Source organism: Protopterus annectens, chromosome 3.part1 (genome assembly GCF_019279795.1).
Source record: "Protopterus annectens isolate FY-2018-M chromosome 3.part1, PAN1.0, whole genome shotgun sequence".
Lineage (NCBI taxonomy): Eukaryota > Metazoa > Chordata > Ceratodontiformes > Protopteridae > Protopterus > Protopterus annectens.
In genome coordinates this window covers 1080663368-1080735456 of record NC_056732.1, presented here as the reverse complement: position 1 = coordinate 1080735456, position 72089 = coordinate 1080663368, and positions in this window count along the sequence as shown.

The window sequence follows — 72089 nt, the reverse complement described above, 5'->3', positions numbered from 1 at the left end:
TGAGAGCAAAAGTGGGAGTGGTCTTTTCCTCTACCAGATAACAATCTGAAGTAACTTGTATGAAGCTTGTGTTTGGTTTGTAAATGAAAATACATTTTATAGCTGCAGTGGTTTATAAATGAAAATACCTTTTACAGCAGTAGACTTCCCTTCAGCTGCATTTGATCCTATATACACAGAACATTTTTAGAATGAATGAATAACATGTTTTGATTGTGAAAACCAGGCTGCCAGGTGTCCATTTGGTGCCTTTTAGTTAGGAATGAGTAAAATAACAGTCTGTATCACTGTAGAAATGAAGGTCTAGAGTAGGAACTGTTTACATTCTTAGGTAATGATTAACATACTGTCTTTGCATTGAACAGAAGAAAGCAATCACAGCTATTTCAGTCAATCAGCCAGTCTGAATTTTTAGCTTAATATGTTGAAAGCATCATGTTTTTATTAAACCAAGACAGCATGTTCATAGGTTCATAGTTGTGTACTAGGCTATTGGCCCTGGAGCCTTTACAAGCCTAGTCCATAGAATTACCCTGGCATTGTGCCACCCGACCTAAGTTTCCAGTGCTTCTGTTGAGTAGAGCCATTGGAGTGATCCCCGGGGTAAATTGTATATTTCCCATCTACTCATCAAGATTTCTCTTGAAGGGGGCCAGTGAGGTGCTCTGTTTGACATGTATGGAAAGTCTATTCCATAGCATGGGCAGTCTCTGGTTATGAACCTGTCCCTCCAGCACATTCTGTTGATTGTGTTAATGAAGTTGAGGTTTCTGGAGCGTGTGGTGTGGAGGGATTGGGATTTCTTTAGATGTAGCATTTCTAACAGAGCTGGGTCAGACATGCCTTTGTAAGTCAAGTAGAGATTGCCTCTAAGTAGGCAGTGTGAGACAGAGAATAGTTGGAGTTTTTTGAGTCTGTCCATATAGGACAAATGTTTAAGGCTTAGGATCCTCTTTGTGAGGTACTTTTGTGGCCTCTCCAGTTGTTGCAGGTGTCTAGTGAGGTACATGCCAAATGGGGCATTGTACTCGATGACTGGCCTAATGAGGGAAGAGTAGAGGGAGATAATGACCTCTTTCTTCCTGGATGCAAAACCCTTAGTAATGAGATGTGCCACATAGAAGGACTTTGACCACAGTGACAGTGTGGTGGTCAAAAGAGAGGTTGCTGTCAATCTGAGTTCCCAGATCTCTTATAACACCTTCTGTGTTTAGTGGACTACCATCAATGTGGTAGTTTATGGGAACTGGGTTTTTCCCAAGATACTTTAAGTATTTTTCAACTTGGGAAAGCTGTTTAAGAGGTATCATTTAACTAAATAACATATTGTACTTTAAGCAATGGGAAATTGCAATGTCACAAAACTTTTCATGATTAAACCCTCTTTCCTCACATATTTGAACATTAATCTCTTTTTATTTTGTAATTTCTTTTACAGCTTTGTATTATGTAATTGCATTTTTCATATAATGTAGACTTTCTCAAGCATTTATACTGTTTATTTAGTACTAGATAGATAGCTATATATCTCAATAGATATAGATTAGATAGGTATTTATGTGAAATCTTGTGTCTAATTGTTTGTTTTAATTTCCATGTCACTTTTAAGGTATTGATATTAGTTATTGTGGTCTTTGTTGTGTGTTGAATTTTAGTGTATGTGTGTGTGTTTTTAGATTTACCAATGTTAGTTTTTTTCCTTATTTTTATGGTTTAAGTGACAGATTTTTATACTTTGATTTTAATAAACGTAAATTAAATAGCAATTACTGCAGTTAAAAATATCACATGTAATTCCGTGATCTTGATGTAGATAATTAAAAATAATATCAAAGTCTTCCAGAATGTCATCTTCTTCATTGCTTTGGAAAATTTTCTTGTGAAAGTTCCTTACTAGATCTTTCATCAAACTCCATGCAATTACTAAAATATGCAAAACACAAGTGAATTAATGTTGGAGATGAATAAATAAAATCAGACAGGACAAATATTTTATAACTGTGAAATGTTAAATGAGTAAGTGCTGTAATCTGATAATTACAGTATAACTAAACATTTAATTCTGTTTAATGCCCCAATCCGTGAATGTATTAAAAAAATCACAGTGTTGGGAGTGGTGTGTGTGGCTAAGATGCTAACAGGATAACAGCAGATTTCTCCTGCTCTGCTGTTTAATCTGTCAGGAAATAATAATTTTAAATCATCTTATCTGCTTTATTTAAGAAGATATATGTGTGTATATATATATATATATATATATATATATATATATATATATATATATATATATATGAGATCGGTACAGATGCTCGATTGCATCTTTCACCGAATCCCAATTTGGTGAGCATACTTGCGAGAAAGTGCTGTTCACAAAAGCAGCACTTTTGCGTAAGTATGCTTGTTGTTCTGGTCGTAATATGGTGCAATAAGGGAAAATTCCCTTTTTCCCACTGTAGTGCGACCTCGGAGTGAGAATATTAAAGTAGAGGTGCGGGGGGGGGGGTACATTCAAGTAGATTTTGTGTGTGTGTTTTTAACATACTTTAACGAAAGCGCTTTTTCTATGAAAGCACTTTCATTAAAGTGTGTTTGGTGGTAATGAATTTGGGATTTTGAACTTTTGTTCAAATGTCCTAGATCCATGTGTGTGTATATATATATATATATATATATATATATATATATATATATATATATATATATATACTGAAGAAATTAAAGCCCTCTTTAAGAGAGTATAGAGAAATGCTTTTGATATTTTGAGATATTCCTATCAAGTATTTGGAAATAGAAACTTACATACAGCTTGGAGATAAGTCACTTAAAATCTAGCTCTCAAGATTAATTATTCAAAAATTAACTTCAATCTGTCCTTACCAATATTCAGGAACTGTCATTAAAATGGATAAAATGGACAAAAATTTGATAATTTCAAAGAAAAAATGCTCTAAACAAATGGACCAAATCCAGGAAGCATTACAGCAGCAGAAAGTCCAAATATCTGGCATCAAGGGTGGAAGGTTACTATAATGGTTAAGGTGTTTACCTTACAGACAAAATGTACAGCATTTGATTCCTACACTGGATAGATGGCTAGGCTTAAAATGTCCCACAAGAGCAGACAGCCTAGTACTAATCTATAAACCTATCTATACAGACTCTCTAAATGATATGGAAGGGAGGCTAAATGAAGATGAACATAATATTGAGTTTGTTATTAAAAAAAATGCTATTCTTCTGAATAAAATTGATGACCTGGAGAATAGGCCCTATAGAAATAATATTAGAATCTTTTGTCTACCAGAAAAAAATAGAAGGAAACAACATGGCAAATTTTCTGACTTCATGGCTTCCCAAAGTACTATATTTACCAGAGGCAATGCAATTTGGTATTGAGAGAGCACACAGGTCTTTGGTTACATCATCTGCTTCAAGGAATAATACTTCTGCAAGGTCCACAGTTGTAAGATTTTTTTTCCTCACATGACAAATAATTAATTTTCAAAACTGCTTGGTCAAAATCTCCCCTTAAAATAGAAGAGAGAATTATTCATTTTGACAATGACTATTCCACTTCAGTCATTTCCAAAATCATTTTTTTCCATTAATAAGAGAACTGAAGGAAAAACAAATTAAAGTTTACTTATTGTTTCCAGCCAGGCTAAAAATATTTTTTTCCTGATGATAAAAAAAAATGTTTGAGGACTTGGTTGCAGCTTTTTCATATTTGAAAATAAATAACATCTTTGAGCAAACAGAAGTTATGGATTGGAACATTGTTTCTTTAAAGAGACAAGCAGAAAGATCTGGTTGCAAGACAGATAAAAAAAAGAAGAAATTAAAGGGTCATTAAAATATAATATATTTCATTTTTCTCCCCTTTTTGTCAAGTCCTTATTACAAGTGAACTTGCTTTGTTTAACATCTAGATGATAACAAGGGAGACCCAGATGTCTTTATACTAAGGTAAATTAACTTATTTAAATTCTTTGCATTTAAATTCTTTATAAAACTAATGTATTATATTAAAATTCATAAAATAGCCTCTATTTCACTAGTTAGACTCACATAATGATAATGATATGGCTAACATTGCTTTTCCTACTAATGTTTTCTTTGCTGTCATTTGCTTATAATTTGTGTCTCCTTCTCTTGTGAATAATTAATACTTATTCTGTTTTGTGGTCATTTATTATATGTCAGTTTAATATTAACACAACTACATTGCATATTTTTGTGTATTATGTTCTTTGGTGTCACTAATATTGAGCTCACACTTCATCATTAACTTTTATATGTGCTTTGCGTGTCTTGTGTTCCTAGATTCTGTCTATCTATAGTGGCTTGTTTAATTCTTAATGTAGAAATTTCCTGCATTAGTGATTAATGGTGCAATTCTTTGGGGTAAATGTATTTGTTCAGGTGGCTGGTGAAGTGGTTGGCTGTATGATTATTTGTGTTTGTTCCAGTTTGTGTGCATTGACTTTTTCTTTTTTTTTACTTGGCGAGACTTAGCTGTTTATGATCCTTGGTCATGGGATGTTGTGGTGTTCTCTTTCTCCTCTCTATTCTTTGCTGTTTTGGCACTTGGTTTGCCTTTAAGACTTGGTGGATTGCGGTGTGTGAATGGTACTGTGGTGTCAATAACGTGAGCTGCTTTTGAGACTAGATATTGGGTTGGGCTGAGAGAAGACACAGGAAAGCATTGAACAACACAGGTTTGGTTTTGTCTGAGCTGATGGATGTGTAATGTGATCTTGTATTTTAAAGCTGAAAATTGAAGTTAACTGAAGATTTCATTTAGTTTCTTGCTCTTATTGAATGTAATCTTTCTGCTGAGTCTATGTGATGTTCTCTAGCTGACAGTTATGATTGTTGGTGACGTTAACTGTTCCTGGTTGTCAATCAAATGAAAGAGGTGGGGATTAACTACACAAAGTGACATAGAAATTATTATGTTACATAAATTTAATTACTGAAAACATTTACATACACTCATTTTATGACAACTGCACTATTAAGCTGACTGAATCAGTAACTTGGCAATTTATATAAAGGATTTTTTTCTCTTTTCATGTTTCATCATTTTACTAATGAGTCTTTATAGTACAGTAAACTTGGAATACCTAAGTACATTTCTTTACATTTTGGAACCTGTGTTCTTATAACTGCTGCCACCTGTTTAATTAAATAAATACTTTTTATTTTTCTTTTATTATTTTATTACACTTTAATATTTATATGTAAATTATTTTTTGTAGTTCTAAATGAGTGCTTAAGATTCCAATGGAGTAATGATCCCAACAGTTATCTTTAGGCGATGTTTTACAAGATGAAAACTGTTTTGATGTCTAATGAACCATTTTGACTTTTGATATTAGACGTGAATAAGTAAAGTTTTATAGTTAGTAGTTCTTATACTAGTTTAATATATTTTTACTGATTTTCTGGGACTCTAGCCTTTGTATTATAACATTTTTTATGGAGTTTGTGATTACATACAAGTTCAGTTGTAGACTATTATATGTAAATAATAATATTTTGTAACAGTAATTAAAGATTGTTGTGCTAGAGAAGTCCTTACGGGGGTTGAGCTTTTCCAAAGAAATATTAGTATTAAAGTGATATTATTTTCCTTTCATATATAAAATTCTTTGCTAACATTCTTTTAAAATACTAATATATATGAGAGATTTTTTAATCATCATTTTCTTAATTTTCATTTCTGTAATGGAACTATATTCTGAATAATAGTAGAAAGGATGTTCTCTCACTTTTGCTGATGGGATGGAATGTTTGGATAGCTTTGCTGTTAAAACAAGCAGCACTAGACTCCATGTGGGGTATGATGGGTTTTTATAAATGTTTGTTTATCACTAATGAAAGTAATTTGTGTTTTTTGGATGTCTCTGCTATTACTATGATGATAGGATGTACTGCCAGCACAGCTAGCTGGAATTTTGTAAATAATTATATGTCATTTGTGAATATCAAAATGGTTTATACAAGATGCTTATGTTACAAATGTATTAGAACTGCATGCCATGTGTATATCAAACAGATTTATACAGATGTCTGTGTTGAAAAGGTATTTGTAAAGTTATTGTGTTTGAAATGTATCCACAGTGTGCCCTACTGGAAAGAACAGAAATGTACATGCACTATTGTAATTGTTTAAATGTATATGTTTTAACAGAGGAAACTGGAAGGTTAGCCTCAATCCAGCAAGCTTTATAATATTTCTGAAATTAAATCACTTTATGGTCTAGGCCATAAAGATGCTATATCATAGGTTTCAATGCAGCCAGAGACACAAAGTCTGTACTAGGAAGCTTTCTGTATTGTCTTTGGGGTGAAATAATTACTACTGTGGAAGCATGGAGGAATGAAATTGTTTTATGACTTCCAGCACCTGCTACATATCTGAGCAAAAGCCCTTGTGTGTATATTTTTACAGGTAGGTGCTAAATCTTGCCAGTTTCCAGCAATGGCGGTTGCATAGGAACTAGAAGTCAGATTACCAGAAGTGATGTCATTCTGCAAGCTATCCCAGAAGTAATATTTTAGATATTACTTTGAGAAGTATCTTAGTGAGAGAGAGCATTCTATATTCTGTCTTGGGCCTGACAAGAAGAAGGACCATTCAACACATCATCTGCTTTGCTCTAAGTAAGTATGGGATAGTAATTCTCTTAGATTCTATCAGGAATATAATGAAGCTTAGTTCGGATATTGTTTTTCTTTATTTGTCTAAATGTTATTTTAAATATTTCCAGTGATTTTGAACTCTGATGTCACTATGAATATATACTTCATATTTTCTGGTTCTTTTATTATTTATTATTAAATATATTTAAACCTTTCATTGTGGCTGATCTTTGTAGAGATATTTAAGTTTTGAGAGTATTTTCATATTTATTTGGTGACAGTGTGTGGGCCACTCCTAATAGCCTTGCTCTTGGTCAAACTACCATTTGTATTAATATTTTTCACTCAGTCTATTGGGTACCATTGGAAGAGCCTTAAAGTAGCTGAGAGGAGTGTCTGGTGACTGTTATAACTACCTTATAGTCTGGCAGAAGGGAGCATAGCTAGTAAACACGTGCCAGCCTTTCCCAGGTGTGTGTGTGTGTGTGTGTGTGTGTGTGTGTGTGTGTGTGTGTGTGTGTGTGTGTTAATCAAACCCCCTAGAGTGTGTATGTGTCAGCTACTTGGCCAGGGACATGATGCACTGGTTGGACAGAGTGGGTGCTGGAGGTCTTGGCTTGGACACTTAGCTGAGATCTCAACTCTATAATGGTGCCAGTGGTGAGGATTATGGCTCCTTGATTACTGGCCCAGTAGTATGTCACATATTGGTTGGCAGGGTGGGATCACATCACTTATTGGTGAACAGTGGTGTGGATATTGAACTCCTGTAGCCTGTAAACAGTGATCACTAAAGAAGGTGTTTGTACTCCCAAGCAGCCACATGGTAGACATTCAGAGTTTCATATCCTAATAGTTTTACTTATTTTTTGTTAGATTGGTTAGTCAGGGAGAGCAGGCAAGGATGTCAGCAGAGGATTATGGCAAGCTGACAAGGAAGCAGTTGGCGGAGATGTGCCAAGCCAAGGGACTGGTGCATGCCTACCTGACTAAAGGGGAAATTAATGCAGCCGTAATCACAGGTGCAGCACAGGCCAGGAAGACAACCAGACTGGCATTAGGGATGTACAGCTCTCAGAAAAAGGACTTTTCCTTAGAGGATTTTAAAAGCCATCTAGAGTTAAGAGACTTGAAGTGCAGGCCAAATGTTTGGAATTAGAATCAGCAGAGAGAGTGTGGCAGGACAAACAAATGGAATTAGAATCAGCAGGGAGACTGCAGCATTTGGAGGCTGAAGAAATGAGAGGCAGAGGCAACATAAAAAGGAGATGCTGACTCTTCACCAGGGTCATGGAGGTAATGGGGAAGGGTATAACCAAACCCCAGAAGCAATAAAGGTCAGTAAATTTCTTCCACAATTTACAGAGGGTGATAATTTTGATAGTTTTATTCATATGTTTGAAAGGGTATGTAAACAGTATAATGTTGACCAAGGGATCTGGGTACGGTTCCTGACCCCTTACTCCATGGTAAAGCTGTAACTGCTGTTTCTAAATTGTCTGATATTGATTGTTTACACTATAACAAAGTAAAGAAATGTTTATTACGGTGTTCTCAGTTAACATCTGAAGCTTATAGAAAAACAATTTTGTGACCATAGATGCAATGCAGATGAAAGTGTGTGTGATTATATTGCTGAGTTAAGCACTTATTTTCATAGGTGGGTGAGTGGGTATCAGGTCACCACTTTTAAAGGGCTGGCAGACCGTTTGGTGAGAGAATAAGCCCTTAGCACTTTGTCTGAGGATATGAGAATCTGGTTAGGAGATAGGGAATGCAACTCTGCAGATGAGCTGGAGAAAAAAGGTGATCTCTACTTAGCAAGCAGGGTAGCACTGCAAAGGAAAGAGATACCCAGTGCTGCACCTGGATATAAGGGAATCCATGGTGGGCAGCCTAAACCACCCCACCAGAGTCCAACAGTAACAGGGGAATCCACTAGCTTAGGTACAAGGCCAGGATCAGGGGTTAAATCTTTTAAATGTAACCAATGGGGCCATGTATCATATAGATATCCACGTAGGCAAGGTGGTGAAAAAAAGATAGGGAAGCCAGCAAGTGGGCATAACAGAATGCCAGTGGTAAGTTGTCTGGAGACAACAAGGGTACCAAACTACCACAGGAGGTTATATCCTATTTTAGTAGATGGAAAGGAGGCCACAGCTTTTGACCTAACCATTGTGAAGCCTGCAATGGTTAAAGAGGAGCAATACTTGGTTGGGAAGTCTACTCCAGTCAGAGCTTTAGGAGGGAACACATTCCAAATACCTTTGGCTAGGGTTCACCTTGACTGGGAGGGTGGAAAAGGAAGCAAGCAAGTAGGTGTGTTTGAGGATATCTCTGCAGATTCCTTATAGGGAATGATTTTGAAAATGCAATACCTTGTGTGCATGCAGTTACAGGCAGTCAGGCTTGGAGACAGGCATGTAGGTCTGGTAGCTGGGGGGGGGGCAAGACAGACTTCACACTTGAAACCAGGACTGTTCAGGTGGCTACTTCAGGGAGGGAGCTACCCTATAGCAGTGAGATTGAAGGTAAGCCACAGCTGCTACTGGTTACTGATGTTCTCTTGGGCAGAGTGACTGCAAGGGCAGAGGTGAATAGTAGTACCCAGGCTAACAATGAGGCACCACTGTCAGAGGGTACCAAACTTGCTGTGGAAGGGAAGCTGGGAAGGGTTACAAAGAGAGTGTTGAGACAGGCTTAGCTCCCAGAACCTACATTACAAGGTTTAAGGGAGGTAGCTAGGGAGGCACCTGATTCTCAAGGTAAAGGAGATTCCATATACTGGAGAAAAGCAAAGGGTTACTGTATAAAGAATGGGCTCCTGAGAGAGGGCTAGAGGGTGAAAGAATACAGCAGTTGGTAAAGGCCAGAGCCTAGTGTCTGGCACTTTTAGCCATAGCCCATGACATTCCCTTTACAGGTCATATGGGCATAAAGTATGCCAAGAGACGTATTATGTGGAACATTTATTGGCCTGAGATTGCAAGGGTTGTAACAGGGTACTGCAGGACCTGTGAGCAGTGCCAAAAAGTAAGCAGAGCAGGAGACAAGGTCAGAGCTCCTTTGGTGCCTTTGCCTGTGATTGGAGAGCTGTCTCAGAGGGTAGCTATGGATATTGTTGAGCTGCTGAGTACCCCAAGATCCACAGGGAAGAAGTATATCCTAGTTTTAGTAGATTATCCTACCAGATACCCTGAGACAGTGGCTTTGTGCTCCATCGAGGCAGAGAAGGTGGCAAATGCTTTGCTAGAGATTTTCAGCAGGGTAGGTTTTCCAAGAGAGATACTGACTGACAGAGGTGCCAATTTCATGTCAGACCTGCTGGCTTGTCTGTGGAAGCACTGTAGGGTGAAGCACCTAAAGACCACCCTCTACCATTCCCAGACTAATTGGCATGTGGAGAGATTAAACTCTATACTAAAGACCACGATACAGGCATTTGCAGACCATTTTAACATTTGCAGACCATTTTAAGAGAGCGTGGGACAAATATTTGTCCTATCTGCTGTTTGCATACAGAGAGGTACCCCAGGAATCCACAGGCTATTCACCCTTTGAGTTGCTGTATGGGTATCGGGTGAGAGGACCTCTAGATTTGATTCATGATGAGTAGGAGAGTGAGTGTGACTCCCACAAGGAGTCTGTTGTGGCATATGTCCTAAACTTCAGGACAAGGCTCAGGAAACTCATGTGCTTGGCCCAGGAGAAACTGGAAGAAGCCCAACAGCAGGAGAAGATCTGGTATGACAGGAAAGCTCGAGCCAGAGAGTATGCTGTGGGACAGCAGGTTATGGTTCTCATTCCTGTCAGACACAATAAGTTGCAGGCAGCTGGGGATGCTCACTGGTGATGCTCCCTAAGGGGAAGCATGATCAAAATAGGGGAATTGCCCTCAGAAGTGACCAATGACTGTGGGGGGGGGGAGTGGGTAGTACATATATAATACAACTCCCCCTCCTGATGGATGCACAGACAGTCAAGCCCCCAGGATGCCCTTAAAATCAATGATAAGCCCCAGCAACACAAGAGTAAATCCAGGGAAGGTAGGAGAATAGCTGGTACGTCTGGCATAAAAGTGGGGTCTGATGGCCAAGCTAGTAATAATGAGGTCTGAGGGACCAAAAAATAAAAAAAAATGCTATGAGCTACTAACAAGCTGCTTTCTGTAGTCCTAGGTTTTATTTTTAAAGCCTCCATTTGCCTACTGTATGATTCTGAGCAAGTAATTTAACCAGTCAGTGCTCTGGGACAGTTAGAAAACTATATATATATATATATATATATATATATATATATATATATATATATATATATATATATATATTTTTTTTTTCACTATACAATCCCGAAATACTGAAATATCGAATTACAGTATTTCGAGACTGAATAGTCGAAAAGCCACATACACGAAAACCCATAATCACGAATACCACAACCGTGAACATTCACACACACACACACACACACACACACACACACACACACACACACACACACACACACACACACACCAGGACATAATCACACACACATACACCTACCTAACTAAACCAACATAACAACACACACAAACACACCTAACCTACCAATGAGCAAGGGGCAAGCCCTCCTGCACCCCCACACCCCGCTACTTATATATTCTAACTCTGGGGTTGCACTAAACACCACCGCACACACTCACACACACTAAAATCCCTACCCAATATCCTCAGACACAACACTTACCTGAAACCCCAGATAAATCCACAAACCGCACCACACATCACGAAAGCGACACCATGATAGCGGCAGATTCAACATTTGCGGATTAGATACTTCCACATTCGGCATAGTGTAGTTTCGGGTAACTGCACTTTCCACTATTCGGTCTCATATATATATATATATATATATATATATATATATATATATATATATATATATATATATATATATATATATATATATCATGACTAGGGGCAGTAGCTCCAGAGTTAATGACTGCAGTAAAATCCTGAAGTTACAGATGGCGAATTATGGAATGACATATGTGGGTAGCCGCAGCATATGCAACAGGCTGTGCTCAGAGATGGTAGTCATGGTATTTAGTGTCATCACTCATAGCAACACTGTGTGAGCCACCTTCTGCTAACATTTCATGCCCTCCACAAAACTAAAACTGTGGACTGCTACAGTATATACAGTCAGTATGCAGTAGCTGATTGAAATGTGTCATCCTTAGTTACAGGCCGGTTGGATACATGGAGTACCTATTCCTGTGTATACCATGGTATGTTTGGCTTTGTGAATATTAGCTTCAGGGACCTTTTGGTAACCAAGGTTACACATGGTAGGTGTATCCTAGGCATCTCTCTTAATTATACTGTACCAGTTCCTTAATGCCATCCTATAGCATGTGGGGGAAATATGTGGTTTCAGTGTACCACAGAGAAGAGAACTAACACCATGTGAGCTTTTTGTGACATAATTAAGTTCCCTGAGCTATTAGGGGCTATAGACTGCACTCAAATTGCAATAAAGTCTTGCCCTGGGAAACAGGGAAGAAGAAGATATAATAAGTGGAAGGGTCTCCCTACATCTACTGCCAGGTGGTCTGAAATGCACAGTGTATAATGTACAATGAGTATGCAGGCCACCTAGGCTGTACCCAAGATTCCCCCATATGGTAGTTATATCAGCAGTTTGTGCTGGGTGATTTTTTCCCATTTGGTGTCTTATTAGTGAAGGTGTCTTCTGAAGACAGTGAGGGATGTCATCAGAATTAGTAATAGATTCTTGGCAGTCAGACACAAGTGTAAAGATAGGGCACTGTTTATAATCTCAGCTTATGCCCCACAGCAGAGTTTTGATGGTAAGGGAAGTAGTACATTCAGGCATCAGTTACGTTACTTGTCAGATGAAGCAAGACAGCATGAGTTGGCTTGTATAATGGGTACCTAAATGCCCATATGGTGACAGACAAAACAGGATATAAGGACTGTCTGGGTCCACATGGGTAAGGCAATTGGAATAAAGAAGCAGAGTCCATCCTAGGCTTCTGTCTGGTAATTGCTTTGATGGTGGTCAGATGGTGCTAGAGTGTCTGGCCAATATAGCTGCCTAAGTCCAAAACTTCTGAGTGGGCCTTCAGAAATTTGAATAAAAATAGTGTTTCCAAGGAGAAAAAAAGCAGAAAGAAAGAAAGATGAGTGAACAGAAAAAAGATGGCTGCTTTTAAAGATGAAAATAAGGAGCAATTGTGCATTTTATTTGAAAAAGTCACCGCAGTAGGTCAGGATGTGAGTGCCTTAAAACAAACAATAGAACAACACCAAACAAAAGTGAAAAGGCTATAAAGAAAGGTGCAAGATCAGGAGGAAAATAAAGCAGCAATTAAAGCTGAGCTGCATAATTAGATTCTCAGAAGACAAGCACTAACAGACATATAAAAAGACATGGAGAAAAGTTGGGCTGAATGTGAAAATCACTCAATATTAAAAAGTAATATCAGAATAATTACAGCACAAGACAAGAATTGGCAACAGTGAATTGGAGCTGTTTGTAATGTGGCTATTACAGGAGAGATTGATGATACCAGGAAATAAAAATATGCTAATAGGATACATAGAGTGGGTGGGATGCCTGCAAGCAGCAGCAAAAAACAGACCCAGGCATGTTTTTGTATGTTTGCATTCCTTTGCTGTAAAAAAATAAAATAAGGTAAGTAAAATGACTTAGAGTTATCCCATTTGCATGGATGCTCATAAAACTGGTCAAGGATTACTCAGAAACATTCTACAGCAGAAGGAAAGCCATGCTGGAGGTATTAAATGGATTAAGAATTAATGAAATTGCTGAATGGCTGAAATGCCCTGCAATTTTGGAAGTACAGCAGGAAGGGAATTGTTCAGGCCACACAATATGGAGGATGTTCAAAAATTTAAACAAAGGTATCACAGGCTATTAAATAAAAACAGGCAGTAAAATCTGAAATGCCTGCAAGATATGGACTGGGAAAACAAAGTTATATGTAGAGGAAATGACACAGAGACACTGGGGGGGGGGGGGTGCAACATCAGGTGCTGAAACCCCCACATTGAAGAAGATGAGACAAGGAGTGTAGAGGAGCCACTTGCCAGTAAAAGAGATGAGAAGGAAATAAACAAATCACAAAGACATCTACAAAAGGATGAGAAAAGAGACAAGATAGTGCAGGGGGAAACAAGTGAAAACATTATACCAAAGGGAAATTCAGGCACAAAAAGAGAAAAAGAAGCAGAGACAGACAAAAGTTCTAAGCAGGTGATTGAAGAATGGTGTCTCAGATGTTTCAGGCAACTCAGAAGGTGAATCAAGGAAGAAATAAGGGACTAAATAAGCCAGATAGAAACAGTTATGATGGATGGCAGAGTCAAAGAGGTGGAAGGCAGGAATACAGAGGGAATGAAAGTGACCACAAGAAGAGAGAAGCAATAAATGTATGGAAGTAATGGAAACTCAAAAGCAGGTAACTGTGGGTGGAGCAGGAAAGATATGTTAAATGAAAAAAATGTTTGCCTTACAAAACACATCCCAGGGGGAAAAATACATCAACACTTTGCAAACAATGAAAGGAACTGAATCAGTTTCTAGGACAGTGACGGGCAATGCACTTGGGTGGGTATAGGGGCAAGCTTCCAAGATAAGAATATATTTTTCTTAACTACTTAATGATGTACAATAAACTGCAGTAAATATATCTCAGTCTAAGAAAAAAGAAATAATAGTTGATGCAACAACTGGGTGGATGAAAAGGAATGCATGGGGAAAACAGAAAAAAGTAAGGTGAAGAACAATCCACATACAAATGTGAAATAAAGGAATAGTAGTGAATAATTATCATAGTAAAAAGCTGTAAGACTGCAGTGAAACAAAAGCTGGGTGAGCAACAGCAGGGAGGGGAATCCATTGAATGGGAATACTGTAATGCAAAAAGATTGTGACATCAGTACTGGGTTGGCATGCAATGAATTAGTGTGAGACAGTTGGAAGGGAACAAAATAAGGTCACAAAAGGCCCATGTCCAGGGCATATCCATGCACATGCAAGATCCAAAAGGCAGAGTTCCAAATACTGGGAATGGTGAGGAGGGGTCTAAGCACAGGCAGCAGCCAAAGATCACAATGTTCAGCTTGGAGGGTAGGCTCAGAGGAAGGGTTACACTGGATGGCAGCAGTCAGGAAGGTAATAAGGGATTGACAAAAACAAGGAAAATACAGATAATTACGTGGAATATTCGGGGTTCATGAAATCCTATCAGAAGAAGGAGAATGTTTAACAGGATGGTGGGAGACATTGTTCTATTACAGGAGAAAAAATGAAAATCAGAGATGGGGAGAAGATACCATGTTATTATTACCAACAAAGAAAAATGGACAAGCCTGGGGAAGGAAAGAGAGGAGTAGCAACTGTTTCACTGAGAGCTTTAGACAACTACAGACAAAGTGATAATAGTGGGATAAGCAGGTGGATCATCTGGTAGGGAAACGTGGAATGTATATGCTGAACAACAGGAAACATATATGAACCAAAAAGGGATGAGAAAGGATACTGCATGAACCTTTTTACTAAATAGGCACAGACAAGAAGAGATGGCATAAAGATAATGCAGGAACTACAGTGTCACCAAAGAACCAGTAAAAGACAGGTTGTATGGAAGGAGAAAATATAACAAAAAGATGAAGCAAATACTAGTCCAAGGAATGAAAGAGGAAGGATAGCTGGATATAAGGATGGAAAGGTATCCAACTGGGGAGTGAACAATTTTTATACAGGCTCTAACAAAAGCAGATACTGCAAGCCAGCTGTCTGGAATTTTGTAAATAATTATATGTCATTTGTGAATATCAACATGATTCATATGCGTGTGTTACAACCGTATTAGAACTGTATGTTATGTGTATATCAAACCGCTGGTACAGAAGTGTGTGCTGAACAGGGTTTGTAGAGTACTGAACTTGGGAGATGTATCCACAGTGTACTCTACTGGAAAAGAACAGAAATGTACAGTGGATATAAAAAGAATACACAGCCCTCTTAAAATGCTAGGTTTTTGTGATATAAAAAACTGAGACCACAATAAATCATTTCAAAACTTTTCCCACCTTTAATGTGACCTATAACCTGTGCAATTCAATTAAAAAACAAATAAATCTATTAGGGGAAAAAATATAAAAATTAAAAAACATCCAGTAAGCTGGTTGCATAAGTGTTCACACCCTTAATCTAATACTTTGTTGAAGTATGTTTTGCTTTAATTACAGCATTCAGTCTTCTCGGGTACACAACTGCCATCAATTAAAGAGACTCTGATTAACCCAAATAAAGTTCAGCTGTCCTAGTAGGATTTTCCTGACATTTACTCAGTTGTCTGCTACACCAAAAGCCATGGTTCACAGAGAGCTTACAAAGCATCAAAGGGATCTCATTGTTGAAAGGTATCAGTCAGGAGAAGGGTACAAAAAAAATTCCACAGCATTGGATATACCATGGAACACAGTGAAGACAGTCATTAAAAAGTAGAGAAAATATGGGACAACAGTGACATTGCAAAGAACTGAACATCCCTCCAAAGTTGATGGAAAGACAAGATGAAGGTCAGGGTGGCAGACAAGAGACCTCCAGCAACACTGAAGGAGCTACAGGAATTTCTGGCAAGAACTAGTTGTGCACTACACGTGACATCACTCTCTCGTATTCTCCGTATGTCTGGCCTACGGGGTAGGGTTGCAAGACGGAAGCCTTTTCTTACGTAAAGAAACATCCAGGCCCAGCTAAAATTTGAAAAACAATACATCAAGTCCCCCAAAAGCATGTGGGAAAATGTGTTCTGGTCTGATGAGAGCAAGGTTGAACTTTTTGGCCACAATTCCAAAAGGTACGTTTGGCGCAAAAACAACACCGCATCCCCAAAAGAACACCATCCTCACGATGAAGCATGGTGGTGGCAATATCATGCTTTGGGGTTGCTTTCTTCAGCTGGAACTGGGGCTTTAGTCAAGGTGGAGGTAATTATGAACAGTTCCAAATAGCAGTCACTTTTGGCCCAAAGCCTTTAGGCATCTGCTAGAAAGCTGAAGATGAAGAGGAATTTCACCTTTCAACATGACAATGACCCCAAGCATACATCTAAATTAACAAAAGAATGGCTTCACCAGAAGAAAATTAAAGTTTTGGAATGGCCCAGCCAGAGCCCAGACCTTAATCCAATAGAAAATCTGTGGGGTGACCTGAAGAGGGCTGTGCACAAGAGATGCCTTCTCAATCTGACAGGTTTGGAGCTCTTTTGCAAGGAACAGTGGGCAAATATTGCCAAGACAAGATGAGCCATGCTGATAGACTACTATCCAAGAAGACTGAATGTTGTAATTAAATCAAAAGGTGCCTCAACAAAGTATTAGTTTAAGGGTGAGCACACTTATGTAACTAGCTTATTGTACTTTTTTAATTTTTTCCCTAACAGATTTGTTTTTCAGTTGAGTTGTACAGGTTATAGGTCACATTAAAGATGGGAAAAGTTTTGAAATGATTTATTATGGTCTCATTTTTTATATTACAAAAAACTGGCATTTTAACAGGGATGTGTACACTTTTTATATCCACTGTATATACACTAGTGTAACTGTTTAGATGTGTATGTATTTTAACAATGGGAACTGAAACACAAGAAGTTAACTTCAGGAGAATAGCTGAAAACTTAAAAGTACTTTATAACCATGTAATAAAAGAGATGTAGCTTTCAGTTTCTGTGCGACAGCAGACATGAAGTCTAGAACTAGAAGTTTTTTATATTGTCCTAAATGTGGGTGAATGTAAATTATTTTATGACTTCCACCATTTCCTTAGATCTAAGAGAAGTCCTTGTTTATGTATTCTCACAGGAAGATGCTAAATGCTACAGCTGCATCAATGGGATAGTCAGATGACAAGAGGTGATGTCATTCTGCAAGTATCTCAGCAGTAATATTTGGAATATTAATTTAAGAACTCTCTGAGATAGAGATAAGGCATTTTGTATTTTGTTTTTGACCTGACAAGAACATCCACTCACCACATCTGCCTGCTAGCTGTGTATGTTAACTAGGGTACAGTAATTTTTCATAGATACAGTTAGGAATATACTGAAGTATAGCATAGATGTTTTCTTTATTTATTTGAGACTGTCCTGCAATGTTGTTTTAAATATTTCTTGTGATTTTTAACTCTGGCGTTACTGTGATTATTTACTGAGAATTTTCTTGTTATTTTATTATTTATTATTAAATGTATTTAAACCTATCATTGTGCCTGATATTTCTGAGACATATTTAAGTTGTAAGTGTACTTGTGTATTTATTTGGTGACACTGTGGGCCACTCCTAATAGCTTTGCTCTTGGTCAAACTACCATTTGGATTAATAGTAACATTACACAGCCTTTATTAAGGGCCTTAAATGTAGCTGACAACGAGTGACTGGTGGCAGGTGAAACTACCTTATAGTCTGGGCAGAAGGGGTCATAGCTAGTAAACCTGCACCATCCTTTCCCAGGTGTGTGTGTGTGTGTGTGTGTGTGTGTGTGTGTGTGTGTGTGTGTGTGTGTCAACTACTTGGACAGGGACACAAACACTGTTTGGATAGATAGGGTGCTGGAGGTCTTGGCTTAGTGGTTCAGCTGAGATCTCAACTCTATAGTTGTGCCAGTGGGAAATCTCATATGGGATCTGGAGAAAGAGGGAGAAACCAGCCCCAGACTGACTGTGTTTCTGTGTGGTCTTAAGGGAAGTTGCACTTTACTGTGTGTGTACTTGTCATCCTCCCAAGTGTATGTCCCCCACTGGTGCTAGTAGTGAGGATTGAGGCTCCTTGATTACTGTTGCCAGTGGTGGGGCATCATATTGGTTGGCAGTGGTGGGATATCCACATATTAGGATTCAGGAGTGTGGATATTGAATTCCTGTGGCCTGTAAATAGTGGTCACTAAGGAAGGTGTTTGTACTCTCAATCAGCCACACAGTGAACATTCAGAGTTTCATATCACATTTTTTCTATTTGTTTCTTAGCTTAGTTAGTTAGGGAGAGCAGGCAAGGATGTCAGCAGAGGAGTATGGCAAGCTGACAAGGAACTGGTTGGCTGAGATGTGCCAGGCCAAAGGATTGGTGCATGCCAATCTGACTAAAGCAGAAATGATTGCAGCCTTGGCACAGCTGCATCACAGACCAGCAGTCCAAAGGACTATCAGACTGGTCTTGGGGAGGTACAACTCTCAGAAAATGGACAGTTCATCCTTTTCACAGAGGACTTAAAAGTCCATCTAGACTTAAAGAGACTTGAACTGGAGGCCAAACATTTGGAAATAGAATCAGCAGAGAGACTGGAATGTCTGGATGCAGAAGAAAATAAAAAACTATAACATCTGGAAGCTGAGGAGAATGAGAGGCAAAGGCAACATGAAAAGGAGATGCTGACTCTTCACCAGAGTAATGGAGATAATTGGAAAGGGAGGAATCAAATCTCAGAAGCAACAAAGGTCAGTAACTTTTTTCCACAATTTACAGAGGGTGATCATTTTGACAGTTTTACTCATATGTTTGAAAGGGTATGTAAACAGTATAATGTTGACCAAGGGCACTGGGTTCGGTTCCTGACCCCTTTACTCCATGGTAAAGCTGTAACTGCTATTTCTAAATTGTCTGAACTGATTGTTTAAATTATAATACTGTTAAAAATTGTCTTTTAGAGCATTTTAAGTTAACACCCGAAGCTTATAGGAAAACGTTTTGTGAGCATAGACGCAAGGCAGATGAAAGTGTGTGTGAATATGTTGCTGAACTAAGCACCTATTTATATAGGTGGGTGAGTGGCACGTGTCAGATCACCAATTCTGAAGGGCTGTCAGAACTTTTGGTGAGGGAACAAGCCTTTAGCACTTTGCCTGAGGACATGAGGATCTGGTTGGCAGATAGGGAATGCAGGACTGCAGAGGAGTTGGGGAAAAAGGGACACCTATACCTAGCACGCAGAGCATCACTGCACAGAAAGGGATACCCAGTGCTGCTCATGGGTCTACTCTAAGGGAACCCATGGTGGGCAGCCTAAACCACCCCAACAGAGTCTGCCAGTAGCAGGGGAAGCCACTAGTCCAGGTACATGTCTAGGACCAAGGGTTAAATGTTTTAAATGCAACCAGTGGGGCCATGTAGCATATAGATGTCCATGGAGCCGAGGTGGGGAACAAAAGGTGGGAGAGCCAGTACGTGGGAATGACAGAATGCCAGCAGTAAGTTGTCTGGAGATAACAAGTGTACCAAACTACCACAAGAGGTTATACCCTGTCTTAGTAGATGGGAAGGAGGCCACTGCTAAGAGAGACAAAACCTCTGACCTAACCATGCATGGTTAAAGAGGAGCACTACTTGCTTGCTCAGTCTACTCCATTCAGAGCTTTAGGAGGGACTCCATTCCAAATACCTTTGGCTATGGTTCGCCTTAGCTGGGAGGGTGGAAAAGGAAGCAAGCAAATAGCTGTGTTTGAGGATATCCCTGCAGATGTCCTGATAGGGAATGATTTTGATAATACAGTATGTTGTGTGCATGCAGTTACATGCAGTCAGGCTTGGAGACAAGCATGTGGGTCTGGTAACCTGAGGGGACCAAGACAGACTGCAGACTTGAAGCGAGGACTGGTGTGGTGGTTACTTCAGAGAGGGAGCTACCCTGTAGCAATGAGACTCTAGGTGAATCACAGCTGCTTGTGGGAACTGATGTTCCCTTGGACAGAGTGACTGCAAGGGCAGAGGTGAGTAGTAGTACCCTGGCTGACAGTGAGGCACCGTTGTCCAAGAATACCAGACTTTCTGTGGAAGGGCAGCTGGGAAGGGTTACAAAGAGAGAAATAAGACAGGCTCAGCTCTCAGACCCTACATTACAAGGCCTGAGGGAGGTAGGTAGTGAGGCACATGATTGTTAAGGAGAAGGGGAATCTGTATACTGGGACAAAGGGTTACTGTATAGAGAATGGACCCCTGAGAGAGGGCTAGAGGGTGAGAGAATACAGCAGTTGGTAGTGCCCAGAGCCTACTGTCTGGCACTTCTAGCCATAGCCCACGATATTCCCTTTGCAGGGCATACAGGCATAAAGCATACAAAGATACGTATTATGCAGAACTTTTTTTGGCTTGAGATTTCCAGGATCTAACAGGATACTGCAGGACCTGTGAGCAGTGCCAAAATGTAGGCAAGGCAGGAGACAAGGTGAAAGCTCCTTTGATGTCTTTGCCTGTGATTGGAGAGCCATTTCAGAGGATAGCTATGGCTATTGTGGGGCCCCTGAGTATCCCAAGTTCCACAGGGAAAAAGTATATCCTAGTGGTAGCAGATTATGCTACCAAATACCCTGAAGCAGTGGCTCTGTCCTCCATTGAGGCAGAAAAGGTGGCAAATGCTTTGTTACAGATTTTCAACAGGGCAGGTTTTCCAAAAGAAGTACTGACTGACAGAGGTGCCAATTTCATGTCAGACCTGCTGGCTTGTCTGTGGAAGCACTGTGGGGTGAAGCACCTAAAGACCAATCCCTACCATCTCCAGACTACTGGTCTTCAAAGGTTAAACTCTACACTCAAGACCATGCGATGGGCATTTGCAGACCAGTTTAAGAGAGAGTGGGACAAATATTTGCTTCATCTGTTGTTTGCTTACAGAGAAGTTCCCCAGGAATCCACAGGTTTTTCACCCTTTGAGTTGCTGCATGGGCATATGGTGAGAGGACCTCTAGATTTGATTCATGATGAGTGTAAGGGTGGGTGTGAATCCCATAAGGAGTCTATTGTGGCATATGTCCTAAACCTCAGGACAAGGCTCATGGAACTCATGCATGGGCTTGGCCCAGGAGAACCTGGCAAAAGCCCAACAGCAGATAAAGGTGTGGTGTGACAGGAATGCTCAAGCTAGAGAGTATACTGTTGGGCAGCAGGTTATGGTTCTCATTCATGTCAGATAGAACAAGCTGCAGGCAGCCTGGGAGGGGCCCTTCAAGGTGATAAGGATTATCAGTGATGTTAACAGCATGGCAGAACTGCTAGGCAGGAGCACAAACTGTACCATATTAACTTGATGAATCCTTAACATGATAGGGTAGCCCTGGTGCTAAATATTTGCAGTACAAGGCAGGAGGACCTTGAGGGGGATCTATGACTACAGGGAACCAGCCAGCAAAATTCCAAATTACTATAGTGGAGCCTAGGGTTGCAGGCATATGCCAGGACAGTGCAGCACTGTACTGGGGTCAGCAATGCCAAGGCAGCTGGAATTTCAAGACGGGGTATGGGGTGGTGTATTTCCAAATGGGCTGAACCCTCTCAAGCAACGTTTCATCAAGGGTCACTTGAAAAACTAGATTGAGTATTGGGGAGGGGGGAATGTAACAAAAGGAGATACTGCCAGCCCAGCTATTTGGAATTTTGTAAATACTTATAAGTCATTTGTGAATATCAACATGATTCATATGCTTGTGTTACAAGTGTATTAGAACTGTACGTTGTGTGTATATCAAACTGCTGGTACAGAAGTGTGTGCTGAACAGGGTTTGTACAGTACTGAGCTTGGGTGATGTATCCACAGTGTACCCTACTAGAAAAGAACAGAAATGTATATACACTGTTGCAATTGTTTAGATGTATATGTATTTTAACAATGGGAACTGAAACAGAAGAAGTTAACTTCAGGAGAATAGCTGAAAACTTAAATTACTTTATAACCACATCTTCAGGTTCAATGCAACAGGAGACATAATGTCTAGAACTAGATTTTTTTTGCATTGTCTTTAAATGTGGAGGAATGTAAATTATTTTATGACTTCCACCATTTGCCTTAAATCTAAGAGAAGTCCTTGTTTATCCATTTTCATAGGTAGATGCTAAATGCTACAGCTGCATCAATGGTTTTGCCTAGGATAGTCAGATGACAAGAGGTGATGTCATTCTGCAAGTATCCCAGCAGTAATATTTGGAATATTAATTTAAAAACTCCCTGAGCTAGAAATAGGGCATTTTGTATTTTGTCTTTGACCTGACAAGAACATCCACTCACCACATCTACCTCCTAGCTGTGTAAGTAAGTTAATTAGGGTACAGTAATTTCTCATAGATACAGTTAGGAATATATCGAAGTATATCATAGATGTTTTCTTTATTTATTTGAGACTGTCCTGCAATGTTGTTTTAAATATTTCCTGTGATTTTGAACTCTAACGTTATTGTGATTATTTACTGAGTATTTTCTTGTTCTTTTATTATTTATTATTAAATGTATTTAAACCTATCATTTTGGCTATTTTTGAGACATATTTAAGTTGTAAGAGTACTTGTATATTTATTTGGTGACACTGTGGGCCACTCCTAATAGCCTTGTTCTTGGTCAAACTACCATTTGGATTAATAGTAACATTACACAGTAGGACTGGACACCCTTTATTAAGGGCCTTAAAGTGGTTGATACGGAGTGACAGTGGCAGGTGAAACTACCTTATAGTGTGGGCAGAAGGGGACATAGCTAGTAAACCTGTGGCAGCCTTTTCTGTGTGTGTGTGTGTGTGTGTGTGTAGTGTGGGCAGAAGGGGGCATAGCTAGTAAACCTGTGGCAGCCTTTTCTGTGTGTGTGTGTGCGTGTGTGTGTGTGCGTGTATGTGTGTATATGTCTGTGTGTGTGTATATATATAAATCAAATCTTAAAGTGTGTGTGTGTGTGTGTGTATATATATATATATATATATATATATATATATATATATATATATATATATATATATATAAATCAAATCTTAAAGTGTGTGTGTGTGTGTGTGTGTGTGTGTGTCAGCTACTTGGGCAGGGACACAAAGCACTGGTTGGACAGAGAGGGTGCTGGAGGTCTTGGCTTGGTCACCCAGCTAAGATCTCTACTCTATAGCTTTGCCAGTGGAGAGTCTCATTGGGGATCTGGAGAAAGAGGGAGAAACCAGCCTCAGACTGACTGTGGTCTCTGTGTTCTCTTAAGGGAAGTTGCACTTTACTGTGTGTGTACTTGTCATTCTCCCAGGTGTACATCCCCCACTGGTGCTGGTGGTAAGGATTGAGGCTCCTTCATTACTGGGCCAGTGTTGGGGCATCACACAGGCAAGTAGGTTAGACAGGTTCTTTAGGAAGTAAAACCTAATGGAAATCATGGAAAAAATTCAGATACAGGCGAGGCATACATCATATCATGCATCAGTGAGACTTAAGGTAAGTATGCAGGAACAGAATACAATGAGAAGGGGCTGGAATTTGAATAGCTATAAATGCAAGGAAACAATTGACAAGAAAACACAACTAAGATTAATAAGGGAGTCAATACAAAACAATATGAAAGACATATAGAAACTGGAAGCACACTCTTGGGATGAACTCAAGGTCACTGTCAGGGGAAAACTGATAGGTGCAGAAGGAAAGAAAGAAGGGTGATTGAGGAGCTGGAGACAGAACACTAGAGGTGGTACACAATGAAACTAGAAGAAATGAAGGTACAAGGGAAACACTATAGATTAGACAAAAAGCATTAATAATAGAATTAGAATAAAATTATTACAGAGCAAGAAATTCAACAATGATACTGGAGAGACTATGGCTGGATAGTGAGAGAGGCACAAGGGAAATAGTCAAGAAATACAAGAAGAAGCAGGTAGAGAGAGGTATGGAAAATAAAGGGAGGGAATGGAGAAATGTTAGAAGAGGATGAGCTATTCAGAAAAAGATTATGGGATTATTACATGTTGATTTGCAATCAGCAGGAAGGGGATAAGTCTCAGAATGGAACTGTAGAAAGAATGAAGAGGGATATATACTGTAGGATGAAAAAAAGAGACAAGCTGAATACAGAGGTGTTAAGGGATGAGATAAGGAAAGCAATATACAAGATGAAGGAGAGGAAAGCTAGAGCACCAGATGGATTCTGACTAGAGTTCTACAAATAGGTAGGGCAGGAAATGTTGAAAGTCCTAGAAGAGGCATACAAGAGAATACAGGACTCTGGCAAAATATCTAAAAGTATTGCAGGGCCAGCATTACCATGATACCTAAAGGGGAGAAAGGGAAAAAGTGTGATATTATAGACTTATCTCTTTGGTTAATGTAGCAAGATTTTGGCAAGGTATTGGCAGGAAGACTGAATGAAATATTGTCAAAAATAATACAAGTAGGGCAAAATGGATTAGTGAAGGGAAAGAAGGCAGAAAAAAAATGGTAGGACCTGGAATTTATGCATGTGAAGGAACAGAATCAGGAAGGAAAAGGTGGGATTGTGCTGTATGACCTGAAGAAAGCCTTTGATATGGTGTGGTGGGAATACCAAATGGAAGACACTACAGCAAAGGCAGATAGGGGAAATTTCTGTTGGACACTGGCCATGTACAAAGGCCCCGAAATTGAAATACTCCTAGCTGGAGGACTATCTGAAGAGGCAAGGATAGAAGGGGGGGGGGGTCAGACAGGAATGCCCGCTATCACCAGGCCTGATCAAGCTTGTGCTTAAGGAGCTGGCAGTGGAGGTCGGACACACTTTAACAATGCTTAAAGAAAAGGAGGGGAATAAAATCTCAGTGTTATATACAGATGACTACATGTTAATGTTAGAGGATGTGGCTGCAGCAGTGGAAACTATAAGAGAGACATTCAAGAGGTTTATGGAAATGGCAAGACTCAGGTGCAACAACAAAAAGACAGTGGTAATAAGATTAGAAAAATGGAAGGGGAAAGGGAGACTAGATTAGATAAAAGAAGTAGAGATCCCCAAATATGTAGGGCTCTATGTTGGGAACTCAGTAAAAGAGAGAAACCCAGAAGAAGTTGGAAAAAGATAAGGGATAGTCTCCAGAAAGGGGATGTGAAGACTTCTACATTGCTTGGGGGAACACATGCAGCAAGGATGATAGTATTACCAGTGAATGGAAAAAGACACAGAGGACTGGGTCAGTAGAGGCAAGGGGAAAAAGAGAATTAATGGGAAAGGAGGCCTTGGGGGTTCCAATATATCATTCACTGATTAGAAACAGAAGAAAATAAGGTTAAAAAAGAGAATAAGGAAGAGGGAGACATAAAAAAGCTTTCTAAAGGACATGTATAAGGCAACACTCAATGAACTATTATGCATGAAGTGTGGTGAAGGGAACCTCAAAAATATGGGGAACTGAAGGGATGTAAAGAGAGGCAAAATGAAGAAATCTGGGGGAGACATTGGATAGCTCAAGAGAAAGATTTGATATGTAGAGAAAAGGGTGGTGAGGAAAGTTTTTTTTTAAACAATGGAGGAGTTAATACAGAAATATAGAATTCCAGAGACCCAGTGGTGGAACTATTCAGCACTCAGAGAGACATAGAAAAATAATATAGAGAGGGTGAAAGAGAGACAGAAAAAGGAAGTGGCAGGGAGGGCAAAAAGTGAGAGGAAGACTTCCTGACAGAAGTGGAAGAATGAGAAATAACTGGGAAAAGGAGGAAGGACAGAAGGACATTACAAGATACTGATTGAAGACAATTCAGGCAGTGAGGCACATGCAGAAAGTACATGGAGCAGGAGATTAAAGCCTGAGAATACTTCATAGATGGTATCTGACCCCCCATGAGATTGTTAAAGGAAGGCAGAGAGGAAGATAGTAGATGTTAGAGGTGTCAGGAGGAAGAGGCTGGAATGATACAAATCTTCTGGGACTGTAGGTGGGCATAAGATGTCTGGAAGCAGGCACAAAATATATGGGGACACACATTTCAAAAGGAAGTAGAACATACTTGGAAATTCTGTTTATGGGGCATAAAGAAAGAGAAATTAATATTATCAGACTGCTTAGTACTGAAGTTAAAACCATCATTGTGCCAAAATGTAAAAGGATAAAAACAGTATGGGAGGATGAACTACACAAACAATTCCTGGACATGGGTAGAACATGGCAAAAAAAAAATGAGTAGAATGTGGAAAGAAGGGGGTAGAAAAATGAAAAAGTAATGGAAAGAGGTATTAGGATACTACAAGGGGGGAAATCATACCAGGAGAAAGGACAGGGCAAACCCAAAGAGAAGCCAAGGGGAAGGGGTAGGGATACTGTAGGAAATGAAACAGCCAACCACTGATGAGAAGTGGTGAACCATGCATGAAGATTGCATGCAAATGTAATATACTATATGGCATTAATAAAGTTTAAAACATTTCTTGATGGTGTCCACCACATGGTTTCAGACAGACAGTAACAAGATTATATACAAGAGTGGTTAACATGCAACTCAAGTAGAAAGGGCATTATGGTAAACTCAGAGATTACAAAATCTTCCCTTGTAAAGCAGTTTGTCCAAAGCATAAACATATTGATGGCCACAATCAGCTGCAAACAATAGTCAGATAAGGCTTTAAGGTCAACAGAGAAAAGACTGAAGACCTGAAATGCTGCTGGAGTGAAAGGACAAGATTTCAAGGAAATACTCATGGCTCGAGCACCTCAGGAAGAGGAGGAAATAGGTGAAGTTGAAGGAGAATGTCACCATCTCAAAACAGTATGTGTGAAGACTATATTTATTTTATTTGTTTATTTTTTATTTTATTTTACAATTGTTGACCGGGCTAGTCTAACTGGATACATGTCCATTTTCAGTAGAGGCCCAGGGAGATAAGCTCCAAGACAGAACAATGAAAACAACACATAACAAATAAGCAACGGTAAACAAGAATCATATTTACAATGCATATTACAGGTTAATACAGAAAATTCAGTGAGGACAACAGCCTAGCAGTACAGAATGCAGGCATAATATAGCATACTGGTACAATATATAATGTTCTAGAGGGAGATAGTAATTGTGGTCAATAAGGAAGGAATAACAGTTTATGAGTAGAAAGGGTAGGTAGAGCCAAGTATGAAGAGACACATGGCTAGTCAGGTTTAGTACAGGGGCATAACCAGTGTGTTATGTGGAAGACTTTCAATTTGTTTTTGAAGAGCGATAGTGAGGGAAGTGAGGAAAGTTCACTGGGGAGAAGATTCCAGGCTTTTCCAACAGTATTAGAGAAGAGAGAGTCGCCAGCCTTGTTGTTTGGTTTAGAGGTATGTACTAGAAGTTTGTGAGGTGACCTTAAGGACTTCAGATTTTTATAGGGGGCGATGAGGGTGGATAGAGTTAGGAGTATTGAAAGGTTTATAAAGAGTGTTATGGGCTATGGATAGTTGGTGGCATTTAATCAGGTTTTGTAGTTCAAGCCATCCCAGCTGCTTTATATTAATGCAATGGTGGGTTCTAAATGGGTTGTCTGTAGCAAATCTTGCAATGTTATTGTAGGACATTTCCAATTTGCTGAGGTTATTTTTAGATAGCTTAGTAAAATGGGTGAGGCATAAAGAAGTGTAGAGATTAGATGAGTGTGAGCTATAGTGGTTTTAGCTGTAGGTAAAAGGAAGGTTTTAATCCTATAGAGAGAGCCATGTTTTTTTGTTGACAGTTTTTATAGTATTGTTGATATGGATATCAAAGTTTGGATTGTTGTCAGTGGTGATACCCAGTAGTTTGGTGGATGGGTCTGGTGATATAATAGTTTTATTGGTGGAGATAACTGAGAAATCAAAATGAGAGGACTTGTGAGTAGGAGAGAAGAGGAGAAGTTTCATTTTTTGGGGGTTTAGGAGAAGGCACTGCTGTGTGAACCATTGTTCAACTGTGTTAAGTACTTTTTGGGTAAGAGAGTGAAGTTCAGAAGAGGAAGTTGCTGAGCATATCAGTGTGGAGTCATCAGCATATTGTATGCATGTGGCTTGGGGGATGGCTAGATGAAGGTCATTAATAAATATGGAGAAAAGTAGAGGTCGTAGGATGGACCCTTGAGGGACACCAAGGTTAATGGGCAGGAGGGTGGATAGAGACTTGTGCCATAGTACGGCCTGTTGTCTTTTATCTAGGTAGGACTGGAACCACTTTATGGAAGATGTATCTACTGACTGAGATTTAAGTATTTTGATGAGAATCTGGTGATTTACCATGTCAAGTGCTTTAGACAGGTCAATAAACAGTGCCGAAGAAAGATTGTTAAGGTTGCGGTTTTTATTGATACAATCAGTGAAGGAAAGAATGGCAGTGGTAGTGCCATGTGAAGGTCTGAATCCATGTTGACAACTGGGAAGTAAATTATTTTGGGTTAAGTGGTCAAGTAATTGTCTATGAATGCATTTCTCCATGATCTTTACCAAAGGAGAGAGAAGGGCAATGGGGTGGTAGTTAGAGAGTTCAGTGGAGTGTTCGCCTTTATGGAGGGGGATAATATGGGAGATTTTCCATAAGCTAGGGATATAACCTTCGGTAATAGTTCTATTGATTAGAATGGAAATGGGATAAGCGATAGCTTTGGCTGATTGTTGTAGAAATTCAGCAGGTAGTTGGTCTGCTGAGGGAGAGCATGGCTTTAGTTTCTGTAGTAGGGTTAGAATATATGTTGTTGGGACAGGTTTAATATGAAAAGAAGGGGGTGCGGTTGATTTATAGGAAGGTAGAGTGAAGTTATTAGGTGATAGCTGACTAGCTAGTGTTTGGATAGCATTAGTAAAAAAGCTATTGAAAGCATTGGCTGTATTCATGGGATTTTTGTGGTCAGTATTTTGAGGGTTTGGAGTAGTGGATTGACCTGGATGGAGTAGTTGGTTAATGCTAGTCCAAAATTTTTGTGGGTTGTTTTGGCTAGCTTGTTGAGATTGTAGGTAGTAGTTTCTTTTATTGGAAATTATAGCTTTTTTGGTATCATTTCTTAACTGTTTAAAGGTTTGTTGGTCTACAGGGTTTTTAGTCATTCTCCATTTTGCCCAAAATTTATTTCTAAGATGTATTTTGTGTTTGGTTTCTTTTTATAGCCATGGTGCAGAGTTGGTTTTAATTCTAATTAATCTGATTGGAGCATGGTGGTTAAGAATGGCAAGGAAGTTAGAGTTAAAGTAATTAACTGCTTCTTCTAAAGGGAGGTGTCGTAAGGGAGACCAGTTGCAAGCTCTAAGTTCCATTTGGAGTAGATCAGGGTTAAAGTTGTTTTTAGATCTGATGTTTCTGACAGATGTTGGAATGGCAGTATTGGTTTTATGCCTGATGATGTAGGTAAGTAAGTGGTCACTTATATCATCAGGGAGGGTTTCAGAATCATAAATCATAAAACAGAGGTGTGTCCTAACAAAGTATGGATAAAAGGTACATAACAGCATCTGCTGATTAATTAAAAACTCACCTCTCTGTGGGCATCATTGCATCACCCTAGGGGGGAAAAACCCAAAACAAAAACAAATGGTTACCCATAAAACAAAGCTCTAACCTACTGTTTGAGATCCTAAGTCTACAAACTACTCCAGCTCCAGATGTTTACTCCTCTTACAGTTAAACTTAATGAACAAAAAACTCTTCATACAACCTGAGACACTACTTAGTAGCTACAGCAACTCTTATTACCCCTAGAGTCAAACTCCACAGCACTGTATGTGCATTCTCCTCTGATGTACCTTCTCTTTGGCAGTGTCTCCCCATTAATCTAAAGGAAATCAATACTTACTCCAAATTTAAAATGTACTTCTTCATCTAGCCCAAACACTCCTGCTCCAACGCAGGACATATCCATTAACACACTATCCCTATCTCCTTTCCACATTTCTCTTCATCTCTCTCTGATTTACTGAAGTTTGACCCACTTTAGAAACTAATGTATATATTGTACATTATACTATGTTTGTCCACTAGAACGTACATATACAGTTTTTCTATGTAACTAATCTGAACTACCACGTTATTACATTTTTGCCATTTTCGTTAGTAAAATGTTTTGTATTTTACCCAGGTTGCCTAACATTGATCAGTAATATCAGTGCACTACCCCAGTAAACAAAAAAAAGGAAAGCTGGTGGTAGAATGCAGAGTTAAGAAAGATAATAAAAGAAAGAAAGAGTACAGGGAAAAGTGGGAGACAGAAAAGATGTACCAGGTTACAAAGAAATACTGGCTGGTTAACAAAGAAGCTGAGAGAGTAGCTGCAATAGGAAAGAACAAGGCATCACAGGCACTCTACTAACTTCTGAAAAGTGTCAAAGCAGGTGGCACAAACAAACTTTAGCAGGTTCCACGGCAAAAATAGATAAATAACATGGTCATCAGATATCATTAATAAAGGATGCCAACAACGACATTCTCATCAGTCCACAGGGCATCAAACACAGATGAAAGGACTAACTCCATCAGTTTCTGAATGAAGAAAATACCACAGAAACTGTACTGTCCCAGACAGTTTGTGAAGAAAGACAAAGAAGACCACACCCTAGAAAAGGCAAGAACAGCACAAAGGGAAATGAAGCCAATGAAAGAAGCAGGCTCAGATGAGGTCACAGTAGATATGATCTAGATGTTGGGGGATTTAGGGGGACAAATTGTTCCTGAAGGTACTCATACTAGTATGGAGAGAAAGGTGTATCCTGATGACTGGAGAATGAGCATTCTATTGCCAGTGTACAAGCACAAAGGAGGCATTTACAATTGTGGACTGTATATAGATATCAAACTCCTATTACACTGCATTAAAGTTCTGGTGAGGGTGATTAATAAATGAATTACGCAGAGTAGCAAAAAGTAAAATTGGAGATAAGCAGTTCAGATCCAGATCAGGACACAGCTCAACCAACCTGATGTTTATAGTGAGACAGGTAGTGGAGAATAATACAGAGATTAGGAAAGAGTCCAACTGGACATTCCTAGACTTGCTGAAAGCATATGATCTGAATTCCCAAAAGCATTGGCAGAATTAGTGTTGGCTATTTACAAGTACCCAATAACACAAGTATGAACAGTGTTCAGACTTACAGATGGATTCCCAATGAGAATGGGAGTTCATCTGGGTTCAAGACTGAACCCACTACTGTTTATACTAGTGATGGACTATATTAGCAAACAGGTTGAAGAAGACAGATCAGTAAAGCTGTTGTATGCAGATAATGTGGCATTACCAGCAGACTCTGAACAAGAGCTTCAGCAAAAGATAGGGGAATGAAATGTAAAACTGAAGGCACACAGGATATAATCGAGTACAGACAAGACAGATGTCTTGGCTATAAATGGGTAAAATCAGAAAAATCTGAAAACTGAGCTAGAAGGGAAAATAGTGGAACAGGCTAACAGCTTCAAATATCCAGGAGGGATGGCTGTTGAGAAGGAAATCTCAATGAGGAGGTCAAAGCTAGAATCAGGGTGTCTGCAGCCAACTGGAACAGAGTGTCAAGGGTGATGTGTGACAGAGAAGAATGCCAAAGAAACTGAAAAGTAAGATGTATGAAACAGTGATGTGACCAGTATTTCTACAAGGCAGAGAAACCTGGACAGTGAAGGCAGAACAGTTGAGGATGCTACAGGTGATAGATATGAAGTGCCTGAGATGGGTAGTAGGATGCACACTGTGGGACAGACAAAGGAATTATGATATTAGACCAGAAGCCAAATTAGCTCCTTTTATTGATTAGGTCAAACAGAATAGATTACAGTGGTTTGGGCATATGTGCAGGAAAGCAGAAAATGATTTGGTGAAGAAGATTTGGGACAGACAGGAAGAAGGCAAAAGGAAATGAAAATGTCCAGCAAAGAGATGGCTGGATTATCTGAGAGAAAACCTGCAAGAGTCAGACATGACCATTGAATAAAGTAGGAGAGTGGCGTTGAATTGAGGGGATGTGGTGACAGTTTGCGCAACACCCCGACCCTAAGTAAAAAAATGGGAAAAAAAGGAGGTTGATGATGATGATGTTAATGATTATTCTGGATATGCTTTGAAGACATGCTTAATGACATCTATCAGAAATCCTCAGACCATTGCAGAAACTGTCTACAATTATGCACTGTCACAAACCTGAGTCATCATCAAACATGTATGGTCCACTGAAGGCCTACTTCTGCTGCCTAGCTGTACTTGATGGTGTCCTGCGGCAAGACCCTGGTACAGGCAGTAAGATAATTTCAGTCTTTGCTGTTACATAGCATCATTTTACACAAACAGTTGCAGAAGGGCAGATACATGGAAGGAGGATAAAAAAAATCCTGTTTGTGAAAGTTGTGATGTGATATATACTTTTAAATAACTGCTTAACATAACAGAAAAACTAATGCGCCCTGAAACTGTATAAATTCAGTTGGAGAATGGCCAAATAAATATCTGAGTAAAAAAGTTCACCCAAAATTAACTATGAAAATCCTGAGGTACAATAAAGGATGACAAACTCCAAACTTGTATAAAGAGCAGTTTAAATTTGTTTATCTATATATACTGTACTTATGTGATATTCAAACATTTGGTACCCTTTTGAGAGTACAAAGAAGCTGAAAAGAAGTAACCAAGCACAATACACATCAATAAATAAATATGCAATCATGACATATGAACAGATAGATGCACTGAATGGAAAACTTACTAATTTGTAGTATAAAACTAAATCACAAAACACAACACATAAAAAAAGAGAAAATCATAAAATAAAGGCATAAAGTAATAAATTCAGTCTGACTCATGTTTTGTACATAAATCGTCTTTTCCTTAATAAGCTACAGCTTGTCATATTTTCATTAAGTCATTAAAGAAACGTATTCCTTAAATGGAAACCAAAACCAGTTATGTACTTAAATCTGGGTAAAATGTTTGACACTATACCTCATGAAGAATCATACATAAACTCAAGGATCTCAAAGTAATGAAACTGTAATAATTGGGGGTCTTAGTTGGCTACAAGGTTATATACAGCAGGTAAGAAAAGGAAGGTACATTGTATCACCATTTCTTGTAACGAGTAGAGGTCCTCCAGGCTCTGTCTTGGGGCCACTCCTTTTTCACATCTTTTTTTTCTCAGCTATCAAAACTGACTCCAGTGTCTGTCCCACAAAATGTGCAGATTACTGCAAAGTTGGGAGTGTTGTCCTTAACCCTGCTGGCACAGTCTCCATTCAAATGCCACTTAACTTTGCATACAAGTGGTGCAGTAAAAATAGCATTGTCCTCAATGTAAATAAATGAAGCATTCTGACCACTTTGTCAACCCCCACCCACCAGCTTTATACACTTTTGATAGGAAACAGCTAAAAGCTGACAAAATAGTAATCAGTCTTCGATTCCCTGCAAATGATGTTTTTTTCATTTGATATCCATACATTTGTGGCCATCCAAAAAGTCTATGGTGTTGCTCACCTGATTCTTCATGATGTTGAAAGCTGTTCAAAAAAGCAATTGTCATCTTTAATATAGCTCATATCAGACCAATTGTGCAATACTGTACCATGTTCTGCAATTTATTCACATGTCATATGATGCAATTAGATATGGTAGAAAGATAACTCAGAAATGGAACTGAAGGGTGTCAAGGCTTTTCTTATAGGGAAAGACCGTGGCAATTATTTCTCTTCTTTGTATCTTGTCATATTAAAGGGTCCTTTACTCTTTCCTTAGAATAAACCTCCCCAACACACCTGAAGACTACAGGATACTCAGCCTCAATAAAAATTAATATCCACTGTACTGTGAGAATTGAATCCTTCATATCTCAAAGACATCCACTCATATGGAATAAAGTCTCCAATCAATTAATTTCAGCTCATCAGTACATACCTTCAGGAAGGAACTGACAGTATAGGCACTTGACAATTTCAACATGGAATCCCAGGCATCAAGCTCTTTAATGACCAATAGGCCTTGAGGTTGTTCACCAAAAGTACAGTTTTGTACCTACCATAAATGTAGATGTTCGAGGATTCCATTGCTGCAGTCCTTACTATCGGGTATAGTCCGCGTCCAGTCGGCCCGAATACCAGAGTATAAGGCTGACGTCGGTCAGGGCGCATTAGACTGACGTCAGTACGTCAGGGTACTAATGCGCATGACCGACGTCATATCCTCAGTCTTTTTTGCCGCATGGTCCGATGCAGAAGCAGTTTTGCGAGTGCAAGTTGGCGTTCTGAAATATTTCCGAAACCGGAGTTTCAGACCGAAACAGAGTTGGCTAAGTACCCCGTTGGGGAACATTTTGGTTTTTTCTTGCCTCAGTATTTTACCGGATGTCAGAAAAAGTGAATAACTGTATTTCTTGTGGGAAACAGATACCTCATAGGGATTACCATACCTTGTGTATACCTTGTTTAGGGCCTGAGCACGACGTTGTTGGTTGCCGCTCTTGTGCTAGGTTTAACAAACGCACTATTAAGAGGAGGTTAGACTGTGCCAGGTTATTGCAACTTTTCCTGCCACTAAGAGTGTAGTTCAGTTCACAGTTTTGAACAACTTCTTATCATAACTTAAAACAAATGTGAGATGAAAGTCAGCTGAAGAAGGACAAAGACACAAGCAACCAGAAATACTAATTAAAAAGGAAGAGAAATACTAATTAAAAAGGAAGAAAATGTTCTTACTGGGGAACCATAGAAGGGCAGCATATGTCATATGTGGTATACTAGTGATACTGTTCTTATCAACCGTTGGCACTGCACTGTACCTGGATTGAGAGTTCTGTTCTTATATCTGGCAGTTAAGTTCCATACCAGGAAATACAGCAATGTGATATAATTTCTTGGTGTTTATAGTAGCAGGCAATTGCAAATTCATTCTTGATGTACATGCACTTGCTTAATAGAATTGTTTTTATTATTCTGTTTTATACATTGCTTTGACTTATAAGGCAGGATACTGTCTTAAGATATATTTATAGGTTCATAGGTTCATACTAGGCTATCTGCCCTGGGGCATTTATAAGCCTAGCCCGAGTGTGTTTGGCTTTCGCTACCCTTTGATTTGAGTTTACTGTGCCTCTGTCTAGTAGTGACACAGAAGTAATCCCCGGGGTAAACCTACGATCCCCCATCCACTCATCAAGATTCCTCTTGAAGAGAGTCAGAGAGGGGCTCTGTATAACATGGACTGGCATTCTATTCCAGAACGAAGGGAGCCTCTGGGTTATGAATCTGTCCCTCCAGCATGTTCTATTTATATCTGTGCTGAGGTTCAAGTCCCTCGAGCGCATGGCTCTAAGGGATTTGGATTTTCTGAGGTGGAGCATGTCCATTAATTCAGGGTTGGACATAGCTTTATATGTCAGGCATAGATTGCCTCGAAGTAGGCGGTATGCAACTGAGTAGAGCTGGAGATTTTTTAACCGAGCAGCATATGGCATCTGTTTGATTCCCTTGATCCTCTTTGTGAGGTACTTTTGGGGTCTTTCTAGTTGCTGCAGGTGTTGGGTAAGGTACATCCCACAAGGGGCATTGTATTCTATTATGGGCCTGATGAGGGATGAATAAAGGGGCACGATGACCTCCCTTGATCTAGATGTGAATCCTTTCCTGATAAGGTGGGCTATGTAGAAGGTCTTTCTAACCACTTTGGCAATGTGATTGTCAAAGGAGAGATTACTATCAACTTGGGTCCCCAGGTCCCTAATTACTTCCTCTGTACTTAATGGGTTACCACCTATGTGGTAATTTGTGGGCACTTTGTTTTTGCCAAAGGGTATGACTATACACTTTTTGGCATTTAGCTTTAGACCATGGCTCTGGCACCAGTTATCCGTCTCTGTGAGACCTTTTTGAAGGATACTCATGTCAGCTGGAGAGTCAATTATGGCTCCCCATTTGCAGTCATCTGCGAACTTGGTCAGCCACAGTCCTCCCGTGTTAGCCTGTAACTCGGAAAAATATATACCGAACAAGAGAGGTCCCAGGACTGAGCCTTGTGGGACACCACTTGTAACTGGTTTCGAGTCTAACATGACTCCAGCAACTCTGACTCTGTGGGTTCTGTCTTTGAGCCAGTTTGCAACCCATCTTGTGACATAGGGGTTTATATTTAAGCTGGATAGCTTATCTATGATGCCCAAGTGGGATATTGTGTCAAAAGCCTTCGCGTGGTCCAGATAGGCGGTGTGGACTACCTTCCCTTCATCTATGGCCTTGGTGACTGTTTCAAAGAAGTCGACCAGGTTCAAGAGGCAGGATCTGCCCTTGACAAAGCCGAATTGGGTAGGATCTAGTATCTGTAGGTCCCCAATGTCTTTGTTTATGAGTTCCATGATGATCCTCTCCATAGCCTTGCAAACTAGGCTAGTCAGGCTTATGGGGCGATAGTTTCCAGGGTCCGTCGAGGCACCACCTTTGTGGAGAGGGACCACTGTTGCTGTACGCCATTCTTTGGGTACATATCCTGTAATAAGGCTGAGATTGTACAGCAGTGTTACGTGAGGGTTTAGTTCCTCTTGGAGTTCATGTAGGATGCAACCTGGGACACCGTCTGGTCCCATTGAAGCTGTGTTTTTTTGCTTTGGAGAGGGCGGCTTTCACCTGAGCATCTGAGATATTAGGGAGGCTGCACTCTGCTGGGATAGATATTTGCTCTTTTCGGGGGGGGGGGAGTTTGCACTAAACCTGTCTGCCAGGATGTTGGCAATGTCTGTGGGTTCATTGTATTTTTTGTCATTTAGAATCAACTCTGAGCATATCTGGGAGTTTCATCCCAGGTTCCTAACATAGCTAAAAAAAGCCTTGTGGTTGTCTTTAGTGTCCTGTGCATTTTTTCTCTCAAAGCTGGCCTTGGAGGATTTTATGAGGGATTGTAATTTTTTGCTAGTACTGATCAGAGATGCCTTCCCTTTTAGGGATTTTGCTCTGTCATGTAGTAGCTTCCTCCTTCTGTTGTACAGCTTATTTATGGCTGGGGTCCACCAGACTGGATGCCTGCCTTTGGACGATTGGGTCTTGGTTTTGTTTGGGATCGCATGATCCATGCATTCCTGGAGGTGTCCATAGAATGCGTTTATATAGGATTCTGAAGTTTGGGCCGTAGTTTCCACTGGCCCGGGGGCCTTGAAGGATTCCACCTCGGTTTTGAGAAGTGTGAAGTTCGCTTTTGAGAAGTTTTTCACTGTGGTTTTCTGGGCTGGGGGTGGGGTCGGGTTGTGGATATCCAGTGAGATTAATTTATGGTCTGATCTTACCAATGAGGGGTTTACTTCTGGTATGGAGCATAGAGTCCCCATGTTGGTAATGATCAGGTCGAGTATGTTTTCCCCTCTTGTGGGAATGGTGACTAGTTGTTCCATAGCGTTTGAGTTTATAAATTCAAGGAACCTTTGGGCTAGGGTGTTGGTTCATAGGTTCATAGGTTGGTACTAGGCTATCAACCCTAGGGCCTATACAAGCCTAGCCATAACAATTCCCTGGCTATTTCTTCCCACATTATTTACTTTCCTGGACCCCTGTCTAGCAGGGCGACTGACGTGATCCCTGGGGTGAATTTCCTTTCTCCCATCCAATCGTCAAGGTTCCTCTTGAAGAGGTCCAAAGAGGCACTCTGCTTGACATGTATGGGCAATCTATTCCAGAGTCTGGGGAGTCTCTGGGTGAGGAACCTATCCCTCCAGCATGTTTTGTTTATTGTGATGACAAGGTTTAGATCCCTGGAGCGTGTAGGGGCTTGAGTAATGCTCCCAGTCTATGTTTGGGTAGTTGAAGTCACCCAGTATAATGGTGTTTGGAGAGATCTTCATGTTCTCCAATGTTTTTAGGAAAGCCAAGTGTGATTCCTGATTTTGAGAGGGTGGTCCGTAGCATGCTATAAACTGAAAAGCAGTTTTCCCCACTGTTAGTTGCACATGGATGGTCTCCGATGCATCGTGCAATGCCACTAACCTGGAGGTGTGGGTATCCTTGATAAATATGGATACTCCCCCTCCTTTTGTGGTTCGGTCCGAGATTTGGGGCCGAAAAGCATGATATGAGGTATAACCTGGTAGTGCTGGGGTGCTCTCTGGAGCCTTGAACCAGGTTTCTGTCACTGCACAGATATCAATGTTTTCCATACTGAGGAGAGCTTTGAGTGCGTGCATCTTGAGGTTTAGACTTCTGGCATTTAGCAGCATTATCCTTAGATGTCCTTCAAGGATGCATCTGCAGTCATCACATATGGGTTGTCCTGCCTCAGGCAGCCCTTCGGCCGGATTCCAAAGTCTGGGTCCGGCGTCGGCTGATGTCGCCCTTTCCCCGACGTCAGAGCGCCTGGGGTATAAAAGCGTCAGCCGACGCCATCTTCCTCAGTCTTTCTTGCCGCGTGGTGCCCGAAGCAGAAGCAGTTTGCAAGTGCCAGTCGGCCAGCTCCTGTAATTCAGCTACAGAAGACTTCAAAAGCTAAGTACCCCGTTGGGGACTCTTTCTTGTCTCAGCCGATGTCAGATAAAGTTAATAATTGCTTAACTTGTGGGAAACAAATACCTTATAAGGATTTCCACTCTTACTGCCTCCCCTGCCTAGGCCCAGACCACAACGTCTCGGCCTGTTCAGCCTGTGCTTCCTTCAACCGACGCACTCTTGAACGTCGGGCGGAGTTTGCAGAGGAATTTTTTGGGGCTAGTTTTTCGTACAATATGCCGTCGGAGACTCCGACTTCACCTTTAACAAAGAAACGGAAGGACAAGGACCGACACATGTGGGCCGCGGTTTCGGCTGAAACCACGGCCAGGCCTGCTGTGAGTGTCTCGGTCTCGGCTGAAACCGAGTCCTTGGTACTTCCGACCCCCGAAACCGCTCAACCGACAACCTCGGCCCCGGAGGCCCCTGCTGAGTCGGTTATTGAATTTCCTTTTGAAACTGGTGTCTTGGAAACTTCCGACACCATTCCTCTAGACAAAACTACACCAGCACGTGGTGCAGCCAGGCCTCCTGCATCCATGTCCATAAAGGCTTTCACCAGGGCTAAAGCTGCTAAACACACAAAAGCTGTGCCTCCCAGGGTTATTCCTCAGGGATCCACTACAAGTTCACAGATTCTAACTTTAGCAGAGGACCTTATTTCCTTAATTAGGGGCTCTCAACCCCATCCGGACAGGGGGTCTCAACCTCCTCTAGACAAAAGGCCCAGGGTTGAGCCCTCTGATCCCCACTCCTCAGAGGAGGCCTCTGATGGCTCTGCTCTCTCGGACTACCAGGAGGAGGTTTTTTCGGCCTACGAGGATTCTGATGCAGAGGAATCTATCCCCTCGGCCTCCCCTCCTGAAGAACTGTCCTTCGGGGAGACCCTTCACACTATGAGAGAGCATTTCAAATGGCAGGGCCAGGAATTCTCTGATTCCAGGAAAAGATTAAGAACTTTTCTGCATTTACCTCAGCATAGACCTTTGGCTATTCCTCCTGTTTTGCATGTCATTGATGATGTGTACTCTGAGTCTAGCATAACCCCTGACACTCTTCCTCCGGCCCCTGTCAAACCCGATAGGTACTACAGGGTCCCGGACTCACATCATTTTCTTTACAAGGCCCACTCTGCTGATCCAGAAACTATTTCCCAGGGCCCTAAAGGGGTTGCAGCTGCCACTACAAAAAATCCACTCCCCTCTGAAAGGGAGTCCAGGGCTTTAGAGAGATGGGGTAAAAAAGTGTATACTTCTGCTACTCTTTCTGTGAGGGCATTAAATTGTCAATTTCATATGATACAGTACCAAGAGTATTTGTTAGATGAATTGCATAAGAAACTGTCTTCACCTGAACCCCTAGATCGCAAATCACTTCAGGATCTGGTACATAACTCCCAGCAGGTTAGCAACCATTTTTTGCAGTGTGGTTATGATGCATTGGAAGCTTCATGTAGGTCAGCTATGACAGGTGCAGTCATACGTAGGCATGCTTGGCTGAAGGAACAATCTCTGCCAGACCATGTTAAAGCTAAGCTTCTGGATGCTCCACTGGAGAAGCAAAAGTTATTTGGCTCCACTGCTCAGGAGGTCTTAAAAAAATTTGAGGAAAAGGTAAAATCTGTACAAACAGTTAAAGATTTTCTACAAGTTCAACCACCAAGATTCAGCAGAAATTGGCCTACCAAGAATTGGTCCTTTCCGGACACAGAAAGATTTCAGAGAGGCAAGAACAGGCGTGCCAGAGGTAGAGGGCAAGCTAGAGGCTCCTACAGAGGACGTCAATGGCAGCCTCCCAACCAGAGAGGTAGTGCAGGACCTACAACTACTGCACAAGTACAGACTCAATGACTTTGCTTTGACTCCACCAACCAGGGCTCAATTAGAAGCACCTTTGGGCGGAAAGCTTTCTTTATTCTCAGAAAATTGGCACAGTATTACAATAGACAAATGGACACTGCAAATAATAGACAAAGGATACAGGTTCCATTTTCACACATTGCCAAAAAGAAAAGGCATGCCGGACCTGCCACCAAATCAAAGGGCAGAGGCTTTGAAACAAATCTCCAACTTAATGCAAATGAAAGCTATAGAAAAGGTTCCTCTTTCAGAACAAGGCCAAGGATTTTATTCTAGACTATTCCTTGTTCCAAGAAAAGAAAATCAATGGAGGCCTATTTTCGACTTGTCCGCACTGAATACTTATCTCATTGTGCCAAAATTCAAAATGCTGACTTTACAGTGACTCCTTCCCATGCTGGGCAAGGGGTCTTGGCTGGTGACTCTAGACCTCAAGGAGGCATACCTGCATGTCCCTATCAGACAAAGTTGCAGAAGACACCTCAGATTTATTGCAGGTTCAGAGCATTATCAATTCTCAGCATTGCCCTTTGGCTTATCTACTGCGCCCAGAGTATTCACGAAATGCCTGGCATCAGTAATTGCACACTGCAGACTTCAGGGGATTCAAATATACCCATATCTGGACGACAGCCTTATACAAGCGGACAGCCAGCAAACTTTGGTAAAGGACTTGAGTTATGCCATCCACCTACTGCAGGCCTTGGGATATGCAGTCAACATTCACAAATCAAGACTTGTTCCATCCCAAAGAATAACTTTTCTGGGTGCAGATCTAGACACAACCACCCAAATGGCTTTTCTCACAGAAGAAAAACAAAGACAACTACCGGATTACTTCTAGAATCTGACAAGACAAACTCAGCTGACTGCAAGGAAAATTCTGCAGGCCCTGGGTTACATGGCATCTTGCATTCTTCTGATTCCACAAGCAAGGCTGCATATGAGGAAACTACAATGGTACCTAAGGAGTTTATGGACTCAGCACAGTCACAGCTTAGAAACTTTGATCCCACTCATTCCATGCCTCCAGAAGGAATTTCTGTGGTGGGCTCAAGCAAGCCAGTCAAACATGGGTCTGCCCTTCAGCAAACCAATAGCCAGCCAAACCATTACAACGGACGCTTCAGACCACGGTTGGGGGGCACACATGGAGGGCAGATGTATTCACGGACTATGGTCACAAAGGAAGCTACGCATGCACATAAACCAAAAGGAAATGCTGGCAGTGATACATGCAATCGAGGCCTTCAAACTCTTTCTGCATCAAGGCCACCTGCTAATACGGACAGACAACACCACAGTCATGTGGTACATAAACAAGCAAGGAGGCACCCATTCCTACACTCTTTGCAGACTGGCAATGACTCTATGGGAACTTTCCTTGAAACTCAATATAGAGCTGCAATCCCAGTTTGTGCCAGGAAAAGACAATATACTGGCGGACAGCTTAAGCAGAAATATCATGGATGCACACGAATGGATGCTGCACCCAGACATCTTCCTACAGATAACACTATCATGGGGAAGGCCGGACATAGATCTTTTTGCCTCCCTCTACAATCATCAGCTGAAGAAATTCTGCTCAAGGACATACCACCCACAAGCATGGAAAGTGGACACCCTCTCTTTCAGCTGGAGAACTCTAACAGTGTATGCATTTCCACCTCTTCCATTATTGACCAAGGTCTTACTGAAGATCAGGACAGAGCAGCCAAAAGTGATCCTGATAGCTCCGGACTGGCCAAGACAGCACTGGTACCCACTGTTAAAGAGCATGTCATGCACGAAACCATGGCCTCTTCCTCAATGGCCACTTCTCCTGACACAGCACAATTACAAAACTCTGCATTCCAACCTGAAAACCTTGCAACTAACAGCCTGGAAAATACCTTGACTCCTCCTCAGGATAAGCTATCCAAGAGAGTGAGGGATATCATCATGGAAGCTCGCCGACCTTCCACAAGAAAGGCATATTCAGCAAAATGGAAAATATTTCACACTTGGAGCACCACAAAGGGCCTAGATGCGACAGTGATGAACATGGCACATATCCTGGAATACTTGGCGGAAATGCTCCACAATGGCCTGTCTTACTCTTCCATTAAAATTCATGCTTCAGCAATTTCAGCAGAGTACAATACTGACCCACCTGTCTTTTCTCATCCTCTTCTAAGACAGTTTCTAAGAGGAATTAAAAACATCAATCCTCCAAGGAAACCTCCAGTGCCTACTTGGGACCTTAACTTCGTGTTGGAAAAACTAACTCTGCCTCCCTTTGAACCAGCAGCATCTGCGGAACTACAGTTCCTGTCTTGGAAGACTGCCTTCCTTCTGGCCATAACCTCAGCAAGAAGAGTATCTGAGTTACAGGCCCTCCTGGCAGTACAGCCATTTCTTATTTTTCATCAGGACAGAGTCTCATTGAGAACCAATCCTTCATTTATGCCAAAGGTGGTATCCGGGGTCTCATTAAACCAAGCTATTCACCTGCCTACCTTCTTTCCAAATCTACAAAACAAAGGGGAGGAACTTCTACACACCCTGGACATACACAGACAGGTGCGCTACTACTTGGACAGAACTAAAAGCTACAGAAAAACTGACCAGCTGTTGGTAGCATATGCTGCTGGTGCACAAGGAAAAGCAATTTCCAAACAGACAATTTCAAAATGGATAGGGAATTGCATTCGTTTTTGTTATTCCTTTCATGGAAAAACTGTGCCAGCTAACATTAGACCTCATTCCACCAGAGCCACAGCCACCTCCACAGCCTTCTTAAGAGGGGTGGCTACCAAGGACATTCTAGAAGCTGCTACATGGTGCTCCATGCATACATTTTCCAAGCATTACAATTTACCTTTATATTCCAGATCCAGAGCAGGCTTTGCTACGGCAGTCCTGCAGGGCATTTTAGCTACACCATCCTTTACATAGATCCTCCAGCCCCAGATTGGCTATGGTATTCTACCCATATGTGATGACTGCAGATGCATCCTTGAAGGACATAGTACAGTTTTGTACCTACCATAAATGTAGATGTCCGATAGGTATGCATCTGCAGTCAGGTTTACCCTCCCTCCTTCCCCTCTGTGGTATTTCTTGGGTACTTATCCCTCTTATAGCTAGCTGGGGTTATCTATTATGGTGTATTTGTTTTATATTACTGTGCATGTTTGGAATTTTTTTTGCATTTCTCCAAAATTAGCCTTCCTTAGAGGGCACCTGGCATCTGGGGCAAGAAAAACTGAGGAAGATGGCGTCGGCTGACGCTTTTATACCCCAGGCGCTCTGACATCAGGGAAAGAGCGACATCAGCCGATGCCGGACCCAGACTTTGGAATCCGGCTGACCAAAGGGCTGCCTGAGGCAGGACAGCCCATATGTGATGACTGCAGATGCGTACCTATCGGACATCTACATTTATGGTAGGTACAAAACTGTACTTTTCTTGTTCATTGTGTTGCCTATGGAGGTGGGTTTGTCTTTTGAGCTTTGCCTAAAAAAGGCACTATGGGGGTGGCAAGAGCCTTTGCCAATATCCGAAAGCCCAGGGGTGACAGGTGCAAGCCGTCCCTAGCGAAGCAACGCAGCTTGTCGAGCATGTCATCCCAGGCTGACAGACACTGGATCCCCTTTGAATGACACCAAAATTTTAGCCATTTGTTAAAATTGATCATTTTGTCTTTATATTGCGACATCATTCTAGGTGAGGGTAAGATGCTGCTCAAGGTCAGGGTCATACCAGCCTGGGCTACATAATCAGAGAGCTCCTGTATGTCTCTTTTCATGTAGTCGAGGGAGGTACGTCTCAGGTTATTCACACCAGCATGTACTATGACTGAGTCATATGTGTACTTGCTTTGGAGTGACCTGAGTGCTTGCGTTATGTGGCAGATCCTAGCGCCCGACAGGCAGCTCACTGTGACCTTCTCTTTGTTCAGCCTGATGAGCAGAACGTCAGCGTGTCTGACTATAGAATCACCTATTACGAGTGTATCAGATGTGTTATTCAGCCTTAAGGGCACAAGTGTGTAACTAGCATATCAGTTTGCTACTTTACATACTGTCAGTGTTAAAAGCCTCGGTATCTGAATACTTAGTTCTAGCAAAAACTTCTATTAAAATATATCTAAGTGTAGTTTTACCTTTCTATTGTTTTTAACATCTAGCCCGAAGATGTGGTGTAATGGTCTTCTTCCTCATAGGGGGTTTTATATTTAAAACCAGTTAAGCATCCATCTTCTACCATTTGAGGTTTGAATTTCACTTTAGAAAAGTACAACTGATATTAATTCAGTTTCAGACAGTAGCTTTTACAGATTCTAGGTACCTTTACACAATTTCTGGTGGCAATAACTACAGGAAGAATTACTTCAAAACGTGTGTATTGATGTACAAATGATGTTATGGAGTATTTTATCTTGGATGAGTTTCATCAAAGACTAGTTTTGCTGACTGAAAGAGTTTCAACAGTCACTCACATTAGTAGCGTCCAGTGTTCCTTCTGTGATCAGAAAAATAAAGAACAACTGCTGTACACCCTTCATACCCACAAACAACAGGAATATGTAAAGACAAGACAACATTCATCATCAGAGTATCATATTAGCTATTGCATTCAGGCAAGACAAGCATGGCTTACCTGAAACAAACCTTCTCAATTTGATCAACATGATTTCCCCATTGTATTACCTTCTGCTAAACATGAGCTACAAAAGGTCACTACCCAGCAGATACACTTCTGCTATCTACTCTAGATATGTTCCTACTCAAGGTGTATGTGAAATTGCATTTTGGTCTATAGTATGTACAATTTGAGTTTACAGGTTCATTATCTTAATATTCAGTCTTGGAGCAGGGATATATTTAGAAGGGAAGTCCTGACAGATACAGTCATGTTTATTCACCAATTTACTAAGTTTTCAAAGGTGACAGAATGGGATCCTATACACACTGTTGCTGCCAGAGTCATCCTCAAAATAAAATAATGTAGTTATGCAACTTATTGCTATGGCAACCTCCTGCATTCTTCATTTTAGAGATTCAGAATATGTAAATGGTTTCAATTTGTCACACCTTTTTGGTTGAATTGTGAATCAGTTCACTGATTGGCCACTTCACAGTTCGTCAGAGAATTAACATTGTGGGATTGGATTTACTATGAGATTGGTGTATGGTAGGATTTTTTGATTTTTTTCCTTTGTTCACAGTTTCAGACTTTATATATATATATATATATATATATATATATATATATATATATATATGTGTGTGTGTGTGTGTGTATACACAGTATATACTTTTGAGTTAGGTTTCTCCCTTTGGGCAGTCTGTGTGATAAATCCATTGATTTTGCCTTGGTGTCTTTCCTCTGTCCTTTTGACCTTTTACCATTTCCAGCTCATAACACAGATGGAGAAAGATGAGATCCCCTCTGCTGAACATATTTTTGATTTACTGTCAATACACATGTACTAACATCAGCCACATATTCAGTTGTGCCAACTGAAAACAAACACATTATGTTCTTATTGTAGTTATGTGCCCTTTTTCTCTCAGTCATGAATATTCAGTCAGCTAACCAACCTGCTCATCCATCATTCTCTTCACAATCCTCATCATATTCTTTTAACCTTTTTTATACATGCATGCATAAAAAAATGTTAAAGGCACGGGCAATAATGCCCTTCTAGCCTGCCAATATATCAAAACAATCACCCCCCCCCCAATGAGTCAAAGTTACTGTTAAAATATACAAACTGGTGCTTGCTTTAATATAATTTGGAAACCTATTTCATGCATTAGCTACTCCCTCAGAGAACCAATTAGTGCATCTCTCATTTCTATATAATGTTCTAAACAGGTTGTCTGATGACGCTCTACCACTATTTGATAACCCCAAACATTTCCAGAAATAGTTCTCTCTAAATGCCCTATATACCTGAATAAGGTCTCCTCTTAAATATAAGTATGAAACACTGTACATATTCAGATATTTTAATCCTTTGTAATAACTTAAATGTTCACATCCATGGATGCCCTTTGTATATTTCTGCTGTAATCATTCCAGTTTACTCATGCTAGTTTTCTCATAAGGTTTCCATATTATTATTCCATACTCTAGTTTGGGTCTGATGTAACTTACAAAGATTTCATAATTTCTGATTTCCTGGACTTTATAAGTCTTTTTACACAGCTTACAGTTTTATGAGTATAATTAACCAACTGGTTGACATGATCAGAAAAAAAAATTAAAGCTAGATCTACCCATATTCCCAGCTCCTTAAATGACTCTACATTTCAGTCACTGTGTGCTGTATTAAATATTCACCTTAACAAGTGCATGTCTTCAATCTTGAGGAATCTCACTATACTCAAATGATCTAGTGAATAACAGACATTAACGGTATCTTCCTTTTTTAATTTCTCCACGTCTTTTGGATTTCTAATACCATGAATGGAATGGACCCCATTCTTAAGTCAAAGTATGATTAAAGTTCATGAAATTAGTACTATCTCAATCTTTGATGTCAGCCAGAAGTGCTCTTTGAAGCACCTGCAATGTGCCCAGAAATGACTCCTCCTGCAATTCGTATGGGGTTACATGTATTGGCAACATATCTAAATGTGATTGTAGATTCTTTTTTATAAGACCTGTTGCTCCCACTACTATTGGAATTGTCTGGGCATCTTTCTTCCACATTGCTCTTGTTTCTGCTTGCAAATCCTGACATTTTAGGACTTTGTGTCTCTCTGTACGCAAAACACTGTAGTCACGCTGTGTGGTGATTCAAATGATCAATGCTACTTTTGTCTTCTTTTCATGGACCACTATATCTGTTTTTCTACCATCTATTGAACTGTTGGTAATGGGTGAGGCCATGTGATGTAGACTATCATTTTTATGCTGCTTTGTGGTTCATGTTTCCAGTGTTTTTCAGCCACTTCAATACTATAATGTTTGTACAATCTCCAGTGCAACAGTCTTGCCACATTATTATGCCTTTCAGTATACAGTCCTTCTATCATAAGTATGTCACAACCAGCAACAAGGTGTGCAACTGTTTCTAATTCTGTTTTACAGAACCTACATTTGTTTGTTTCTCTCACATGTTCAATGGACTTTGTAAACCAATGTCTATGTAGCCCACTATCTTCTGCCACCAATATTAACCTTTCATCTCTTGTTTTGAATTTGCCTCTCCGTAACAATTCCTGTATTCATTCTTGATCAACCTGAGGTTCTTCCAGAGGTTTTCTGTACTTGCAACTATATTTATGCATTTTCCACATTTCTTGCCTTCTTATCTGGTCCTTCATCTAATATTCTTTCTTTTGTTTTTTTGACACATTCAGTTGCCTCCTGATTTTTATCTACTTGTGGTTTGATTTCCACTCTGCTTGATGCCGATATGCTTCTGCTAGCCTAAGCAGGGAAGTCATCTTAGATGTAGTCTCCTCATTTTTCAAAACTTTCACTACATTTAGGCCTTGTGAGGTCAGCAGATATGTGCAGTCTCACAATTGCAGATCTATACATGTAATCAGTTTCAAGGAGGCCCACCCCTCCTTCAGAACGGGGAATATATAATCTTGGTATACACTGATTTTTATAAATCATTTGGTGAGCATGAAGCATCCTTCTTGTTTTCCTATCTACTCTATCTAACATGTTTTGGGTCCAGTCAGTCACTCCAAAACTGTAAGTTAGGACTGGAAGAGCAAATTGATTTATAGCTTGGATTTTGTTCCTAGATGTCAGTGCTGTTTTCAGGATTAATTTAAGTATTCCTTACTAAGTTTTATTTGCATTTGTTCATGTTTTATTGTTGATCCTTCATCAATTAGCAAATATTTATACACTCCCTCTTGCTCATGTTCTTTTATATCACATTCTTGTCTCAAACTGATATTTTCTTGGTGCTGCAGTTTTCCTGCTTTAAAGGTTGCATTTGCACATTCATGACTGAGAGAAAGACCAAATGCATTCTTATATCATCTGAAAAAGTTTTGACAACTTGCAGTTTTGCTTTCAGTTCCTCATATGATGAGCTATACAGTTTTAAATCATTGACAAAGAGAAGATAAACAGTCTTTATACTTTGTTGTTTTGTAGGAGCCAAATTATAGCCATGGCCTAAGCTGTTAAGTAGGCAGTTTAATGGGTTAAAGGCAATGCAGAACAGTAGCTGTGACAGTGAGTCACCTGGAATAGCCCCCTTTGAATTTTTATCCCTGGAATAACAATTTATCCTTTATCATGGCATAGTTGCAAAGTGGTCTGCCACTGTTTCATGGTCAATGTAATGTAGTCATTCAGTATAGGGTGTATCTTATACATTTTTAAGCACTGTTTTATCCATGAATGTAGGATACTATCTAATGCTTTTTTGTAATTAATCCATGCCATACTTAGATTCTTCCCCTTTTTACAGTTCTCCACTATGACTTTAACAACAAATGATCATTTGTTCCATATGACTTTCTTTTATTGCCCTTTTGTTTTGTTGTCATAATTGAGTTTTCTTCTAAATGAGTATAAACTCTGTCAGCACCAATTCCAGTGTATAGTTTATACGTTGTCAGAAGGCAAGTTATTGGTCTATAATTTTTAGGGTAGCTTGCAGGTTCACTCTTAAGTAGGAGCATTGTTTTTCCTGTTGTTAGCCAGGTTGGTGTCTGTTCGGGGTGCACATATAAATAGTTCTTACTCATGGCTAAATCTTTGTGCAAAGATGTTAATGCTTTCAACCAGAAGTTAGGTACTGCATCTGGGCCTGGGGATTTCCAATTAGAGGCTCTTCTTAACTTTGTTTCAATCTCTCTGGCTGTTACTTCATCCCATTTCATATCAGCAATGGTACTGTAAGTTCATGTTCTCAATCCATTATTACTTATTCTTTCTCCTTTCTGTTCTTTTTTTGGGTCCAGTTTGCATAGTTCTTCTTCAGTATAATCACATTTAATTTCACTATCTGAAGTTACTGGAATGTTATTAGTATAATTTATCACCCCCTTATGGAGTCAATCTATTTTGCCTAAGATTTTGTAAACATATCTCTAATCTCTTGTATTTAAGAATAAATTGTAGAATCTACTCAGTTTATTGATTTGTACATGTTTACTCCTTCCATATCTTATGTGTCTATAAAAAGATTTTATATTATACTTAATATCTTTATATAAATCTTCAAATTTTCCTAGTCTTGTGTCATTCTGTGTTTAACTTCTCTTCCCAGTTTGTTTATTGCATTTTCAGTTATAATTCAACCTTATTTCCTTTCTTGTATTTTAGTATCTTGTTCTTATGGAAATATATCCTCCTGATGTTGTTTGCCTAGATCCTAATGTTAAACATTCTTTATTTGATTTTTTGCATTCAAACAATTTCCCATTCCAAACTTACCACATTCTTTATTCAGTCTTTCCACTGACTATATCACTCCAATTCATTTTACTTAGTGACTGTTTTGCTTCTAGATAGTCTGTTATTAATCTTCTTTGCATTAGTTTAGATTTCAGTTTGGCAGAATAATCTAGCAATAATTTAACCTTTATAACCTCATGATCAATGCACATCAAAGGTGATAAACTTGACATGCGGTCGTAGTAATTTCCTTATAGGTTCATAGGTTTATACTAGGCTATCTGCCCTAAGGCATTTATAAGCCTAGCCCAAAGTTATGTGGCTTACGCCACCCCTTATGTTAGAAATAATGTGCCCATTAGTTTGTTGTGCCTCTGTCCAGCAGTGACACAGAGATGATTCCCGGGGTAAACCTACGATCTCACATCCACCGGTCAAGATTTCTCTTGAACAGAGCCAACGAGGTGCTCTGCCTCACATGGACCGGGATTTTATTCCACAGCATGGGGAGTCTCGGGGTGATAAATCTATCCCTCCAGCACGTCCTATTTATATCCGTGCTAAGGTTTAAGTCACTTGCTCTAGTGGTTCTGGTGGATTTGGATTTTTTGAGGTGGAGCATGTCCATTAATTCCGGGTTGGTCATGGCCTTGTATGTCAGGCACAGGTCACCTCTGAGCAGACGGTATGCAACTGAATAGAGTTGCAGTTTCTTCAGTCTGGCAGTATATGACAGGTTTTGGAGTCCCTTTATCCTTTTGTTGAGGAACTTTTGGGGTCTCTCCAATTGCTGCAGGTGTCGGGTGAGATACATCCCGAATGGGGCATTGTACTCGATCATTGGTCTGATAAGTGAAGAGTACAGGGGAACAATGACCTCACTTGATCTGGATGTGAATCCCTTCATGATCAGATGGGCAATGTAGAAGGTCTTTCAAACCACTTTAGCAACGTGAGTGTCAAACGAGAGGCCACTGTCAACCTGGGTACCCAGGTCCCTGATAACCTCTTCTGTGCTTAGTGGGTTGCCACCTATATGGTAGCTTGGGGTTACCTTGTTTTTCCCGAAGTGTATGACTATACACTTTTTATGCTTAACTTCAGGCTATGGCTCTGGCACCAGCTATCAGTTTCCGTGAGACCCCTCTGAAGGATGTCTCTGTCCGATGTACTATCCACTATGGCATCCAGTTTGCAGTCATCCGCAAACTTTGTCAGCCATAGTCCTCCTATGTTTGCCTGTACTTCTGAGAAGTAGATGCCGAACAATAGGGGGCCAAGGACTGAGCCCTGTGGGACACCACTTGTAACCGGCTTGGAGTCTGACATGGCTCCAGCAACTCTAACCCTGTGGGTTCTGTCCTTTAGCCAGTTTGCAACCCATCTTGTGACATATGGGTTTACATTTAAGCTGGTAAGTTTCTCTATGATACCCGAGTGGGGTATTGTGTCGAAAGCTTTTGCAAGGTCAAGGTAGGCTGTATGGACTGCCTTTCACTCATCAATGGCCTTGGTAACTGTTTTGAAGAAGTTGACCAAGTTCAAAAGGCAAGATCTGCCCTTGACAAAGCCAAACTGGGTTGGGTTCAAGGTCTGCAAGTCCCCTATGTCCTTGTTTATGAGTTCCATTATGATCCTCTCCATAGCTTTGCAGACCAGGCTTGTTAAGCTTATGGGGCGGTAATTACCAGGGTCCGTAGAGGCACCGCCTTTGTGGAGTGGGACCACAGTTGCCGTACGCCACTCCTTGGGCACATATCCTGTGGTAAGGCTAAGATTAAACAGCTGCCTTATGTGCGGGTTTAGTTCTTCATTGAGTTCATGTAGCACACAGCCGGGGACACCATCCGTCCCATTGATGCTGTGTTTTTAGCTTTAGAGAGAGCAGCTTTCACCTGCGCATTTGAGATGTCTGGGAGGCTACACTCTGTTGGGATAGTTATCTCTCCTTTGGGGAGAGGGGTGAAGTTTGCTGAACCTGTCTGCCAGTATGTTGGCAATGTCTGTGGGTTCAGTGATTTTTGTATCATTTTGGACTAATTCTGAGCATATCTGGGAGTTTCCACCCAGGTTTCTGACATAGCTGAAGAAGGCCTTATGATTGTCTTTTGAATCTATGGCAATTTGTTTCTCAAAGTTGGCCTTGGATGATTTTATGAGGGATCGTAGTTTCTTGCTAGTACTGATCAAAGATGCCTTCCCTTTTTGGGATTTTGCTCTATCATGTAGTAGCTTTCTCCTCTTATTGTAAAGTTTGTTTATGGCTGGGGTCCACCAGACTGGACGTTTGCCCTTGGTGGAAAGAGTCTTGGTTTTATTTGGGATTGCCTGATCCATGCAGTCCTGAAGGTGTTCATAGAAGGCATTTGTAAGGGCTTCCGCAGCTTGGGTTGTGGTTTCCATTGGCTGGGGGGCCTTGAAGGATACCACACCTGTCTTGAGTAGTGTGAAGTTTGCTTTAGAGAAGTTCTTCACTGTGGTCTTTTTTGTTTGGGGTGGGGGTGGGATGTGGATTTCTAGTGAGATTAGTTTATGATCTGATCTCACCAAAGAGGGATATACTTCCGGTGTGGAGCATTTTGTCCCCATGTTTGTGATGATGAGATCTAGTATATTTTCTCCTCTTGTGGGGACGGTGACTAGTTGTTCCATGGCATTTGAATTTATGAACTCCAGGAACCTTTGGGCTAGAAAGTTGGGGATTGAGTAATGTTCCCAGTCTATATTTGGGTAGTTGAAGTCACCCAATATGATGGTGTTTGGTGATACATTTATACCCTCCAGTGTCTTCAGGAAGGCTGTGTGGGTTTCCTGAATTTGAGAGGGTGGCCTGTAGCATGCTACAAATTGTAGAGCAGTTTTGCCTATGGTTAATTGCACCTGGATGGTTTCCGATGCTTGGCGTAGCCACCAACCTGGAGGTGTGGGTATCCTTGATGAATATGGATACACCCCCTCCTTTTGTGGTATGGTCTGGGTTTTGGGGCCGGAACACATGATATGAGGTAAAACCTGATAGTGCCGGGGTGCTCTCAGGAGCCTTGAACCAGGTTTCAGTCACAGCACAGACATCGATGTTCTGCATACTGAGAAGGGCCTCGAGTGTGTGCATTTTGAGATTTAGACTTCTGGCATTGAGCAGCATTACCCTTAGTTTCTTCCCGTTTTTGTTTTCTAGGGTGGTAGGTTTAGAATTTGAGCCTTGCCTAAAAAAGGCACTATGGGGGTGGCAAGAGCCTTAGCCAATATCCGGAATCCCAGGGATGACAGGTGCAAGCCGTCCTTTGCGAAGCAGCGTGGCTTGTCAAGCATGTCATCCCAAGCAGACAGACACTGGATCCCCTTTGAATGACACCAGAAATTAAGCCAATTGTTAAAGCTGATCATCTTGTCACTATATTATGAATACAATGCCCAGTATGTTCTGTTCACTGATAGGTTTGTTTACAATCTGCAGCAGTTGGTCCTGAACACATATTGTAAACGATTTTCTTACTAATCTTGCAGAATCTATATTATTCCAGTTTGTTTCTTGCAAAGTTAAGCCCCCAGCTGCTATTATTTTCCCTCCTGTGTTTCCTGCAAGAAATGTAGGAATTTCTGTAGGTGAGCAGCACTTGCCTTAGGTGGTCTATACACTCGCAACAATGTTTACCCTGGCCAAATTTCCCCTAGTAGTATAATATCACCCTGAAAAGAGGCCACTAGCATAGTGGGACTAACCCAGAAAACAAAAAATAAATAAAAAAAAATAAAATTGTAAGCTGGTCCAGGATTGTCTTTATTGTTATGGTTACACAATCTACATTACTGGTGTTATCATCAAACATGTACTAATTGTGTCTCATAATTTTTAATTCTTATCATGACACCTCCACCTGACTTTTTCTTAAAATGTCTGTTATAGTAAAAACATTTATATCCTGATAGAACTAGCTTCCAGTCATTTTATCTGCCTCTTACTTGCCTTATAAAGCTAGGTATTACCTCCGACTGTACTACCCACACCATTACTACCATTTTGCTATTACTTTCAGATCACAATTAATTTTGTGTTTTTTCAAGTTTACCATTATTGCTCCTTTCAGATAATTCCCGTCACACAAGTGTAAAATAGTAGCATCTTAATATCCCTATTTCATCTCAGGTAGTTTCATCTGCTCCCTTAGTATTTACTTCCAATGAATACCCCCTAGAGTTAAGCCCAATGTTGCTGTGTCCATAATCATTTTGCAACAGTGCCAGTAATTGCTTGATATAGGATTGGCTAATATACTGTTTTTCCTTGTTCATTCTGAGCTTTGCAAAGACTTATTATAATTAGTTGTTGCCCTTATTTACTGTGCATGCAATGTTACAGCTATATAGAATTAATTCATTGTGTACTTCCTTGACTCTTGGTCAATTGCCTCTACCAATATGTGCAGTACTGCCTAAGATTATAAACCATTAAGGGCATTCTCTTTTTATACAGAGAATGGGACACTTTTTGTTACCTCTGACAAGAATCTTCCTTGTTACCTCCAGACCCTCTGATATTTTTCTTTTTCACTCAGGATGTAAAAGCATTACACTCCAGGTAGCAAGCAGAGACATAGCACAGACATGTTCAGCAACCCTTTGCCTTCTGGTTCATTTTGCTCTTAAACATTCTGCTGTGATAACAGAGTGAACTTTCCTTTTGCCTTGCTCTCCTGTGGAATCCTTGATGTTGCATATTCACTACAAAAAAAAATAAAAAAAAAATACAGAAACACCCATAAAACAGGGTTTTATATTTGTCTGATGTTATTCAGAAACTTCAATGAAAAACAAATAAGGCAGCCAAACACAGCTAAAAAGCATCTGTTTATTGAACGGTGGTAAGCGCTTTCATATAGACACTCTGTACTTCTTCAGACCATGAAAAAAACTAAAACCAAGCCATTTAAATAATACAGCCAATAAAACAACAATTACAAACAATAAAATACTTTCAGCTTCAATTAATTAATGTATGAGCCTTCAATACAGGCTTTAAAGGCACACTGCCATTTAAGCCTGGTACTATATGTGCACGTAGCCTGATGATCCATTTACTCTCAGCCACTTCTAACCTATTATTTAGATCACCCCCTCTTTTGTCTAGATAAATCAAATGTAGGGCTAAAAAACAAAACTGTGCCTATCATTACCATGCACATGCCTATACAATGCACTAGTAAGATCTTTGTTCCATATATATACCCTACATGTTTTAAAATGATCTCCTTAAATGGACGTGTGGTCTTCCCTACATAGAAACAAACACAATCCCTGCACCAGGCCAAATACACTAAACATGAGGTAGTACAATCTGCATAAAAATGTGAAATGAATTCAAAACCACTAGTGCGGTGTATGAAACCTTTCTCCTCTGAAATAGAGCTACAAGCTCTACAACCCCTACATAGGTATGTGCCTAGCCTATCAGACTCTCTAACATTTTCATCTAGACACTTACCATATCATGACTGCCTTCTCAGCATGTAACTATGCTTAAAACTGAAAGAAGGAGTAGTTCCAACAAGTTTCTTAATATCATCATTGGCCATCAGTATTGGCCAATTCTTCCAAATAATATTACAAATTTTAGCTACATCACTTGTAAAAGTTAATATAACTCTATTCCTATTATAACCATCTGACGTCTTATAATTAATATCCCTTTGTACAGCTGAATAAAAAGACTTAGCCCTACATTTATGTGCATCAACAAGATCATTCATACATATAACAATCTCATTGTTTGAATATCCTCTAGCCCTAAATTCATCCTCTAATTGAACAGCAACTTGGATGAACATTCCCTCGTCAGTATGCAGCCTAGACATTATATAAGCTTGACTTTTAACTATATTATGGAAGATATAATCAGGATGCATACTGGTCTGTTGCAGAAGATTATTTCTACGACATGGTTTCCTATATAGCAAAGTTTCAGTACTACCCATAGGTGTTTTCACAATCCAGACGTCCAAAAAATCTATCTCAAAGGCTACGCACTTGGTAAACCTCAAAAAAGAAGTAGTAGCATTTAGGCATCTCATAAATTCATCCAAATCACATAATGATCCTCCCCACAGAAGAAAAATGTCATCCATGAATCATTTATATAACTTAATATATTGACTGAACCTATTGAGACCAAATACATATTCCTCTTCCCATTGTGCCATTACAAGATTGGCATAGCTATGGGCACAAACTGTGCTCATAGCTACACCAATCTTCTAGCAATAAAGACAATCACTAAACATAAAAAACATTATTTTCAAGGATTAGCTCCAATAAAAATGATATTAACACTAATAAATCTGATGAGTAGGAACTATACTTCATTAAAACTAATCTAAAAGCATCTAAGCCATCCAAATTAGGAATGACTGTAAATAATGTAGAAACATCCAAAGTGACAAACCAATACTCCAAAATATCAACTAGGCTTATACCTTCATATAAACTTCTTAAAAAATCTTCAGTATCTTTAAACACAGATGGAACCTTCTCAACCACTGGTCCCAGCTTATCTTGCACATAGACAAAGGCTCAGTTAACCAACCCTTCACTGAGACTATAGGCCTAAAGGTTGGTCTATTGAAACAATTATGTATCTTGGGGAGGCCGTGTATACATGGTATTAAAGAAAAATCAACAATAAAAAATCTATACAATTCTTGATCAAACATCCTACACATCAAGACATCATATAAGTTATCATTCACAGTTTTAATCATTCTATGTACGTCTGCTTTTGTAACTGCTAAAAAAGTACAGCTATCATTGAGCAATTCAAACATGCATTGATTATAAAATACTTTATCCATTATAACCACTATTCCACCCTTGTCTGCTGGGTAGATCTGTATTAAATCATTATTTTAAGCTCAGCAAGTCCCACCTTTTCATCTGGTTACAAGTTTCAAAATATTTTACATCATCATCATCATCTTTCGGCTGTTCCCATTAGGGGTCACCACAGCAGATCACCTGTTTCCATTTCTTCCTGTCCTCTGCATCTTGCTCTGTCACACCAACCACCTGCATGTCCTTTCTCACCACATCCATAAACCTTATCTTAGGCCTTCCACTTTTCCTCTTACCTGGTAGCTTCATCCTTAGCATCTTTTTCCCAATATACTCAGCATCCCTCCTCAGCACATGTCCAAACCAACGTAATTGTGCCTCTCTGGCTTTGTATCCAAACCTTCCAACCTGGGCTGACCCTCTAATATACTTATTCCTAATCCTGTCCACCCTCATCACACCCAGTGCAAATCTTAACATCTTTAATTCTGCCACATCCAGCTCAAACTCCTGCCTTTTTGTCAATGCCACTGCCTCCAACCCATATAACATAGCTGGTCTCACTACCCTCTTGTAGACCTTCCCTTGCACTCTTACAGGTACTCGTCTGTCACAAATAACTCCTGACACTCTTCTCCACCCACTCCATCCTGCCTGTACTCTCTTCTTCACATCTCTTCCACACTCACTGTTACTCTGAACTATTGACCCCAAGTATTTAAACTCATCCACGTTCGCCACCTCTATTCCTTGCATCCTCACCATTCCTCTATCCTCCCTCTCATTCACACACATATATTCTGTCTTAGTCCTGCTGACCTTCATTCCTCTTCTCTCTAGAGCATATCTCCATCTCTCCAGGGTCTCCTCCACCTGTTCCCTATTCTCACTACAGATCACAACGTCATCTGCAGACATCATAGTCCACAGGGACTCCTGTCTGATCTCGTCTGTCAACCTGTCCATCACCATTGCAAATAAGAAAGGAATCAGAGCTGATCCATGATGTAACCCCACCTCCACCTTAAACGTATCCGTCACTCCCACTGCAGTCCTCACCGCTGTCACACTACCCCTGTACATATCCTGTACCACTCTCACATACTCCTCTGACACTCCTGACTTCCTCATACAATACCACAACTCCTCTCTAGGCACCCTGTCATATGCTTTCTCTAAGTCTACAAAAACACAATGCAACTCCTTCTGACATTCTCTGTACTTTTCCATCAACACTTTCAGAACAAACATCGCATCTGTAGTGCTCTTTCCCAGCATGAAACCATACCGTTGATCACTAATCATCACATCCCTTCTTAACCTTGCTTCCACTACTCTTTCCCATAACTTCATGCTGTGACTGATCAGTTTAATCCCTCTGTAGTTACTACAACTCTGCACATCACCCTTATTCTTAAAAATCGGTACCAAAACACTTTTTCTCCATTCTTCAGGCATCCTCTCACTTTCCAAGATTTCATTAAACAATCTGGTTAAAAACTCTACTGCCATTTCACCTAAACACCTCCATGCTTCCACAGGTATGTCATCTGGGCCAACAGCCTTTCCATTCTTCATTCTCTTCATAGCTATCCTTACTTCCTCCTTGCTAATCCATTGTACTTCATGATTCATTATCCATACATCATACAACCTTCTCTCCCTCTAATTCTCTTCATTCATCAACCCCCCAAAGTACTCTTTCCATCTCCTCAACACACTCTCCTCGCTTGTGAGTATGTTTCCCTCATTATCCTTTATCACCTTTACCTGCTGCACATCTTTCCTAGCTCGGTCCCTCTGTCTAGCCAATCAGTACAGGTCCTTTTCTCCCTCCTTAGTGTCCAACCTTTCATACAACTCTTCATATGCCTTATCCTTAGCCTTTACCACCTCTCTCTTTGCCATGCACCTCGTCTCCTTATACTCCTGTCTACTTTCTTCATCTCTCTGACAATCCCACTTCTTCTTTGCCAACCTCTTTCTCTGTATACTCTCCTGTACTTCCTTATTCCACCACCATGTCTCCTTGTCACCCTTCCTCTGTTCAGATGTGATACCAAGCACCTTTCTAGCTGTCTCCCTTACTAGCTCTGCTGTAGTTACCCAGCTATTTGGTAACTCTTCACTGCCACCCAGTGCCTGTCTTAACTCATCCCTGAACTCCACCTCACAATTACCCTTTTTCAATTTCTACCATTTGATCTTTGGTGCTGCCCTCACACTCCTCCTCCTCTTTTTGATCACCAACATCATCCTACAAACCACCATCCTATGCTGCCTAACTACACTTTCTCAGGTCACCACTTTACAGTCTCCAATCTCCTTCAAACTGGCCCTCCTACATAAGATATAATCCACCTGTGTGCATCTTCCTCCACTCTTGTATGTCACCCTATGCTCCTCCCTCTTGTTAAAAATACGTATTCACCACAGCCATGTCCATCCTTTTCACAAAATCCACTACCATTTGACCTTCTGCATTCCTTTAACACCATACCTACCCATCACTTCCTCATCCCCTCTGTTCCCTTCACCAACATGCCTATTGAAATGTGCTCCAATCACCACTCTCTCACCCTTGGGTACAGTCATCACCACTTCATCCAATTCACTCCAAAATGTTTCTTTCTCATCCATTGCACACCCAACTTGTAGAGCATATGCACTAACAACATTCATCATTACACCATCAATTTCCAGCTTCATAGACATCACTCTATCCGACACTCTTAGCATACTGTTCCTTCAGAATAACTCCAATGCCATTTCTCCTCCCATCCACACCATGATAAAACAATTTGAACCCACCTCCAATACACCTAGCCTTACTCCCGTTCCATCTGGTCTCTTGCACACACAATATACCAACCTTTCTTCTGTCCATCATATTAGCTAGCTCTCTCCCTATACCAGTCATACTGCCAACATTCAAAGTTCCGACCCTCACTTCCACAGTCCTAGCCTTTCTCCTCTCTTTCTGCCTTCGGCCATGTCTTCTGCCTCTTCTCCTCCTTCGGCCAACAGTAGCCCAATTTCTGCCAGCATCCTGTTGGCTAACAGTACTGTTGGTGGTCGTTGTTAACCCGGGCCTCGACCGATCTGGTATGAAAATATTTATTGGTGTCTGCATGAAATGTTTTACGCTGGTTGCCCTTCCTGACGCAACCCTCCCCATTTATCCGGGCTTGGGACCGGCACAAAGAAATGCACTGGCTTGTGCATCCCCAGTGGCTGGGTTAAGTTGCAAAATCTTTTACAAGAATCAAAATTTACATTATGCATTAAATCAATCTGACATACATTTAAAAAAAGTCAAGAGATGGTGTCAAATATGGAGAAAACACACTTGGTCTCTTATATTTGGCAGCACATGCTGGCCCACTAACACCATTATCCCCAAACATATTCAGAAACTTATTTCCAGATATTCCTAATTGTGTGGACATTGCCCATCTTTACTATTGGTTTTTTGCCTTCTGCACTGTTGGTGATATTATCCTCCATACTCACAGCCCTCTGAAACCAGCTTATTACAGCCTTGTGTTTGCTGTAGCTGTACAGACCCGTGCCGTATGTAACTCTAAACATAAGCTGTCAGATGTAGCAACAGAGTGGGTCAACACTCTCCCAATCCTTGTTTCTCCCACACATTAGTAAGGTAGCAAATGCTTACATTGTACATGCTACTGATATTACTGGCCAGTAATTGCACTGATATGCTAAATGTTTGTCCTGGGTAGATCCTACAAATATTAGGGGACATAATGAAATCCCAAGATATCTCCTGAAGTGATTCTACTTTAAATGAAAAATATAATCAGCAAAATTGTTACATTGAGCCCTTGTATGAGCAGTGTCCCCATAGTTACATCACGAGTCAGGCATTGCCATCTAAAATGCCTTATTATTTGACCCACTAGTCTTTCAACCCAGAAACAATTATTAATTGTACACCCCATCCCAGTATTTGACCTGAATACTATCATCTTATTTCTGGACTGACTACATCAAAAAAGTGATGCTCTTAACAAAAGTGCTCTTTCCTGTAGCCAGCAGTCAAAGTAGCAACAAGGTAAATGTATGCTTTGACATCAGTTTACACAACTGTAAAGTGGTTCAAAGACTCCCGCCTTTTGTTAGAATAGCATCCAAATGTAATAACTTTTTCAGCATTTGTATCATTCATTTTCTTCATTTGAAGCCCCCAAGTGCTAAACTGCTACCTCATTGTAGTCCACCAAAATAGTCACTTAAACCACCATCATATCTCTAGTTACCTTAATCCTGTGATATTTCAAGTTATGAGCTCTGTCCCACCACCAGTCTTCTTATGCAAGATCTATCTATCTGTATCTTTTTAAACACCTTTATTAACATATCACTTAAGACACAGGCACACATACATTAACAGAAAAGAAAGCAAACCATATTTACATTTTCCATTTACACACATTATACATTACATCTCTTTCTTTATAACAACTGTCTCATTCCAGCATTACATAAATCATGTACTTCCTGCCTTCCCTTAAGTTTCACTTCTCCTTCTTCTGAACATGTCGGCATTTAATGTTCTCACAAATTCCATTTATTTCAATATAATTTGTTCCTTCCATTTTTAAAGAAATTTATCTTCCAGTTCTTTTATATCTTTTACAATGTTCAGTACTTCTAATACAGTTGGTTTAGATTTTGATTTCCATTTTCTAGTAAGTGCTTTTTGGCAGCTAACAGAAGTACACATAATAAGGCCTTATTATGTCTGAACAATTCAGATCACATCTCACCTCATAAGAATAATTGCCTTAGTTATAGCCATTATCTCACCTAATAATTCTGAAAGACTACTCTGTAGGGATTTTCGTTTAAATCTGCCAACTCATTATACTCCCCAAAAACATGTTTCTAGTTACCTCTTTCTTCCCATCTTCAACAATTGCTGTCTACCTTAGGAAAATTCTTTGAAGTCTGCTTGGAGTATAAAAATACTTATGTGAATACATCCAAGCAAAGATCCTAAACTTTCTGAATTTTGTTGCATACTTAGGAGCCATGCATATATCCTCCCATTGTTCCCTTGTAAATTGCTTTTCCAGTCCCGCTTTCCAATCTTTTCTAACCTCCTCAGATTGATTGTTATAGTTATCATGCAATCTTTTATATGCCCCACTAACTGCCCCTTTTTTAACAGAAACTTTTGTTCTAGATTCAATTAAAAAATCTACCAGAACAGGTCTTTCACTTAGGACTCCCCTGTCCCTTTCCCTATGCTCTGATATCAGTCCATGATAGGGAAGGCAATGTCTAACCTGCAATCCAGACTTCTTCTTGTCTTCATCACACTTTATTACCTTTTTCTCTCTAGTTATTTGCTACCAATACCACAGTTTCTTTGCATGTTTTCTGTAGTAAATTCCAGCCCCCTCTTGCTTATTTTCTGTACCCCTACTTGCAGTCTTTGCTATTGGCAAAATCTCCTTTCTCCATTCACATGTTGGCTTATTTCTTAGAATACTTTCTGCACTTTATGAATATAATATTCTGTATGGTGGTTATTATTCTCCTTGAGGATCTGCATCCAAACCCTAGTCTCTCCTTATTTCTTGAACGCTCTCCCCTGCTTCATCATTATCCTTTTCCACTTAGAATTCTAATCTTCTGGTTGTGTTATGTATATGATCCTTAACTGCGTAGCTATAAAAATATCCCTTCATACCAGGTAATCTTAAACCACCTTGTTCTATTGGGATGATCAGCTTTACCCACTTAACTTTTCCATTCTTTCCCTCCCAAATAAATTTGTTCAACTTTTTATTAATTATTGTCTACAACTTTTCCTCTTGTTGATAAAAAAAATGTCTGACTTGTATATAAAACTAAAGGAACTAAACTTTTTCACTGGTTGTATCTTACCACTGATATCCATAAATAAGGGATTCCATGTTCTCAGTTTTTGTATTATCTTTTGTTTTTTCTCTTCCCACATATCTTTAGCTGCCATAACAAAAGCCTTTTTAATCCATACTCTTAATTACTTCATCTTAGCATGTACCCATAAATATGGATATTGCTGAACCAAGTCATGAGTGAGTACATAATTTATAGCTATAACCTTTGTTTTATACTCATTAATTTTTATCCTGAAAAGGCTTGAAACCATCTCAAAATGTTATACAAAACTGAGATGTCCTTTTCTGGATTTATCAAGTACAAATATCATCTGCAAATAAAGCCAACTTTTCTTGATTGTCATACCAATTGCATTCTTAAAGTTGTGAGTCCCTTATTTTTTTTGCCAGTGGCTCTAAATATTATATAATGAACAAAGGGGAAAGAGGATACCCCTGCCTTGTTCCTGTATTCAAACAAAACTTATCGAAGAAGATCCCTCCCATTTTAATTCTTGCCTACGATCCTTCACATATCCTCTTAATTAAATTTATTATTGCATCAGGGAATGCAAATGCTTCCACTGCCCTAGTCATAAAATCTAAGCTTACTCTGTCAAATGCTTTCTCGACATCAAGACCTACTAACAACAGCAGTATTTTTTTTATATTCTGCTTCAGTCTGGATCATTGTTGTTTTATTAAAGTGGCCAAATGTTTGCCTCCTCTCCACAAAGCCACAATCATTGATGTCTATCATTTTTGACAACATCTTTGCCACTCTTTTAGACAGTATAGACATAAGCATTTCATAATCATGGTTTTAAATTGAACTGCAACTATATTAGGCTGGATCTGATGGTTCTTTACCCTATTTTGGGTAAAATAGTCACCACAGCTTTCCTTCAAGATGTTGGTACTTCTCCTCATTTAAAGCACTATTAAACAAAATCTTCCAGATCTTTATCAATTTCTTTTCTTATGCTACATTTCTCAAGAGTTGTTCTAATGAAAACCCTGAAACAAAAAACTAAATACATATTCAGAACACCCCCCACAAGCTTAGAACAAACACAGCAGACTATGTACATTCTAACAAATGAAGTTTAACCCTACAGAAATGGGCATTTGCCCCAATTCAGTAGCTGTATCCACAGGCATAACATAATCTAAAATTAAGGTTACCCATGGTAAAGCACTTTATGGTCTGTGTACACTTATGCAGATTGCTGTCTGTTCTTTTCTTATCTGTATTCCCCTCCCATATGTGGAAAACAGCATGAATTTTTTCAGAAAACTTATTTTTAGCCCTAAAAAGGTGTACTTGCTTCCTTTAAATAAAACTAAATTATACACTGTTCTATTAAGGCTGCAGGAGAGGCTACTTTCTCTTATTTACTTCCCATAATTTCAAGCGTTATTATTCACTGAAATGGTTGCCATTTTACGTTTATATTTTACATTTCTCTCAGAAAAAAATGCTCAGAACTCTAACGATTAATGGCTTGCACCAGCAGACAGCTTGCCCCCCATGTAGAAGCAGTCAGCAATAAAAAAAAAAAAACAGTTAACAACTTGCAGATGCTTGAAGGAATCTTTGTAAATTTCACTCAGAACAAAATGTACAAAATTCCACTGGCTAACTACCTTTAGCTGCAGGCTTCTCATCTGTCACTGAGAACATCTGCTACTAGAAAAAAGCTAATATCTTTGCAGATGCAAGAAGATTAGCATTTTTCATCTTTTTGTCTTATTTTTCAAGCCTATTTGCTTACAAAAACAATTGATCATAGCTTAAGCTAATGACATTAATCTAGACATCCACCTTTGTAAAAGCAAGGGGAATTAGCATCATAGTTCTACATATAATAAAATCAGAAAACTTTTACACCCTATCCCACCCCAGAAACCCTGATCACAGAAATATATTAACTTGCTTCTCGTCAGTCTTTCTTTTCTCTTCTTATGTATACCATCATATCTATATTTCTTACAACTAAAAAAGTACCTGTTTGCTTTAATATCTTTAAGACATACAACAGTCACTGAAACTACTACTCCTAATATATTGGAATACACACTATACATAACTGCTTAATAATATAACATACAGTTTATATCATGAAATGTTTTATACAAATACTAATAAGAGCAAAAAATGATTTACTTGGTTACTTCTTTTCCCCTTTAATGTCCTCCTAAACATTTAAGACATAGTATAGGGTATATGGTTTACAGTCTACCCACAAGTTTAAAAAGTCAAGAAAAGCTTGGTCTTTTCTTAGCCACTGTTATTTGTAAAGCCATATTTCACCAATGTGATTAATGTTTTATTATCTCACATTTATTCACTAATTTCAGTGTTGGTGGTCTTCTTCCTGGTCATCTCTATCTCTTAAGAATAGACTCTGGTTCAGATCCCTAGTTCTCCTGATTCTTCTAGACTATTATATTTTTTCTGTCTCTCATTTTCCTTTGGAACATTAGGAATGGTCACTGGCAAAGTCTGTTTATGAATGTCACTGTCAGAAGAATGAGAAACAGTCCTGTTCTGCTTGCTGGCTCACTTTTTTGGATAAACTTTATGTCTTCCTTAGCCTTTCCTGCATCAAAAAATATCTTTGGTCCCCTGAAAAAAGTACTTTGAAGACAGATGGATACAGTACCTGGAATCTCATAGCTGCTGCTGCTTGGCATTTCCTGATTGCTGTGATAAATTTGGTTCTCTTCTGTGTGGTGAATAATGATTAATAATTTCCTACAAAAACTCTATTGTCTCCAATTTTTAATATTTTCCCTTCTGCCAAAGTTTTGTCAGGATCAACTCTTTCTGATAGTATGATTGTATATTTTCTAATACAGGCCTTGGCTGCTTTTCATGGCCATGTTTGAAGCACACACTTGAAGTGCCCTTTCAATTAAGAAATCCTGTTGGACAACATCAGTCCAGTTGCTTATTTGTTCCTTCCAGTTTCTCTGGTGCAGCAGAACATCTCAGGTCTTCTCTGCATGCTTTGTCTTCTAACTCTACTATTTTTAAACATCTCTCCTTGAGAAGCATCATACTCGGGGTTTTCTTTATTTCACCCTCTGATTTTTGCAGTTTTATCAGTTCATCTGAGTTGCTAGTTAAAGCTTCTTCTATGTTTCTAACCTTTTGTTATTTAAGTTGATATATTCCTTCAGTGTTTCATTTATTGTAATTCCCTCTGAGTACCTTTAATTTCTTTTCCTCTAAATTAATGAAAGTTATCTCTTGAACCAGAGCTGAAGCTTGAATTGTTTTCAGCTGAACAGCTGCAGAATCCTTCCCATACTATGATTTCTGTACACTTTTTTGGTTGATTTTCTTTCCGGTTCTCCAATTTTCTTTTTTGTTGGCATCCAGACAGTGTACCTAGTAGCCGGTAACTGAATTTTACCCACAAAACAGTTTTAGTGGCACTCCTTTTTCTCAGTTTCTGCTCTCACATTGGGAGAGCTGAAGTTAAGTTGATCAGAATGCTGCCATCTCGGAATTCCTATCAACTGGTATCTTGTCACCAGTGAAATTCAGCAAGCTAACAAGCTTCCTTGGTTGATCCACTGTGACTATCTGTGCCTCAGATATAGCCTCCAGTGCTTTTACCAATGTACAACATTAGCTTTACATGAAATTAATTTAGTTTGCATTTCTTTGGCTCCTGACCCATTGCCTCTACCAATATATGCATATTGCCCTAAGATGATAAGCAGTTAAGGGTACTCCTTATTTGTAACAAAAAGAGGGAGACGTTTTGTTTCCCTCACCAAAAAATGGAATGTTGTCATGTATGAGGACATACAAGTCTTTATAAACTTTAGTGAAGCCCCAAAAGGCCTGATGCTACATCCCTAACCCTTTCCTGTCTATGAAAAATTAATTAACCAAGTAGTGGATGATATTGTTGATGCCAGATATCTGAAATTTCACTCAATGCAGAAATGTACTGAATTTTTCAAATAGCAGACATGAAAATGCACAACCTGTGGTAATACATCTGTTTATATAGTAATGTGCTTCAAAGTTCATCACTTACAAACCTTGATCTTGTTTGTGAATTCTCTGCAGTCTGACTGCTGCCTCTGTGTCCACTGTTGCCTTTAGCCTCCATTTACCCTTTGCTTATACTACTTTGCTTCATCAAATGCTAAAATTACTGAAGTATTTTTTTCAGATACGTAAAATTATGTGAAAGACTAAATTTACCCTGTTATTTCTTTGGTACTAAACCTACTGGTAATCTCTTAAATCATATATTTGGAGGTCCCATAAATTGGCCTTACACCTGCAGTATATTGTCTTGTTTGTGGCAATAAAGTGGTCACTGGAGCCAGTGTTCCCTGGCTAGATTCATTAACAGCTACACTAAGTGCACATGATCGCTTTCAAGAACATCCCTACCACATTTTGTGATTTCTATTCAATCAGAAAGATTACATTAAGTGCACATGTAGTCTATTCTTTATGGTAACCTTTATGAATACCCCTCAATATTTAAGGATGAAAGAAAATCTGTAGGAAAACAAAAATTAAATGGAAGAAGGTGAGAGTTATACTTGTGTTGCCTGTTCACTCAGAAGAGTTCATACCTAGTGTAGGTATTACTGAATCCCAGGGACAGTACAGAAACAAAATTAAGTCAAAATAAACCACAATAAATGTACTTCTCAGGTTCAGGTTCTGTATGTTTTTCACAGGAGTATTTCTTTGCATCCAGATGCAGTATTCCCTTTAAGACAGGGTTTTGGTATTATAGCTGGCAAAATAAATAAACAGTACTTATAGAGACTTCATAACAATACTGCAGCTCTCTGCACAATTCCACCAACAGGGCTAAACAAGTACATCTTCTCCTTCAGCAGAGGGACAGGGAGGGATAAAGTCAACCAACTGGCTTCTTATCAAAAGGGTTCAGCTCACTTTCATCATAAAAATGTCCTGCATGTTGCCAGGTGTGGAGAATACCATTTTTCTTAGAATATGAGAGTAGCAGGGTTTGTCAATAGTTTCTGTTAAGTATAAAATGGATAGAAACCTAGCCTTGACTAGTTTCTCAGTCAGTTCATCCATTCAGAGCAATGGATAGGAACCAAATTTGCATAAGCTAGTTAGCTTCTTGAAGTCACTGCAAAATCTTATAGTCCTGCCCTGCTTAGCAACCAATTTCACTCACTCTGGGATTCTTCTGTAACCTCAAATTTAAATGTATTTTTGTATTTCATCCTTTATTCCTTGGCATAGGGACTTAGGTATTCAATACTACTGTAAGTGTACTTTCTGACAAGGCACAGTTTCTGTGTTATGCTGAGTTAAACTGGTTTTACAAGGCAACTCTAAACATTTACCATAATTTCTGATTATAAATTATTTAATTTCCTGTTTCTGAAACACTGACAACATCTCCTTTATCCTGACCACAGGATATGCTGAGAGAACCTTAACCTCCCCTCCATACATAATTAATACAGAAACTTCAGCAGAATCTTCCCTGTATGATTTTAGAATACTTATGGGTACAGCTTTTCTGATTTTCTTTTTCCCAATTGTTTCACCTTATAATTCACTTTATCATTTGAAAAAGAACATTAACACTTAGAAAGTACCTTGTTTTCTGTAGTATTTACTAATACAAGTACTTTATCACAAACACCTTACCTCCTGCTTTGTACTCTTTTAGGTGAGCATTTCTGCTATTTCTTTTTTGTTGTCCCCACTCCATATGTTGTCTCACCTCTGGTATCACAGTTCTTAATCTGTCTTGCAGATCAGAAAATTGCCCTATTGCTCTTTTAAAGGTTCATAGATTAGTACTAAGCTAACTGCCCTTTTGAGCCATTTTAAGCCTAGCCAATTATCCCTTGTGAGATTCAAACCCTGCACCTTGTGTTTGTAAGGCAAACACCTTAACCATTAGGCCACCCTCCCATCTTCCTTCCCATACTTCTTTTACTGTATCTAGCAAGCTTTGGGAAAGTCTGTTTAACAACAGTTAAAACGGTATGACTCAGATGAGGCTTGGGGTATTTTACTGATAGCAAACAGAAGATAAGGCAGCAGTTGTTCCCAGTTTTTCTCATCTAACACTATAGCTTTTTGTAACAGGCTTTGAAGTTTTGCCAAAGCATTTAACTAACCAATCTGTTTGAGGGTAGTATACAGATGTCCTTACCTGTATCACTTTAAACAATGACAAAGCTCATAAACCATTCTGGACATGAATGGGGTGGCTTGGTCAGTAAGAACTGCTCAGGGAATTCTTATCCTAGTGAGGAACATTACTAGTTCTCTTGCTTAAGAGCCTGAAATTAGCTTTTTGCAGAAGCATTGCTTTAGGATTTTTTTTTCACAATCAGCAATTGCCATGATGTAATGATAGTTATTATTCAGTTTCACAAGTGTCACCACAGCAGCTATTTTTATGCATTGAAAGGGGACCTTTATAATGAGCAACAGTAGTAGAGGATTCTTAAATCCTGGATTTCTTGTAGTCCTTTGGCACTATGGGTAGGCTATATAGATATTCTATTAAATGATATTCAGTTAAATCACATATCATTTAAATGTACAAAAATACAGTATTCTCTTTGCATAAGTCTAGACGTACAGCCATATTAAAGCAGACTTTCATAGTTTGTATACAGTTTCAGTGAATATCAGTGAAAATAACCTTCAGTAAAAAATACTAAGAACAGAATTTGCAGTATTTTGAGAAAAAAAAGATCTTACAAAGCTTGGAAACCAAGGCTAAAGAGGCATGTAGAACATTACATGGGTTTGGTATTATTAGAAAATGCTTCAGAGATGATCAGTTGAGTCAGTTAAGTTAGTTTGTTTGGACTGATATGCAGAAAATCTTTGCAGTACAGACACCTGAGCCTTACTATCAAAGTCATGTCAACAATCCAGCATTCCAGAATATTAATGATACTATTCAGGAGGAAAAGACTGTTTCAGTTTATATTATTCAGAAGAATCTAATCAGCACTGTTATACAGACTGTTTCAGTTTATCAGCACTGTTTTTGGAGATAGTATTCAGATATTGCTGACATCTACCTTCACTGTACATAATAAACAATTCTTAACCAAACTACAGTGTTTGCTGACTTTGTTGTGAAAGGTACAAGAAGACTTGGCCCATAAAGGAGAGACTGGCGCCTACTCAACACAATTCTATGTAATTAACAGATAATTACATTCATTCCAGTATCATTTCAGTTGTTTCCACTTAATTCCAGCATACATTTCTTACAACGGCAAGCAACCATCGATGGGGAAAACAACAGTTAAACTAAGTCCAAAAACCCCATAGCGACCTTATCAACAGTCAGACTACATGCACCAGTGTTCATTCGGAACACTTCTTCAGACTTTCAACAGAACGGCAGTGTTCATACACAATATGTCTCAAAGAACTTTAACAGAGCAGCAGTAAAAACATCAGCAATGTTACATTTCTTCAGAACATAAAGGGCCGGATTCACGAAGGCTTGCACGGAGTCTTCTAAGAGTAGTGTAAGACTCCATGCAGCCTTCGCGATCCAGGAACAGCCCAAAGTCCGTGTAAGAGACAAGCTAAAACGGCTCTTACACGGAGTGGGCGTGGATAAGCTAATCACCTCACTTGCAGCCGAATAGCATGCAAATGAGGATGATTGGCGATCCAGGAAGCCCAGAACAGCCCGTGTAAGAGCCGTTTTAGCTGCAGAAATGTACTCAGTTGACAACTGATGCGTTCAAAACTGCAATGGAGCCATGTCAGCTCCAAATAAAGGGTGCATATGTGTCAGGCAGCATGCCAATGGTCAAATATTGGCCATTGGCAAAGTAACCTGATGCAAATATATTAAAAATATAATTTTTTTTTTCGGCGATTGCCGATGTTTAAACCAAGCGCAGCCCCGCAAACGGGCTGCGCTGTATAGAACATAAAAATGAAGGTTTTAAACCTACAAATGTAGGTTTTATGCAATACATGGAATGTCAATGCAGGGACCAGCAGACCAAAACCAACATGGCCACCGTGTAGTGGTTGCTAAGGGGGGAAGCTGAGTCTAAGACATGTAACTAAGCATTAGTAGGCAATCTGATGCAAATGAGTGTAAGGATACTGAATTCCACTGTCACATAGCAAATGAGCACAGTCTGAGTAGTGTAATAGTTACAGAAGTAGGAGATAGGTGACATCACAGGGGGGAATGGTAGAAAGAAATGTAGTTCATTGGAGGTCAGCGTTACATGACAGATGTCAGACAGATATCATGGAAAGAGGTATGCCACTAACTAAGCATTAGAAAGTCAAGAAATGGAAGGTGTACACTGTTGCCTACACCAAAGTTTCTTGCTGAATGTGTATGCGTGCCATGAAGCGCGAGTAAGGCAGACTGAACATGTGGGAGCGTGTTGGGAGATGTTTAACACTGTTTGCACGGGCGTGCATGCGTTTTAATCCGAATAAGCAGAATCTGAACCGTGTAAGTATGTGTGCGCGCTTGTAAGCCACTGTGAGCTGTGAGCAGGGAATACTGCTGGAGCTAGCAGGTGAAAACAATTAGATGTAGGCGATTACACAGGCAGAACAGTAGCCCAGCCCAGCACTTAAAACTCTGCAAACAGCAGTGCAGGATGTTTCTCTCAAGAGACACTGCAAGACAGGAGTTAAATTATCAGAAGTGAAAACTGAAAAAGCTGAACTCAGAGCAGAAATTTTAGGGGCTGCCATAGCAGTCATAATGAGACATAGGTGACTTGCTGAGGGTGGTGACAATGCAAATGGTGCCAGACAACCCACAGTGAGGAGACGGAGAAGAGTGTACAGGCCCAGGGTCACCTACCACAGGTTACATGAGCTGGAGATAGTAGAGCGCTATAGAGTGGACAGAGACCTCCTGCAGCAAATAGTGGAGCTGTGCAGGTCACGCCTCACACACAGAACCAACAGGGGGGAACCCATCCCAGTGGAAACCAAGATATGTGTTGGCCTAAGAATACTAGCAACAGGTACCTTCCAGAGACCAACTGGTGATATGATGGGGATATCACAGGCATCAGCCTCCAGGATACTGCACCAGTTCCTGGATGCCATGTCAGCACATGTCGGTGATCATGTATATTTCCCCAATGCCCATGAGGTATTGGCCAGCAATATGCGTCTCTTCCAACAAATAGCGGAATACCCTGAGGTAGTGGGTGCAATAGACTGCACGCACATACGCATCAAAGCACCAGCCAGTGAGCGGGGTAGGGCATACATCAACCGCAAGGGCTT